We start from the raw sequence: 51,910 nt of genomic DNA on the forward strand, positions 1-51,910 counted from the left end.
TTAATCACAAATTAAGTGAACATCATTTTTACACTGATAACAATTGCTAAGCAAAAAAACTAAAACATGCTCATTTAAAAGTCTTCTCTCTATTAGGTCATCAGTTCCCAAAGAAGGGCCTTTGCAACTACAAGAAACACAGCAAGAAACATAAGAAACACAAATTGATCATACTACAGTACTTTGTTGTTTTTATACCATCAAGTGTGCTTCAGTTTATTGCAACCCTATAAATGAGAGCTCGGCTCTGACAGATTTGGCAAACCCCAGACTGGCTTTCTTCATTGGGTCAATCCATTGGTAATGTGGTCTTCCTCTTTTCATATCGCCTTCTACTTTACTAACATGATCATGTTTTCCCAGGCAGAGTTCTGTTAAGAACAGCAATTTATCTGCATATCTTTTCCAGCAGTCTTTGCTAAACGGACAAAACATTTATTTTAGAAATGAAGGCAAAAAGATTTGTAGTTCTCTTCTGTAACATGTGTGCATTTTTTTCTTATCAGAAAACCCTCTAACCAATTTTGCAATAGATTTACCACTTTATCACACTTAGGGCTTTTGGCACCTTGCTACTCTTTGGAGACGGGGCCTGCCAAGCACCATCACATGACGTTGGTTTGGCCTCGCCCCATTCATGCCTGAAGTAGCAAGAAAGCATGGCAACAAAGCACTTGGCACTTTAGGAGAAGTGACTATTCTTCTTCTTCATTCGGTCAGTCGTTTCTGACTCTTCGTGACCTAATGGACCAGTCCACGCCAGAGCTCCCTGTCAGCCATCACCATTCCCAGTTCCTTCAGGTTCATGCCAGTCACTTCAAGAATACCATCCATCCATCTTGCCCTTGGTCGGCCTCTCTTCCTTTTTCCTTCAATTTCTCCCAGCATCATGATCTTTTCCAAGCTTTCCTGTCTTCTCATGATGTGGCCAAAATATTTCAACTTTGCCTCAAATATCCTTCCCTCCAATGAGCAGTCGGGCATTATTTCCTGGAGGATGGATTTGTTGGATCTTCTTGCGGTCCAAGGCACTCTCAGGATTTTCCTCCAGCACCACAGTTCAAAAGCGTCTATCTTCCTTCGCTCAGCCTTCCTTATGGTCCAGCTCTCGCATCTATAGGTTACTATGGGGAATACCATTGCTTTGACTATGCGGACCTTCGTAGCCAGTGTGATGTCTCTGCTTTTCACTATTTTATCGAGGTTGGCCACTGCTCTCCTCCCAAGAAGTAAACGTCTTCTGATTTCCTGGCTGCAGTCTGCATCTGCAGTGATCTTCATGCCTAGAAATATAAAGTCTGTCACTGTATCCACGTTTTCTCCCTCTATTTGCCAGTTATCAATCGGTCTGGTTGCCATGATCTTGGTTTTCTTGATGTTTAACTGCAGCTCGGCTTTTGCACTTTCTTCTCAGCTCTTCCTCACTTTCGGCCATCAGCAGGGCCGGCCCTAGGAAATTTTCAAGTGTAAGCAAGCAGTAATTTTGCCCCCCCCCCCCCGACAAACCAATCACTGAAAAATAAAAGGTAGAAGGTAGAGGTGAATAGAACACACACACGGCACATATGGTCCCTGCATATGTGTGTGTGTGTGTGTGTGTGTGTATCTTATATATACATACACATACACACAATGTGGAAAATATGTGGCAAGGTAGATAGATAGGTAGGGAGCCACGGCAGAAGAACCCTCCCTGGAGCAAGGCCTAATAATAATAATATTAATAAATCATCCCAACAAAGGATTCCCCCAGGCAGGAAGCAGCCAAGCAACTGAAACATTTATACCTGCCTCCAACAGACAAAAGTATCTTTCTCCCATCCTGGACATTCTGCAGATATATAAACCCCATTTAATTAGTTTCCAACCTCTAAGGATGCCTGCCATAGATGCAGACGAAATGTCAGGAGAGAATGCTTCTGGAACATGGCCATACAGCCCAAAAAGCTCACAGCAACCCACTTGTCTTTACTGTATTACACAAATGTAATGTGCACCTCACTTTTGGAATAGTCATTTAGGCAAAAAAGGTGTGGCTGAGATTGATGTAATATGGTAATTTTGGCCTTCTTACTCTGATAGAAGCTTCAATAGGGCTACAGTAACTAGGGTTTGGCATTTTAGAGAATATACTCAGCATGATAACTATGGTGCTTATCCTCTGCTGGGCATGAGAATGATGAGCAGACATTCTTTTCAACCTCTGACAACTCTGATGGCAAAGCTGGGGTGATTTACTTGAAGTGGGGACAAACTTAGTAGATGTGGGCGAAACGTCGGTATTTAAAAAACTCTAAAATCAGGACAGTAAATAAAGAACACCACTCAGAAAACAAAGGAAAAAATCAGGGCCAGCTAACACCACCCAACAAAAGATTACCACAGGCAGAAAGCAGCCAGGCTTTGAAGCTGCAAGACTATGTAATGCTAATCAAGGTACCTCAGACAACAGTTCTTTTTCCAACCCTGAACATTCCACAGATATATAAACCCTGTTTGCCTAGTTTCCAAGAGACCTCACAACCACTGAGAGAAGAAGGAGGGAGAGAGGGAGGGAGGAAGAAGAGGGGGATCCTCAATCAGGGCAAGCTAACACATCCCAACAATGGATTACCCCAGGCAAAAAGCAGCCAGGTTTTGAAGCTGCAAGGCTATTTAATGCTAATAACGGTGGCCATTTGCAACATTCACATGTGCCTCAGACAAGAGTTCTTTTCCCCACCCTGAACATTCCACAGATATATAAACCCAACCTGCTTTGTTTCCAACAGACCTCACAACCACTGAGAGTGCCTGCCATAGATGCAGGCGAAACGTCAGAAGAGAATGCTTCTGGAGCATACCTATAAACTCATCAGAGAGACTGGGAAAACTGCCAATGAATGTCCATGCAGTAGAAAGGAGATGAGGAAGGAAGGAGGAGAGAAAGAAGGAAGGAAGGAAGGAAGGAAGGAAGGAGGAAAGAAAGAAGGAAGGAAGGAAGGAAGGAAGGAAGGAAGGAAGGAGTAAAGGATGGGAGGAAAAAGGAGAGGAGGGAGAAGAAGGAGGGAGGGAGGGAGGGAGGGATGAAGAGGGAGGGCACCAGGGGATCCTCAATCAGGGCAAGCTAACACATCCCAACAAAGGATTACCCCAGGCAAAAAGCAGCCAGGCTTTGAATCTGCAAGGCTATTTAATGCTAATAACGGTGGCCATTTGCAACATTCACATGTGCCTCAGACAAGAGTTCTTTCCCCCACCCTGAACATTCCACAGATATATAAACCCCACTTGCCTTGTTTCCAACAGACCTCACAACCACTGAGAGTGCTTGCCATAGATGCAGGCGAAACGTCAGAAGAGAATGCTTCTGGAGCATACCTATAAACTCACCAGAGAGACTGGGAAAACTGCCTATTAATGTCCATGCAGTAGAAAGGAGATGAGGAAGGAAGGAAGGAAGGAAAGAAAGAAAGAAGGAAGGAAGGAAGGAAGGAAGGAAGGAAGAAGGAAGGAAGGAAGGAAGGAAAGAGTAAAGGATGGGAGGGAAAAGGAGGGAGAAGAAGGAGGGAGGGAGGTGGGGATGAAGAGGGAGGGCACCAGGGGATCCTCAATCAGGGCAAGCTAACACATCCCAACAAAGGATTACCCCAGGCAAAAAGCAGCCAGGCTTTGAATCTGCAAGGCTATTTAATGCTAATAACGGTGGCCATTTGCAACATTCACATGTGCCTCAGACAAGAGTTCTTTCCCCCACCCTGAACATTCCACAGATATATAAACCCCACTTGCTTTGTTTCCAACAGACCTCACAACCACTGAGAGTGCCTGCCATAGATGCAGGCGAAACGTCAGAAGAGAATGCTTCTGGAGCATACCTGTAAACTCACCAGAGAGACTGGGAAAACTGCCTATTAATGTCCATGCAGTAGAAAGGAGATGAGGAAGGAAGGAAGGAAGGAAGGAAGGAAGGAAGGAAGGAAGGAAGGAAGGAAGGAAGGAAGGAAGGAAGGAAGGAAGGAAGAAGGAAGGAAGGAAGGAAGGAAGGAAGGAAGGAAGGAAGGAAGGAAGGAAGGAAGGAAGGAAGGAAAGAGTGAAGGATGGGAGGGAAAAGGAGAGGAGGGAGAAGAAGGAGGGAGGGAGGGAGGGTGAAGAGGGAGGGTGCCAGGGGATCCTCAATCAGGGCAAGCTAACACATCTCAACAAAGGATTACCCCAGGCAAAAAGCAGCCAGGCTTTGAATCTGCAAGGCTATTTAATGCTAATAATGGTGGCCATTTGCAACATTCACATGTGCCTCAGACAAGAGTTCTTTTCCCCACCCTGAACATTCCACAGATATATAAACCCCACTTGCTTTGTTTCCAACAGACCTCACAACCACTGAGAGTGCCTGCCATAGATGCAGGCAAAACGTCAGGAGAGAATCTTTCTGGAACATTGCCAGATAGCCCATGAGCCACCATCTTGATTGGGCCAAGCGCGGGCTAAGGAGGGGGCGGAGCCAAAGGGCACTTCCAAGGCACTCCTTCGGAAGCAGGGGGCGTGGTTTCCTGGGAGGGGCGTGCCCTCCGTGCCCTTAGGCCCCAGCCCTGCCCCCTCCGCAGCCTCAAAACCTGGCTGCAAGGCAGAAGGGAGAGCAGGTAAAAGAGGAAGGAGGGAGGGAAAAGAGGGAGAAGAGTGAGGGCGCTTTTGGGCGATGGTGCTGTGCGTGCACGTTGGTGCACGCACAGAATTAGGCCTCAACAGCGCCCCCTTCCACGTGTGCCCGAAGCCGCGTCAACGTTGGACCGGCCCTGGCCATCAGAGTGGTATCATCTGCATACCTAAGGTTGTTAATGTTTCTTCCAGCAATTTTAACTCCGGCCTTGGAATAGTCAAGCCCCGCATGTCGCATGATGTGTTCTGCATACAAGTTGAATAGGGAGGGTGAAAGTATGCAGCCCTGTCATACTCCTTTCCCAATCTTGAACCAGTCTGTTGTTCCGTGGTCTGATCTTACTGTGGCTACTTGGTCTTTATACAGATTTCTCAGGAGACAGACAAGGTGACTTGGTATCCCCATACCACCAAGTACATGCCACAGTTTATTACGGTCCACGCAGTTGAAGGCGTTGGAATAGTCAATAAAGCAGAAATAGATGTTTTTCTGAAACTCCCTGGCTTCCTCCATTATCCAGCGGATATTGGCAATTTAGTCTCTTGTTCCTCTGTCTTTTCTAAACCCAGCTTGGACATCTGTGAGTATATAATGCCATAATTCATTATTGTAGTACACGCCAAAGAAAAATGTAGTCTAACATGAACGTGGACTTCAGGAAAGTTGGGTTTTATCAAGCTCATGGAAATACCTGCATAGAATTCCGTGGCTAGTAATACTGAAGGAAAAGGATACCCAGCATGAGTGGAATTTCATGAAGAGGGAGTTGCTTAAAATACAGTCACAAACAATTCTATGGAAGAATTAAAATGGGAAACACCTGAAAAAGTCAATGCGACTGCACAGTAAACTGAAGGAGCCCATGAGGTCCCTTCTATAATTCTAGCCCGTGAGCCATGTGATTTCATGATATGTCCAATAAGTTGTTGATAATGGACAATAATTAGTGTTATAGTAAGAATGTCTATATTGGTCTATATTGTACAGAATTAGATAACATTTATGCTGAATAAATGTTATCTAATACTTAGCACTTATCTTTTCATGCTTGTACCTAGTCACCTCTTCCATAAAGGTGAATGTCCAAACATCAAAGCTGGCAAATTCTGAAGTGTGGGTTCTCATTATTGCAATCCTCATAGTTAGACCCATAAGAAGATTTGTTTTTATCACTACTAGGATCGGACCCTTTGTACAGTCAATGGATTTTAGATACCATAATCTGGCTCAGTATAATCTGCAATACAACAGCGACAATGTAGTATTGCTGCAGAAAGCTTTATCTTCATTTATTGTGATTATTGCCATTCAGCTCAAAGAGAACAAAAGAGACAACTGGGAGATGTTCCTATAGTAGAGAAATGTAGGATAAAATAAAGTAAATAAATAAGAACAAAATAGAGACGATGCTATCTACTAATCAAAAAGCCCCAGTGCTTCAGCCCATAAAGCCTGACTCCACTATACCACTACAAATATCATTTATTATAAATTCTAATAAACTTAGTGTGGATCCATATGTATTCAGAGCAGAACTCTCTGTGTACGAGAGACAGCAAGTTTTGTGTGATTTCCTATTTTGCAGAAATATAATCTACAGTAGAGTCTCACTTATCCAACACTCGCTTATCCAACGTTCTGGATTATCCAACACTTTTTTGTAGTCAATGTTTTCAATACATCATGATATTTTGGTGCCAAGTTCATAACTACAGTAATTTCTACATAGCATTACTGTGTATTGAACTACTTTTTCTGACAAATTTGTGGTATAACATGTTTTGGTGCTTAATTTGTAAAAGCATAAACTAATTTGATGTTTAATAGGCTTTTCCTTAATCCCTCCTTATCATCCAACATATTCGCATATTCTGCCGGCCCGTTTATGTTGGATAAGTGAGAGTCTACTGTATTTGAAAAAAGGAAAGGCTTATATGGTAGAGGATCTGAAAATAGTATGGACTGTGCATGCCTGAGGCATAAAGATGCAATAAAGAATGCATCTATGGGTGTAACTCCACTGTAGAGTGAATGCAGTTTGGCTCCACTGCCGTGGCTGAATGCTATAGAACAGGCATGGGCAAACTTCGGTCTTCCAGGTGTTTTGGACTTCAACTCCCACAATTCCTAACAGCTAGGAGGCTCTTAGGAATTGTGGGAGTTGAAGTCCAAAACACCCGGAGGGCCAAAGTTTGTCCATGCCTGCTATAGAATCATGGGAGTTGATGGTGGTTCACCAAACTATAAATCCCTTTGCTGCATTAATTCTACACCGTAGATGCACCCTGTGTTCATGCGATTGCCTGTTTTGCAGAAATATAATTTAATTTAAAAATAAAATGTTTGTATGGCAGGGGGACTGAGAGCAGTTTGATATGGAGTGAGCATATTGTTGCCTGACTGGTTTGTGGATAAGTGAAACCATGGATATCAAGTCCATGGACAAGGGGGGGGGGGGGGGTCATACATATTTAGACAAGTGATCTAAATGAAAGTAATGGCAAACCTTTTCTTCTGGTTCCTCTTTATCGCCACCCTGCCCAACTTTATTTCACAGAATTTCAATACAAAATTTCCACCTTCTTGTAATCATGTTTCTGAGAAAGAGGGGTGGCTTATCGTTTCCAGAGGCAGGCTGCAGACAGTACTCATTCACTGCAGCAAAAGCAAATGAAGAACATACTTGCACTATGTGTGTTTTCTTTCAGTTTTTTTCCTTACATCTTCACCTGTTTCCTGCATCTAGTTCTTTGGTTTCCTGTAAGCATCTCTTGCTTTTCCTGCAATGTATGTCAAGTGTATTAAAATTTATGAACAATTACGACCCAGTCTCCTCTGCACATGCTGCGTTGGCTAGAAATGAAGCCACCCACTGAGATTAATAGGGTGACGTTTTCTTTTGTGGCTGAGATTGCAGACAAAATCTACATGCTGAAAGGAGCATACATACATATGATGGGCATCCCTTATCTGAAATTGCAAAATATATTCCAAAATCGTCTATCTGGGTGGCTGAAACAGTGACATCTTTGCTTTCTTTTCTTTTTCAAATTCTTATTATAAATATTGATATTCCTTTTGTGGCTCTAAATCAGGCATGGGCAAACTTCAGCCCTCCAGGTGTTTTGGACTTCAATTCCCACAATTCCTAACAGCCTACTGGCTGTTAGGAATTGTGGGAGTTGTAGTCCAAAACACCTGGAGGGCCGAAGTTTGCCCATGCCTGGTCTACACTAAAAAAAAGCATTATTTATATCCCTCCCTATCTTCCCAATGGGGACTCAGAGCGGTTAACAACATACAGCAGCAAGTATTCAATGCCGTAAAGTACAACCAAAAGTAAATACGACTTCCATAAGTTAAACAATAATGCAATAATGCTGGTAGGCTGTTATTGTTGTTGTTGTTGTTTTATTTATTTTTGTCCTGACTCAAAGAGGTGAACAATGGCTAAAACAATAAAAAATTACATGACACAAAAAGCACAACATCATAACCCCAATGAGATCCTGGGAGTTGTAGTTTTATAAAACCATTAGCCTTCTCTGTCAAAGAATTCCTGTAAATAATAATTAAAGGTAAAGGTTTCCCCTGACGTTAAGTCCAGTCGTGACCGACTCTGGGGGTTGTCCAGCGTTGTCCGTAGACACCTCCAAGGTCATGTGGCTGGCATGACTGCATGGAGCGCCGTTATCTTCCTGCCAGAGCAGTACCTATTGATCTACTCACATTGGCATGTTTTCGAACTGCTAGGTTGGCAGGAGCTGAGGCTAACACCGGGCGCTCATTCCGCTCCCGGGATTTGAACCTGGGACCTTTTGGTCCGCAAGTTCAGCAGCTCAGTGCTTTAACACCCTGTGCCACCAAAAAATAATGATAATACTTTATTTATAACCTGCCCTATCTCCCTGGGGGGGACTCAGGACGGTTTCCAGCAATGTAACAAACTGGCAAACATTCAATGCCAAAAGAAACAGATATTAAATAAATCAAATACAATAAAACAACCTAAGACTACATAAGACTGATCAAAGAATAACAAAATAAACATAACATATCAAACACATTTAACCACATTATAAAATCTTATAAGTTAGGCTCAGGAATAAATCCCAGGAGCCCATAGCATGGAGCCATGGTAGTGCAACTGCATTGGGTTGCTGTAAGTTTTCTGAGCTGTATGGCCATGTTCCAGAAGCATTCATTCCTGACATTTAACCCACATCTATGGCAGGCAACCTCAAAGGCTGTGAGATCTCTTGGAAACTAGGTAAGTGGGGGTTTATATATACATGGAATCATAGAGTTGGAAGAGACCTCATGGGTCATCCAGTCCAACCTCCTGCCAGGAAGCAGGAAATCGCATTCAAAGGAAAGAACTCTTGTCTGTTTGAGGAAAGTGTGAATGTTTTCCCCAGGCAGGAAGCAGCCAGGCTTTGAAGCTGAAAGGCCATTCAATGCTAATCAAGGTGGCCAATTACAACATTTACACTTGCCTCCAACAGGCAAGAGTTCTTTCTCCCGCCCTGGACATTCCACAGCTATATAAACCCCACTTGCATAGTTTCCAACAGACCTCACAACCTCCTGCACAAGAAGTGGAAAAGGGGAGAAATCACCAAAGAAGAATTCAAACGTATAGCCAACTCCTGTAGGGAAAAGGTTTGCAAGGCTAAAGCGCAAAACGAGCTCAGGCTTGCCAGGGACATTAAAAAAAATAAAAAGGGCTTCTTTGCTTACGTCCATAGGAAAAGAAAGAACAAGGAGGCGATAGGGCCACTGCGAGAAGAAGATGGGTTATGGTGACAAGGGATAGGGAAAAGGCAGGACTACTTAATGCCTTCTTTGCCTCAGTCTTCTCACAAAAAGAAAGCCATATTCAACCTCAGCAACATGGAATGGACAAAGGATTAGGGGAAATCCAACCCCAAATAGGGAAACAGATTGTCCAGGAACACCTGGCCGCTCTAAACGAATTCAAGTCCCCAGGACCAGATCAGCTACATCCAAGAGTATTGAAGGAACTAGCGGAAGTTATTTCATAACCACTGGCAATTATCTTCGAGAGTTCTTGGAGAACGGGAGAAGTCCCAGCAGATTGGAGGAGGGCGAATGTGGACCCTATCTTCAAGAAGGGAAAAAAGAACGACCCAAACAATTACCGTCCGGTCAGCCTCACGTCGATACCAGGCAAGATTCTGGAAAAGATCATTAAGGAAGTGGTCTGCAAACACTTAGAAACAGATGCCGTCATTGCTAATAGTCAACATGGATTTACCAAAAAACAAGTCATGCCAGACTAATCTGATCTCTTTTTTCGATAGAGTTACAAGTTGGGTCGATACAGGGAACGCCGTGGATGTAGCGTGCCTGGATTTCAGTAAGGCCTTCGACAAAGTCCCCCATGACCTTCTGGCAAACAAACTAGTAAAATGTGGGCTAGACAAAACTACGGTTAGGTGGATCTGTAATTGGCTAAGTGAACGAACCCTAAGGGTGCTCACCAATGCGTCGTCTTCATCTTGTAAAGAAGTCACGAGTGGAGTGCCACAGGGCTCCGTCCTGGGCCCGGTTCTGTTCAACATCTTTATTAACGACTTAGACGAAGGGTTAGAAGGCACGATCATCAAGTTTGCAGATGACACCAAACTTGGAAGGATAGCCAACACTCCAGCAGACAGGAGCAGAATTCAAAACGATCTTGACAGACTAGAGAGATGGGCCGAAACTAATAAAATGAAGTTCAACAGGGACAAATGCAAGGTATTCCAATTAGGCAGAAAAAATTGAATGCAAAGATACAGAATGAGGGACTCCTGGCTCGACAGCAGTTACGCGTGAAAAAGACCTTGGAGTCCTCGTGGACAACAAGTTAAACATGAGCCAACAATGTGATGCAGCAGCTTAAAAAGTCAATGGGATTTTGGCCTGCATCAATAGGAGTAAAGCATCTAGATCCAGGGAAGTTATCCTACCCTTTTATTCTGCCTTGGTCAGACCACACCTGGAATACTGTGTCCAATTCTGCGCACCGCAACTGAAGGGAGATGTTGACAAGCTGGAAAGCGTCCAGAGGAGGGCGACTAAAATGATCAAAGGTCTGGAGAACAAGCACTATGAGGAGCGGCTTAAAGAACTGGTCATGTTTAGCCTGCAGAAAAGAAGGCTGAGAGGAGACATGATAGCCATGTACAAATATGTGAGGGGAAGTCATAGGGAGGAGGGAGCAAGCTTGTTTTCTGCTGCCCTGCAGACTAGGACGCGGAACAATGGCTTCAAACTACAAGAAAGGAGATTCCACCTGAACATCAGGAAGAACTTCCTCACTGTGAGAGCTGTTCAGTAGTGGAACTCTCTGCCCCGGACTGTGGTGGAGGCTCCTTCTTTGGAGGCTTTTAAGCAGAGGCTGGATGGCCATCTGTCGGGGGTTCTTTGAATGCGATTTCCTGCTTCTTGGCAGGGGGTTGGACTGGATGGCCCATGAGGTCTCTTCCAACTATTCTATGATTCTATGAGGATGCCTGCCATTGATGTGGGTGAAACTTCAGGAGAGAATGTTTCTGGAACATGGCCAGGAAAACTCGCAGCAACCATGAAAGCCTTCGACACACATCCAAATGCATTCAGTCTACAAACTGGGTAATTTTTGAACTTCATCTCCCTGCTCATTGGCCACAGCAGCTGAGAATTCTGGGAGTTGAAGTCCATGGGCAAAGTCTATTCCCGGACTCTCCCGCCCTCCCTCTCTCCCTGTTGGGACCAGCAGCCCGACATCCTGGCAGCCGCGACAGGCGCCTTACGGGAAGCCCCGCCCAGGGGCAGTGACGTCACCGCCGGGCGCACCAATGACGTCGCCGTTCTGGGGGCTGCTGGGTCTCGCGGACGGAGCCGTCACTCAAAGTTATCCCTGTTATCGGCGGCGTCGATGTTATCGGTAGAGCGCGGCCTGAGGGGACGGAAGCGGCGGCGGAGGAGCGGCGTGGGATTAGGCCAAAGAAGGGAGAAGAGGTGAGGCGAGGGCCAACCGTGCCGGGATTCGTGGGCGGTGTTGTTGCCTCTCCTTTTCGGGAAGCGGAGAGCTGCGGCTGGGCCCGAATGAGGGAGAAGTTGGCCATTGACTCGCCTCAGGAGCAGTAGCTTCTCACTCTTCGCTTCGGCTGAAGCCTTTCTTTAGGCCTTTAAAGTCCGTTAAGGCCTCCCCCAGAAAAGCGTAACTTGCGTGACTTAAAAATCTTGCTGAAGTATTTCAGGCGCCTTCTTAATCTTAATAAAATCCCACATTATCGGCTTTGAATTGGAATAAATGCAGTATGGACTCAGATAACCCAGTTCAAAGCAGATATTGTGGGTTATTCTGCCTTGATATCCTGGGTTATATGACTGTGGAAGGGGCCTCAGATAACCCAGTTCAAAGCAGATATTGTGGGTTATTGTGCTTTGATATCCTGAGGGCCCTTCCACACAACCCTATATTCTAGAACATCAAGGAAGAAAATCCCACATTATCAGTGTATGGACTCAGATAACCCAGTTCAATGCATATATTATGGGATTTTCTGCCCCGATATTGTGGGATATAGGGCTGTCTGGAAGAGCCCTGAGTTATATGGCTGTGTGGAAGGGCCCTTTGATATTCCAGTTCAAAGCAGATATTGTGGGTTATTCTGCCTTGATATCCAGGGTTATATGACTGTGAAAGGGGCCTCAGATAACCCAGTTCAAAGCAGATATTGTGGGTTATTGTGCTTTGATATCCTGGGATATATGACTGTGGAAGGGCCCTAAGTCTCATATTTCTCTAAGTTTCCTCAGGATGGCCTTTGAAACCGTGTTAATGTATATGTCTCCAATTTTCATCAGGATGGCCTTTTAAAAAACCAAATTGAAGTATTTTCTTTTCACACAGGCTTTTAAAAGAACACTATTATTATATTGTTATTATTTATACCCTGTTTTATCTCCCCCAAAGGGAACTAAAAAACTGAGGACAAAGAGTGCTGATTGGTGTTTATGTGTTTTAGATTCCTAATGGTTTCAACTATTGGTTTTTAATATTCCTATAGTTTAATTCTGTTTTAATGTTTGTGTGTTTTCAGTTTTAAATTGCACATTTGTATTTATTTTTTTAACACTGGCCCCTTCCACACTACCCCTATATCCCAGGATCTGATCCACCCCTTCCACACAGCTGAATAAAATCCCACTTTTTTCTGCTTTGAACTGGAATACAGTAGAGTCCCACTTATCCAGTATAAATGGGCCAGCAGAACGTTGGATAAGTGAAAATGTTAGATAATGAGAAATTAAGGAAAATCGTGTTAAATGCCAAATTACATTATGATTTTACAAATTAAGTACCAAAACATCATGTTTTACAACAAATTGACAGAAAAAGCAGTTCAATACATGGTAATGTTATGTACTAATTACTGTATTTACGAATTTAGCACCAAAACATTTCAGTGTATTGAAAACATTGACTACAAAAAGGGAGATTATGTTGGATAATAGAGAACGCTGGATGAGCGAAGGTTGGATAAGCAAGATTCTACTGTATATGGCAGTATAGACTCAGATAACCCCATTCAAAGCAGATATTGTGGGTTTTTCTCCCTTCATATTCTGGGGACCCTTCCACACAGCCATATAACCCAGAATATCAAGGCAGAAAATCCCACAATATCTGCTTTGAACTGGGTTGTCTGAGTGCACACTGCCATATATTCCAGTTCAAAACAGATAATGTGGAATGTTATTCAGCTCTGTGGAAGGAGCCTGGATTATATGGCTGCATGGAGGGGCCGTGGGAGTGGAGACTTGTATAATCCAGTTTAAAGCAGATAATCAGGGATCAGATCCTGGGATATATAAAAGTATAGAAGGGGCCACTATTAGCCACTTTTGAGTCTGTTGTAAGACAAAAAGCAGGATATTAATAATAGTATTAATAATAGTAATAATAATAATTCAGTCCCATATTTCTCTGACTTTCTGCAGGACATCTTTTTAAAAACTGCATTGAAGTATTTCAATCCCATTTGATTTATAGTCAAACAAGGGGTGCATCTATGCATTGCTGAATTAATGTAGTTTGACACCACTTTAACTACCAGGGCTCAATACTATGGAATTATGAGAATTGTAGTTTTAGGATGTCTCAAAAATGCATATACCATTTAATAACTATAAGTAGCCATGGTGATTATTTGAAGGCCAATTAAATACATTTATATTGAAGAATAAATGAGGTTATAATGATTTCATCAGAGTTACAAGTTCCATCTTAAATTACTCTTTTATGTCATTTTGAAGAGGATTTAAAGGACATAAAACTGAAATGAAATCAAATTTCATTTTAAACAACATTTTAGGTGTTCAAATGCTCATCCCTGGTTGCATTGCAAACTTCACAATATTCTCCTGTAATTTCATGATGCCCCTCAACTATTGAATTCTTTAATCCTGTAAAGGGTGTATGCATTCGGGGTGGAGTGGCAAAAAAAACTTTCAGGTCTCTAAGCTGTTCAAAGTATTTACTTTTGGGGGACACCTTGTGCATTAAACATTTGGAATTTTTATCTCAGCCTCCACCATTGAGTTCTCCTGAGTATGATGAGTTTGATTCGCTGTCTTTTAAAGACATATTTAAAACCACTTGTTTACTTGTAATTATGGAAGCTAGAATCAGGATGGGATTTTCCTGTCCATTTTACTGCATGTTCTTTTAATGTGTGAAATTGAGGATGCTCATCCCGGAGTCACTCCTGGCTTGTGTTCACAGACAAATCGGAGAGCAGCAACATTTACTAAGTCTGAATAAAATAATAACATGCAATATAAAGGCCAAAGAGTGTGGAAGGAATCATTTTGTCAGATGGATACTATAAAGCAAAATAAAGCTAATTTCACAGACTGATTAAAAAGGTCAATAAGTCCCAGGTTTTGCTCCTTTTTCTCTCCATTTTTTTCTTATAGTGCCATACCATTTTGGATTGGAACAAAGTGTTGTCGAAGGCTTTCATGGCCGGGTTGTTGTATGTATTCCGGGCTGTATGGCCATGTTCTAGAAGTATTCTCTCCTGTCGTTTTGCCCACATCTATGGCAGGCATCCTCAGAGGTTGTGAGTCATGGAGAAACTAGGCAAGGAAGGTTAATACATATCTGTGGAGAGTCCAGGGTATGAGAAGAGTTCTTTGTCAGTTGGAAGTCAGCGTGAATGTTGTGAATGAAATCTGAGAGTTTTCAATCAGTCTGGATGAACACTTATTGATGCATTCCCCAATTTCTCCATGTTTTTCTCTGCTCTGTCCACCCACTGCCTCTGCTGCTGTCACGTGCCATTTTCCACAGGTATTTACAGCCCCATCATACGGTCTCACAAGACTTGCAGTCCTTATTAAAATGGCATAGGATAACAGCAGGTGCAGCAATAAACAATCAAATTTGTAAAAGTGAAACCCATGAAAGTGGGAGGCCAACTTTATTTTCCATTCTATGCTAAGGGGAGGAGATTTGCTTGGAGAACCATTTCTATTCAATTCTGTAGACCTTCATCTACAGTCGCATGTTATATAACTGAAATACACTTTATCATTAATGAGATATGAAGTTTAATTCATTACTTTTCTTATAATATCTTATGACTGAATCTGCTCAGTGTGTATACTGGTATGTACCTTGAAGTTGTCTACTGATTTATGGCAAAACCATGAATTTCATTTGGTTTTTAGGCAAGGAATCAGAGGTGATTTTCTCAATTCCTTCATGTGAAATCTACAACATCCAACCAAGGACTAACCAGCTTCTAAGATCTGACAGGAACTTTAGGGCAGAATTTCTCAAACTGTGCTCCTCCAGATGTTTTAGATTTCAGCTCTCACAATTCCGAAGAGCTGGGATTTCTGGGAGGAGTACAGTTTGAGAAACACTGTTTTAGGGTATTTAGACTTTCCTGTATCTACTTAAAACATCTCCTACTTACCGTTCTAGTCTTTTGATGATTTTCCTGTGCCTCTTGCCGAGTTATTTGTGTTTAAGAGCTTGTTCTCTTCAGTGAATAATATACTACCACAAAGAGAAGTTAGAGTATATGAGAGGTGGTTTCATCTATTGTTTCAGTTTATTTAGGTATTGAGGACATCAGTATTTCATATTTCTTATAGCTGTTTTTTATTATTCAACTTGAAGCTAATTTGCTATTAAGTAGAGATGTGTAGTCTAGAGTAGGTTTTATAATAATAAACGAGGCTTTCTCCCTGGTCACTACCTAGGATATCCGCTTTTCTTGTACAAAGTGTTGGCAATTGTACTTGCTTAAATTGACTTGACTGGTAGCGCTTTCCAACATGAGTAAAAACAAAATTAAAAGCATAGTAAAATGTGGAATCCCTCCAGCTTTAGGCATGACTGAAAGCTGATCTAAATAAACATGACTTACAGGCCTTCAAAATGTTCTTACTTTGCCAGTTCTGCTAGGAAAAATATCAGGCACCAAGTGAGGAACACAAAAAATAATGAGTATGTAATCCATGAGTGGGAACAAAACTTGGAGTTATCTAATAACTTTGTTAGGGTATTAAAATGCTGCATGTCTGTTAAGCTTTTCAGACTTCCGAAATTCCTCACCAGGCTACATGGCACAAAATTTAGTGGGGCAGGAAAACAAAAAATCCAGAAATCTCGTCCACAAGTGGTTGTGCTGTTTCTACAGGCAGACTGATTTCACAGACAAAATACAGAAAAGAGGGTTCTTGTATGTCTTTCGGGCTGTGTGGCCATGTTCCAGAAGTATTCTGGAACATTTTCGTCCACATCTATGGCAGGCATCCTCAGAGGTTGTGAGGTATGGATAAACTCAACACCGCCATCGCCTGCGAGCGGGCCCGGCGCTGGTTCCAGGTGAATGGCGCGCGTGGAAAAGAGTTGCAATTGGCGGGCTCTTTTCCACGCACGTGAGTACCCTCGGGGGAGAAGGGTGGGATAGAAATTATGGAAATAAATAAATAAATAAATAAATAAACAGTCCTGCCGGCACAAGGGTTTAACCCACTGTCCTATCAGGGGCTCCATAAAAAGCCTTCAACAACAGCTTCTAGCTCATTCTGTTTCTTGTCTATTAAATCCTTTTGCTAGCACAGTCACTACTTCCCCCTATTCCTGCCTTGATGTTATTTATATCAAATACTCTTGCTCAACAAAAGGATTAACTCCTGCTCTTCTGATATATGCCTAATCTTTTCCACCTAGTAGCGGCCATCCCCTTTCTTTCCATGTCTCGTTAAAAAAAGAAGACAAATTACAAATATTGCTGATCTGTCTTTTAAAGTTTTGGTTCTCATATTGGCATGACCATATTTAGTGCATCAAAATTACCATTAATATCAAAACTATTTTTCTTTTTTTAATCATTTCTATAGACACAAGTTTCAGCTTAGAATGGTGTAAGAGCTCCCAAATCTTTAATAAACTGCAGTTTCTATTCTGAGCTAATCCATAGGGTACACTGCAGGAAACTCTACCTTGGTAGAGGAGTTGCACCTTTTGCCTGACAAATCCAGGGAGACACAGAAATCCAACAGAAAAAACATCTTAGACCCTATTTCCTTTTAAAGCTTTCTTTGTTGCCCAAAAGGAGTGAGAGTTGGATGTTTATATGTCTAGTTAAGGTTTAGTCCAAGCAATGTAAAGAATACTTACGATTTTGATAAAAATAACCCACTCTCCAATTTTTCAATCTCATTAATTGCCTTGTTTTTAATATTTGTACATGATAATGTTTAAGGTTTTGGAAAGCACCTAGAATTCTTTACTGTCTTTTCTTTTTTCAGTTAAAAATGAAATTAATTTGCTATCTCTTTAGCTGTTTTAGAATGGCATTGTTTCAAATGTTTGGCATCTGTTTTACCTGAACATAGCGAGCAGAGCCTCTGCTCACTACTACATTAGAGCCTATGTTAGTTATCTGGCAAGCTTTCACTGTAGATTTTATATCTACTTTCCCTTTTCTTCTCCAGATTAAGTGTATAAAATATATTTTTAGAAATATTTTATGCCCTTTATCATGCGTGTTTAATCTGTTTTAGGGTTTGTTTGGTTTTACCAATAATAAGATCTAGGAAGACACTGATTTTTTTTCTCCAAATATTCTATGCCTTTATACTCCTCTATTTTCCCTCCTCAAATCCTTGTTATTATTGCTTCAACAAAATTATAAAGACAGAAGAAACCACAGAACCTACTACCTAGAAAATATTTTCTTGAAAAAGAAGGTGTTCTTAGTGTTTGAAAGATCTGCTTTCATTTTTAAAAGTATTAAAGGCACTGCTCATGCACAGGACTGGACTGAAAAATGTAATAGCTTGTTCATCACTGTCAAAATGATCTGTATAAAATTTTTGTTTTTATAGTGATTTACTTCAAGATGTTTTCGAAACGGAGATGGTTAGTTCAAGTCGTGTATACTCTTCTCTTTACCACTTTTGGAGGTAAGTCTGTAAAAATTATACTTGTGATGAATGGCTGTAACTTGTTTAAAGGAAAATGGGGAGTGGGGAAGGAATCTAGCAGCACATTTAGAACTTTCTGGGTTTTTTTAAAAAAAAATATAGATTTCAATCTACTTCCTCAGATGTTTTGATGGAGTTAACATTGATGCGCCAGGTATATAACAGTTATGCTGTAGCAAAAGTGAGCATAGGTATGATGAGGATAAAGAAACAACAACACCTTTCAAAGAATATTGTTAGATAGTGGCCATATTTCAAGCTAGTAACACTCTTGAAATGCAAAGTAATATACCTCCTTATCCAGAATCATTTCCCTTGAAATCATTAACTTCCTCTGGAAGTGTTCCCTTGTACATGTGCAGTTGAGAGAACATTATATATTATTGTGTGTAGTGTTCCAAGAAACTATTTTGTCTGTCATGTGATAGATTGGAGTTTGAAAACATTCTGATTTAGCTGTTCCTCTTTCTACCCTTCTCTTGAAATTTTTTCATTCTCGAATTACTGGTTGAAGTTCATTGATAGTATGACCAAGAAGATCAACATTTTGTTCTTCTAGTTTTGGAGTTTTGATAATTCTAATATCAAATTTGTGTCCATTTATCCATTTGGATAGCAACACCTGTTTGCCCAGCGTAGTGGGCAAATGGGCCTTACTTACAGAGAAAGTCATAAACCACATTGGAAGATGAGCAAATGAATGCACTTGGGTGTGGTGATGTTAATAAGATTCACCATTTGACCCAACGCTTACAAAGTTTATAGCTTCAGTCAAAGTTTGTATCTATCTGTACACTATTATTTTCTGATCCTACTCATGTAACTGCAATTATACCTGATGTTGTAACATTCATCTATTAAAGGTCATGCTAAAACAAATCAACTGCTCAACTCTTTTATTCCACTTCCCCCTTTCTGTTTTATGCTGCAATAGACAAAAATGGCAGTCTCTATGAAAAATTGTGTCTTGAGTTTGTGTAAATCATGTAAATATTACACATTCTTAATATTTGGAAATTCTTGGTTTTTTAAAAACAATTTAAAGCACCTTCTTTGCGCACAGGTCTTGGGTCAGAAAGGTTTTTGTTCTAGTAACTAAAATATAGATTGATTGTTTTGACTGATTTTGAAGCTTTGAAACAGTTTGGTTTTTCCCCCTCAAATTAAAAGAAATATAGTATAAAAGCCAATCGCACAGTAATTGTTAATTTGAAATGAAGTGGTTTTTAACTTAATTGAATCAACCATACAATTCAGTTTCCTAGTTTATGTTTAGTCATGACCTAAGAGTTTTTAAAAATAAAACCCTAATAGCAGAAAAGATTGATAGAACAGAGTTAATAAATCCAAATAGATTGATTTCAGCCAGTTAGGTTGATTATATAAAACGTGAAGTAGTTTGAATGTTTTAAATCAGCAAGAGAAAGTCCCACCCAAATGATTGGTTTAAGTAATTCCCCCCCTCCCCCCGGTTTTGTTTCATTTTTTTATATGTGCTAAAATACTAAACCAGGCTATGAAAATATGTTAATTTATAACTGCAGGGCTGATTACAGCATCTGGGATAATATAACTTGTATAATGTTTCAGGTAACTTTCTTAAGAGTTTAGGAAACATTAGCCAATAATATCTGCTCACTGTTAAGAATGAATAAAAGGCAAGAGCTATATCACTCATACAAAAACAATTTAGATCTAAAATCACTTGATAGTCCCAGTTGATAGTTTCATTTCTTACACCTCTTCCTATGACATGTATCATTTCAAAGATGATTAGGATCTATCCAAATGTACTTTCTTTGTATACTATTGGAAGCTGATCACTTTCTGTAGAATAAGCTCAATAATAATTTTAATGCAACAGTTTTAACTTAATTGCTCTTGAAGCAGATCAAAATATCTCTGTATAATAACTTCTGTTCTATTTCTTTGGTAATATTGATACTTGTGATGAAGTGGTGATAGACATATTTAAAAACATCCCACCCTTACTCATAGCTACCTCTGTACTCTTAGTTTTTTTTCCCCCCGACCCAATTCTGTTCTTCCCTGCCTTGCGTCTTGATTCAGTTTCACCTTTGAAAACCTGGTACATATGGGAAATGCATTTTATTTATGTAATGAATTTACAACAAGCCCTTGAAATCTGCTGTGATTTGGTTCCATGACCCTCTGTGATTACCACAATCGGTATATGGTCAAGTCACATTATATACAGTGGCATAGTAACATAGTGCACTTATATAACATGTCAAAATCAAACAGCTCAGTGCAGCATCCCCAAGTTGGAAACCTACCTCAATTTCTCATGTAAGGACTTCCCAACCTTCCAAATAGGCCTTTCAGAATAATTGATGGCTGCAGTGAGGAGGAGAAGATAGGAAACTTTCCTTTTATTAACTTCCTTTCTGTTCACTTACTTTGGTTTCAGAGCCAATTTATGTAATACTAGAGTGAGTAATGTTCACTTCATTTTTCTAACATGCTTTCTAGATAGCTGTTGTTTTTTGTGATATATTGTTGTGGTTCACTTTTGACAATAGCATTTGTAATGGCTACAAAAATGAATATCATGATCTCTCTTTTTCAGATTCACTTGTGCAAATGTGTGGTCATATCTACCCAGAGTCTCCAGTAATACTGCCCATTGGCTCCAGTTTTACAGCATTCTGTGTTCTCTATGATACTTGTCCATACTATGACAAAGTACATGCTAATCAAATTTTCTGGAAAACAAAAAATGTGATTGTCCCTAAAGAACAGTATCATATAATAAACCAAACTGTTTCTAGTATAACATTCAATGATACCTCTACATTGATTTCTCCTCTGACTTGCAACATTTTAGTAGAGGGGAACATTGAGCAGAACATCTATGGAATACAGATTCAGTTGGGCTGTAAGTAATTCAATTTTTCTTCCTTTTTTTCTTTGGTGTAGTTTTCTTCCTTTTTGATACACTAAGACATTTCTGTTTAAATGTACAGCATCCTTTATTTCTTGTCTCGCTTATATAGTACACTACTAGAAGGGTTCAGTGCTTTTATTACATTGTAGTTAAAAGACTTGTATGGGAAAAGCAAAGAGCTCAACATTGGAGATTAATATATTTGGCAGCATATTGAGGTTACTATTATTTATTTATGTCATACATTTATATTCCATCCCTCACACACACACACCGGTTCAGGACCAGAACAGTCTCCTTAGTAGATGCAGAAAAAATGGTGATAGCATTGCATATGGCTCAAAAATATTAAGTAAAACAAGATAAAAAATTAGAACTTCATATAAAGTTTAATTTTGCTTTATAATATTAGGGTTTAAAAATATAATAAAAAATGTGGAACACTTTATTGACACATTGGAATAGTTCAAAGATGCATCTGGATGAATATTTACATTGATTTATGAAAGTCAGCTTTCTTCACTGATAATTCGTTTGGGTATTTGGAAAATATGTACTGTACCATATTTCTTCAATTGTAATACAACATTGATTGTAAGATGCAGCCTAATTTCATTACCACCACCACCAACAAAAATACATAAAATAAACCTACTATTCTAAGATGCATCTCCTTTTTAGAGATGTTTATATAGGAATAAAGTGCATTTTAGAATTGAAGAAATAGTTTGTTTCTTTAGCCACTGCCTGTCAGAACAAGTGAGAGGAACAATCTATCAGGGTATCTTTTGCGTCTTTCTGAATACAAATATATTACTGGTAAGACCGATATTATTATCTTGAAGGACTTTTTTGAGGGCTTAGTGAGGAGAAGAGGGTAGAAAAGATTGTTGCATGATTAGCCTGTTCTTTTGTTAGACCTTTGATTCAGCTCATTATTCTTGAATTGCCAGTAGTAGGTAGGCTAAGAATATATGATGCATTAAATCGGTGGCTGACATTGTTAATAACAGCCAAAAGTCTCCATCATCATAGCTATGCTACCCAAAAAAAACCCTACCTTTAAAGATGCAATACTATAAACATAAATTCCACGGCAGCCTATATCTTTAAATAATTCATATTAAAATATGTTCATGTTTTGAATATATTGACAGATCAATGCTTGTATAGTTCCAACAGTATTAAAATATATTTGTTGCAGATCCTCCAGAGAAACCTGAGAATGTCAGTTGTATTGTGATTCAACTTGAAAAGAAAAAAATTGTTAAAAGATGCACTTGGGAACCTGGAAGGAATACATACTTGAAAACTAATTACACTCTTAAATCAGCATGGTAAGCATATGTAACTATTTGGTCATTAATTTAGAAAAAAGGTATACTATCTCATAACAGAAAGGTTCTCTAGGTGTCCTACATTAAACAAGCTTTAAGCATTAACGTTTTGAATGTGAATGCAGAACTTTCAAGCACTTTAAGCCAGTGCTCTCCAAACTTTTCATGTTAGCGACACACTTTTTAGACATACATCTTTTTGTGGTTTGTAGGTGTGGAGCATTTTTCACCTAGGAACTACAGGCAGTCAACAGTTAGGAAAGCTCAGCCTTAAGACATTTAAATGCATTGTTAATTTTGTATATGTGTATGTAATAATACGTACACATTTAGTTGGATCTTTCAAAGATTCCCTACACCATGCATCTGCAAACCTTTGAGGTGGGGGGCCAGTTCTTGGTCTCTCAAATGGTTGGGGGCCAGACTATAGTTCCACACACCTCCCATGCCCCATACTAGCTGCTGTGCACACACATTTGTCTCAACCATGCACATGCGAAGCAATAATGGTGGAGGCCAGAGAAAATAAACTTGTCAGGCCGGATTTGGTCCATGAGCTGTAGTTTGGGGACCCCTTCCCTAAGCTAATCTGTTTGATATCCTAACCAGCTGTTAGTCACTTAGGTGATGCCTAATTTAATCATGCTTCAAACAGACTTTAAAATCAAAGCAAGTGAGTCAGCACTGATTGACTTCTATCCATTGATTTCAGTTGGTCAGCTCTAACCATGATCAGTTCTAGATTCCCCATCTCTAAGCTGCAGCTTTGATTTTAGCATATAGGTTCAAGTTGAGTTGAGGTACATCTAAAATATATAATTAATGCAGTTTGGCACCACATTAACTGCTATGTCTCAATGCTATGGTGGTATAGTAGTTTTACAAGGTTTGTAGCATTTTCTGCCAGAGCTTCGCTAAACTACAAATCCTAGGTGGCGGTTAACAGACACAAATTATTTCTTACTAGCTTGGTACCCGGGTTATTTTAAAAGGGCATTGTTTGTTTTTGGATGTTAGGTAATATCAGTTAAGCCTGTTTTTACGCTATGTCTTAGAAAAAAACTCAGTCTTTGCTTTTGTTTTTTATGACTGGTCCCATTAGAAAATGCATAAGGATGTGGGTGAACTACAAGTCCCCAAAATCTTGAGTCAACCCTCCCCAAACTCCGCCAGTATTCACATGTTGGGTCTGTGTGCCAAATTTGGTCCAAATCTGGCTGGGTTCAGTGTTTTCTGGATAAGGGTGAACTACCAACTCCCAGATTCCCAGGGAAATCTTCCTGAAATGCCTGCCAGTATTCAGTTGGCCATGTTGGATCTGTGTGCCAATTTTGGTCCAAATCTGACATCAGCTGGGTTCAGTGATTTCTGGATAAAGGTGATCTACAACTCCCAGATTCCCAGGGCAATCTTCCCAAAACACCTGCCAGTATTCACAGTTTTTGCCATGTTGTGTCTGTGTTTGGTCCAGAACCCTCATCTGCTGGATTCAGTATTCTCTGAATACCGGTGAACTGTAAGTGTCTGAAGCAGCAAAGCCTGCCAGTATTCACAGTTGGCCATGTTGGGTTTGTGTGCCAGATTTGGCCAGATCATCATTTGCTGGGTTCAGTGTTCTCTGAATATGGGTGAACTAGAACTCTCTGATGCCAAAGTCGATCACCAGTATGCAAAGTTGGCAGCGTTGGGTCTTTGTGCCAAGTTTGGTCCAGATCCATCATTGGTGGGGTTCAGAGGGCTAGTATAACCATGTACTTGCATACTAGAATTAAGATACTGTATTTGAAACTTGATTAAATATGGATTTTTATCTTTAACAATAGGTCAAACACGAATTTCCCTGACTGTATACCTGAAGATGTTAATAACTCCTGCACCAGTTTTGATGATGTTACTTTCTTTGTCCGTCTATATGTGTGGGTGGAAGCCAAGAATTACCTTGGGGAAGTTAACTCATCACACATTGCCTTTTTTCCTGAGGACTATGGTAACTAGATCATTACATTTAATGTTAATAGAATTTGCTAGAGCTACTTTTATGAATTAGCCACTTCTGTTTCTAGAAGATGAATGTAAAGTTTTCACAGTACGCTAGATGTAGTTTCTGGTTTGAATCATTTGAGTAGAGGGAGAAAGATACTTGTTTCCAATTTGTTGCTTCTTTGAGAATGTTTTCTTCCAGTTGAGAAGTGAGTTAGAAATTAAGATTGAATGAATTTAAAGTTATTTGCCAATTGGTGATAGAGAATTAATCCTTATAGATAAAAAAGTACAATAGTAAATTGTCCACTTCTCGGCCCCTCACTATGCAGCAGCCTCAGATTCTGATTTGAAGGCTAAATTCAGTTTATTTTTTAACATGGGAAAAAGAAATGCCTAAAGAAATTTGATAAAGAGAATAGGACATCTGATTCTAGATCCACATTGTGATTATTTAAAAATTGGTCTCAGTTGACACTTAATAAAGAAAGAATCCTTCTTGAGAGGCTTAAAATAAACTAGAAGCAAATAGAAACATTATTGAAGAAACATAAAACAAGTGATTTGAGGTTTCAAAGTGAATTGTCCCAGAAGAGGGTGGAATTGGAAACTCTATGGTTAGGTAGGCTCTTATATATACACTGAGGTCTTATCATGAATTTGGTAACAAGCATTCTATTGGTTTGGCTGATAAAAACAAAGAATAAAACGATCAGTTGACAATATTAAAGATGGGAAAGAGATTTGGTACTCTTTTTTTTCAAGGGAATTCTGCAGCTTGTTTAAGGAATGTTGCACCCAACTTTACATAGCCAATTCTTATAATGGAATTATTTTTAATCATAATAAAAGTTACAACAACTATATTATTATTATTATTATTATTATTATTATTATTATTATTATTATTTTATGACATAGCAAACAAGATAGACATTCTGGATTTCGTATCACAAAATCACAAGTCGAACACTTCCCAAGTGTCTAGGACTGTGTGATGTATTTTCGGATGATGCGTGCAGATCCCAGTAGGGTGGCCTTTTGCAGTTGGCAGATCGTGATTTTGTCAATGTCTATTGTTTCCAAATGCCGGCTGAGATCTTTTGGAACGGCACCCAATGTGCCGATCACCACCAGGACCACCTGTACTGGTTTCTGCCGGAGTCTTTGAAGTTCAATCTTGAGGTCCTGATAGCGGCTGAGTTTTGCCTGTTGTTTTTTGTCAATGCGACTGTCACCTGGGATGGCAACATCAATGATCCAAACCTTTTTCTTTTCCATAACTGTGATGTCTGGTGTGTTGTGTTCCAGAACTTTGTCAGTCTGGATTCGGAAATCCCACAGTATCTTTGCGTGCTCAATCCCCAATACTTTTGCAGGTTTGTGATCCCACCAGTTCTTTACTGCAGGGAGGTGGTACTTGAGGCATAAGTTCCAATGAATCATTTGTGCCACATAGTTGTGCCTCTGTTTGTAGTCTGTGCGATTTTCTTACAGCAGCTGAGGATATGATCAATGGTTTCGTCAGCTTCCTTGCACAGTCTGCATTTTGGGTCATCAGCTGATTTTTCAATCTTGGCCATAATTGCATTTGTTCTGATGGGTTGCTCCTGGGCTGCAAGGATCAGGCCTTCTGTCTCCTTCAGTGGCCCATTCATGAGCCATAGCCAGGTCTTCTCCTTCTTCAGCTTTTCCTTCAATTTTGTCAAGCATCTTTCCGTGCAATGTTTTGTTGTGTCAGCTGTCAGCTCTAGTTTGTAGTGCAGTTTTCTTGTACTCATTCTTTGTCTGCTGTGTTTTGAGGAGTTTCTGATTTTTGACTTCAATCAAAGCAGGTTCTTCACTTTGCTTTACATATTCTGCCAGGGCATGTTCTTCTTCTTTGACTGCTTGTTTTACTTGTAAGAGTCCTCTGTCCCCTGATCTTCTAGGCAGATATAGCCGGTCAACATCACTGCGGGGGTGCAGTGAATGATGAATGGTCATGAGTTTTCTTGTTTTTCTGTCCAAATTGTCCAGTTCCATCTGTGTCCAGTTTATGATGCCAGCAGTATATCTTATGACAGGTATGGCCCAGGTGTTTATGGCCTTGATGGTGTTGCCTCCATTGAGCTTGCTTTTGAGAATTTTTCTGACCCTTTGTGTGTATTCTTTGCTGACCACAGTTTTCACATGTTCATGCTTGATGTTGTCTAGCTGTAATATGCCCATTATTATTATTATTATTATTATTATTTCTCTCTTGTCTCTCCCAGTTGATTAAGGAAACAACAGATAAAATAGAATTTATCAAACTTGTTTTATAAACAAAAATCAGCTTGGAATTTCTTTTATATTTAAATAAATGATACAGTGCTCCCTCACTACTTCGCGGTTCACTTTTCGCGGATTCATTGTTTCATGGTTTTTCACTAAACTCTAGAAGACTATTATAAATCATAAAAAATTACAATTTACAGCCTAAGGAAGGGAGGAAGGAGAAGCCAAAGGGAGAGAAAAGGAGCCCAAGCGGTAACGGGAGGAGGAGGGTATAAATATTAAAATAAATATAGTGTCCCTACTTCACGGATTTTCACTTATTGCGGGTGGTCCTGGAACCTAACCCCAGCAATAAGTGAGGGAACACTGTATAATGATATACTTAAGAAAGATAGAATTGCAGAATCTTGGAAATCTTGGAAATTTGATTAAATTGTGTGTCTTTAAAAATAATTCTGGGTTAAACCTTAAATCAAACTCAAAAAGGACTATAGGATATTATCATCTGAGGGTTGAGGTGCACATTCGTGACTGTTTAATAGTGCAGTATCAGTTGCTTATCACATGACTTTGCATACCAGTGGCATTTCAGGTCCCCATCCCATCCCCCATTTGTCTGGCCATATCTTTTAATTCACAGTGGAAATCTGTGAGCAGACTTAACAGCTCACTGTTCCAGCCTTGCCAGCTGTGTAAATGATAACTAGAGCTGTTGACATGACACTTGGTGTTATGTGTGTGACTTTTCTCTGCTCCACTTTCCCCTTCCTCAGCTGCAGCCATTTAGCATCTGGCAAGCAGAAAGCCATTAGTTATTCCTTTTGCTCCAGTGGTCCACAATTTTTCTGAAGTTAGACTTCTTTTTTGTTTGTTGTATAAGCCATCTGAAGCATTTACTTCAGACTGCTTATTCTGCAGAGATATTTCTGAAAAAGTTGGTGCCTTGTCTGTTCAGCTACATTCATGTATGTGCTAGCAGCATTGGTTTAACAAGGATTGCCTTTTGAATGTGAATCACACCTTTAATTGTGATGTGATGTTCTGGATTCAAATGGACAAACATTGTCACTATTGGAACCCTCAAAGTTCTGGTATGCTGTCCCCAGTACCCCAAAACTAAGTTTAACATTAATGAGTGTGTTTACCCTAACATTGGAACTTTTAGCCGAGCTAATTTGCAAGGATATAAATATTAAATACTGTATGTAACAATATAAAATGAGGAGTGGGCATTTAGTCTTTCTACTGATGATGCCTTCTTTTGTTTATGATGGCTGAACTTAAGTGTTCTTATGTTTGATACCTAGGTATCTGTCTGTTGAAAATTGACAAAAGATTTTAATCAATTGGTACTTCAAAATTATAAACAGTTATATTCATATACAAAACAAAAATTGAAAGAATGGTCAGAATGAATTCACTCTTTCAGTGTTAAATAAATTAGAATTAGTAAAAGCTTATATTTTATTCGTTATACACATGTATACGTTTAGAATAACAACATGTGAGAGTTTCTCCATCCTGGGAGAACCTTCCAGGATGGTTATTCTTTACTCTGTCCATTGCAATGTTACCTCTGGACTTTTTGAATGCCTTGGTGATACTCTCCCCTATCGGCAGAACAACTCTTGATTTATCTTTGAGTCATGTCAAAACGCCTAATTTTGACCCCAAAATGAGGTTGACTTATGCATGAATCGGGTATTGATTATGGTTGCTGTTCTTGGTCTTTGATAATTGTCTGATTACACTTGAGTCAATCCCTAAACATGTCTCATCTGTCACCTTTTTAAAATGGCCTTAGCTCTGTAAATCAGGGATTGTTAAAATACAGCCTTTAGTCCTCATTCATCTTGCCTAGGCCATTTTTAATTAAAGCCCTTGGGGCCATTCTGAAGTTGTTGGGATTTTTAAAGAAAATACAAGCTCTAGTTTACTTCCTGGTTATATGAAAGCCTCTCCTGAAACTACTACAACCCAGGGTAGCCCAAATACAACATTCTTGGGGTTTTTTAAAAAGTAAAATAGAAACATAAATATAAACATGAATTTTAAAAACATTCACACTTTTAAAATGAAAACATTGGCTTTAAAGTTCGGCTGTTGTCCCCCCCCCCCCCCCCAAATTCTTAAATGTTGTCCATGGCCACTACAAATTATATATATCCTGCTACTATTAGTTGTACAGTTAATATACAGTAGAGGCTCAGTTAACTAATATAATAAATATAATAATAAAACTTTATTTGTATTCCGCCCTATCTCCCCGTGGGGACTCAGAACTCAAGCAAGTTCCAAAATTGAAGAAATCAATTTTTTTAATATAATACTATACAATAAAACTTACATTAGATTTGTCTTTATATGTATTTAATTATTGTATTTCAATATTAACATCAAGTCCATACAAAGTTTATGGTATGGCACAGTATGGGGTATAGTATTAGTTAGTCCTATTTTTAATAATAACTCTCAAGCAACTGGAAACTACATTAATCCAGCTTCTAACAACCCTCATGGGTGCCTTTTCACGTAGAGTCTATGAACTCAGAAACTAGCACCACGTGCTGTTTCACTCAGTGATGATCATTCAGAGCAACAGGAGCATTTCTGGATTGTAATATACCTAATCCTCATCTATGAAGTGAAAAAAAAATCATGTGTATATGAATATTAGAATTCTCTGGCAGCTTCTGGTTAATTAAGTATGTTTTCTTCTTTTTCTTTTTTCCAGTAAAACCTCTGCCTCCACGTAATCTATTTCTCAACTCAAGAGAATTTCCTACAGTTTTGAGACTATCGTGGGAAAACCAGTTTAATGAACCACCACTGAAGCTGAAATACAAAATTAGATATAGATCTGCCGACAGCACAAATTGGGCAGAGGTAATTCTACATTTGTTGTTTGTCAATAGTCGGGATTTGCAATATTGTAGTTGTCTGCATTTTAACATTTGGAACATTTGTATCATATGCAGTCGGCCCTCCACATTCACATCATTAGCTTTTGCAGATTTGATTACCAGTAATCTCTTTACCTTCAGGTGTGGAATTGCTAGCCAGCCCAGCTTAGGAAAGCAAGGTGCTGAACCAGGCTGCTGAAAGGGGCTTACAGACACTTCTGCATGCCTGAAGCCAGGAGGAGGGGATTTCAGGGTTGCTTTCAGACATTGTGCTTCCTAACCTCTCTCCAGCCATCTCTTCCCCTTCAGGCACAGAGGCTATTCTCCTGGGCTAGGGAGAAAGGCAAGGTCCAAAAATATTCTTAAAGAGACTTTAAAATAAATACACAGTTTGAACTTTTTCAGAGGGGGCTATGTTTCTGAACTTCTAGCCAAAGAATACCATAGAGTAGGCATGGGCAAACTAAGGCCCAGGGGCTGGATGCAGCCCCCTAGGTGCTTACCTCAGGCCCTTCTCATTTTCCCTGTCTTCTCAACATAAGGGCACAATTTTCCGCTGCATCCTTATGCCGAAAGGAAAGGGGAGGAAGACATGCAACAGCTGAGAGCCCTCTGGAGCACTCTCAGCCACCCCATGTCTCTCCCCCCCCCCCCCCCGGCATAATGACGGTGCAAGCAGCCCTGTCCTTATGCTGAGAGGACAGCTCGAGAAAGGCACGTAGTGATTGAGAGCTCTCTGGAACATTCTCGGTCGTTGCCTGTCTCACCCTCCTCCCGGCATACTGCCGAGAGGATAGCCCGAAGATGGGAAGAGGAGGATCAGGGAGGAGGATTGGGGCAGTCGCTGTATGTCTCATTTTCCTTCCGGCATAAGGATGGAGCGAGCAGCCCCATCCTTCTACCAGGAGGACAATCTGAGGATGACCCTCCCAGCCCGGCCCCCTCAGTCAGCCCCACAATGCGGTACCAAGGCAAAAAAGTTTGCCCATGCCTGCCAAAGAGTCATGCTGGGGGACATAGAAAATGTGGAGAGAATACTGATCCTGCCAATATGGAGGTTGTACAATGCTGACACTTATAATAAAATATTCGCCTTAAGTATTGTGCACATCAAGCATATACTTGAAATATATACAAAAAATAAAGGGTACGTCATAAAAATAAACAATACAGTAGTACTATCAGAACTTAAATATGCAGATATACCTGTCTGTTCCTATACCTTGTTAACTCACTAGTAGCATTTCTTGAAACCCACTTTCATTCTTACAGGTTCCCCCTGAGGATACAGAGTCAGAGAGAACTTCCTTCACTATCCAGGATCTCCATCCATTTACAAAATACATTTTTCAGATCTCTTGTGCAGTTAGTGGGATGTCACGTTATTGGAGTGACTGGAGTAAAGAAGTCATTGGATTTACTGCTGAAGACAGTAAGAATATCCTTAGAACAAATTACAAGAGTTATATATTTGACCAGTCTCAGATAATGACTAAGCACAAATTTTATGAAAGCAAAGAAAAGTAGTTTTAAGAGAAGCTATTCTGATGTCAACTGCCTCATCTTTGAGGTGCCAAACAGAGATGTTTCTCTTTTCTTGAACATTATATTATTTTAACAATCTAACCTTGCCAATTATTTTTTTATTTGAGGTTCTTGTATTGGATAGGAATTTTTAGGATGGCTATTTTTCTGTTTTTTCAAAACATGGATATTCTCTGGATGACTGCATGAGCAGTCCACATGCAGGTATATGCAATCAACGCTCTCCTGGTAGATGACCATGCGGCCTCTGTTTAAAAATCCTCAAAGAAGACTTTAATACACTCCAACATTGCATATTTCACTTTTGTAAAGTTCTTACAACCAGGATGTTAATTTTAACATTTAGATAGAAGTTGTTTTCCTGTAGACTAAATCCATGTGCTAGGATGCTCCTTGTGCAACATGCTAGATTTTCTATTTATTGAATTGGCATGTTTTATGGTTTTAACTGATTTTAATGTATTTTAGTTTCATTTTTTTTAAAATTATATATCCGTTGTAAACTGCTTGAAGTCCCAAACTGGGGGGAAAGGCATGATGATAATGGAAAAAACTTTGCATAAGAAATCTTGAGGGCGAGTAACATTCAATCTCTGTTTACAGAAAATAGTTTTATTTGGGGTCAGGGGATTGTCAAGTATACATCTTGAAACCATTAGAAATATAGAAGAATAATTGTTAATTTTGAAAAAAAATACATTTAAACAACTTTTTCATGTGGATAGTTTCCCATTAACTATGCTAATAGAGATAGAATTATACTTGAACACATACTGTGGCAATGAAGGCATTGATTTTTCACTATAATAATAATTTTTATAACTATACTAAAGGAAGGGGACACTTGAAATTCATACCTTATGATAGCTGAAGACTACCTGGACTACAGAATGATGGAACGCTAAAATGGAGTTGTGGAAGATATATAATTGTTTTCAGTACAGTAGAGTCTCACTTATCCAAGCTAAACGGGCCGGCAGAAGCTTGGATAAGCGAATAACTTGGATAATAAGGAGGGATTAAGGAAAAGCCTATTAAACATCAAATTAGGTTATGATTTTACAAATTAAGCACCAAAACTTCATGTTATAAAACAAATTTGACAGAAAAAGTAGTTCAATACGCAGTAATGTTATGTTTTAATTACTGTATTTACGAATTTAGCAAATATCACGATATATTGAAAACATTGACTACAAAAATGGCTTGGATTATCCAGAGGCTTGGATAAGTGAGGCTTGGATAAGTGAGACTCTACTGTATTTTTGTTCAGCATTTTTATTTGATTCCATCTGTGAAAGGAAGGTGTAAAAAGACTTATATGACATCTGGCTTTATACCTGAGCAATCACTACAATAAAACCCTTATGAGGGTAGAGGAATGAGTCATTTTTAAACACAGCACATCCTCCTTTGCAGTCATATAAAAAGCTTCTGAGTCTTACATAATTTGTATTTTGATTTATCAGAACCCTCAAAAGGACCAGCTGTTTGGCGGAAGATTACTACTCACTCTTCAGAAAGTTGGACTCTGGAACTGAATTGGAAGGTAAATACTATCAAAACATTACCTACTTAAATATCTAGCTTCCTGATTTTTTTTCCATAGATATGTTGGACACAGGTTACTCCTGTTAGCATAGTCACATTATTGCACATAGCATTAGTGGAGCAGTAAACAAACAAACCTTTATTCTTGGGTACAGCTTGTTCTATAACACATTGTGTTTAATATAATTTCAGGAGTTAAAAAAAAACAACATAAAGGATTTGCATTTGTAATATTAACCTATGTGGGAAAGGAGTTTAGTGTTTTCCTTTTGTTGTTGTTTCTTCGGTGTTTTCTAAGGTATCATCTGGTTTGGTCATTGAAGGGAATGTTTCTCTTACATTAAACTGCCTATGCCCTTAGATCAGGGGCAGGGAGGGAGTACATAGAGGAGTGCCTCAACTTTTGGCTGCAGACCCCCAAAAGCTAATTCAGTTTATCCAGGAATTTATGTGCAGGCAATGAATTATTACTTAAAAAAATATAAAATAATACATGGACATACCGCTCAGTACAGATATAGTGCACATGTATGTTGCACTTGGCTTACAGAATGATGCTTCAGAACTGCACATCACATTAATTAGGTCATGAGATTGAAATGGTCAGTTATAACTGATGTAGTTTAGTCTTCTAGAGCAAAATGATATCATCACTTTGGATCCCTTAAAGAAGAAAGGTGGGGTTTCAATTCTATTAGTCCATCAGTCAGTCAGTCAGTCAATCAACAGATGGATCTCAGTGAGATCTATAATATAGTGCATAGTTATCATATAAAACATAAGGAAAATAATATAAATAACTGTTGAGATTGACCATAGACCATTATAATTTATTTACTTAAACTTCAAAGCAACACCAGTCTTATGAGACTGTATTTATGGGAATAGTACCAGACATAGATAATGGTTTGCCATTGCTAAGACATATTTGCAGTGACTTGTCAGTTAACGGAGGTGTGAATAAGACTCTGTTCCTTGTTTGCTTTAGAAACTAGGTTTTCTCAACAATTCTTGTAACTTGAGAAATTTAGGATACTCTAAATTCTGCCTTGAATTATAGAAGTAGTTATTTGGACAAAAAAATCTTTGTAGCTCGATGTAAGGGAAACATTAAGGAAGAAAATGGGTAATCTGTTCTCTGATAAATTGTAGTTAAGAATTTGTTTACTATTTTTTCATTGCAATTAATTTTCCAATGCTGTCAAATGTTCACACTTCTCTCAGCCTCATTTTTACAAATGTAATTTGTGTTTATTGGTTTTAGTATAATAAAATATGTACATTATGAATGAGAGGGAGACCTGTTTGTAGCTAGACAGAAGAAATTTGCATTGACATTTTCATTCTAATTCTGAGATTAGAGTGTACTAGAGACTTATAAGTACTTTTGTTTTCCTTTTTTCTCATTTTGTAGGTCTAAGTACTTGTCACTTAATAATAATAATAACTTTATTCTTATATCCTGCCCCATCTCCCTGAAGGGACTCAGAGTAGCTTGCATGGGGACCAAGCCCAGTAATGCAACAATTAAATACAACAAGATAAGATACATTCAATTACAATGTAATTTAATACATTAAAACATGTACAAATCATAAAAGCATAAAATCAACAATAACCAATAGCCAGGCGCAATGGGCATTTTCAAAAAATTGGAGGCAAGGTAATAAACTTAATGGTTCCATGGCATTTTTAATTTATTTTATTTTGTCATTTTGTGTCTTGCTTTGCTTCCAGTTTACACAGAACTGTGTTTTAGCTTCCTAATGATGCTGTGAGGGACTTTCATCTTACAGAATGCCACTGGCTTGGTCCATGAGCTCAGTAGTTAAGGTCATGTGTCGCCTACAGAGATTTTGAGTTTACTCTTTGTTCAGTCTCAGATCCATTTCAAACCTTAGTTGTGAAAACTATTAAGTCTGGAAAACATCTCTCTCTTAGAGCATATGAGTTGCTATTAGTTTGGATTGTTCATTATTGGGTTAAATAAATCAACAATGTGACTGCATAAAACAACTTTATATACTCATACATTCACCTCAAATAACTCTGCTTTTGAGTAGATGAATCCTTCAGAAGTCAATGGAATAATTTTGATGTATGAAGTGACTGTTTCAAGAAGGCCACCATTTTCTTTACCAATTGAAGTAACTCACTTGAATACCACAGAGACAAAGCTGATTCTAAATGTGAAAAATGGGATGTATGAAGCAAAGGTTACAGCATACAACAAAGCTGGGAAATCTCCTACCACAGTTTTACTTATCCCAGCAACAAACTCAAAAGGTAAGGAGCATTTTTTTCTCTGTTGGTTTTATACATGTTTTATGGATTAACCCTTCTTCTATCAGATGACACTAATTTTAATATTACAGTGCTGATACCAACTGTCAACGCTGTTTTGCTTGCTGAATACTGGGTTTTATATTGTTCAGTGTACTGTGTATTTGACATTCAGATGCTCTAAATCAGTACATCCTAAAGTGGTGGTCCCTAGACTGATAACAGTCCCTGAGCTGTTGGCTACTGGTCCCTAGCAAATTTCTAATAAAGAGTATGCAGTGGACAAAAATGTGGCACCATTCCCTTCTTCATTGGGGAAAAACATTGCCAGTCCTCCGCATCAGATAACTTGAGAAGATCAGATCTACTTTTATTAATTCCAGCTGATACCTAAACACCTCTGGATTTTAACAGAAGTAGAGGTAACTGTGTGTGCAACTTGTGCCATTTGGACTTCAGGATGTGTATTCAGCTCCACATTCATGTGTGTGTTCACTTGTGTAAAGACTGCATAGTACAGTCAAGGCATAGCTCTACTTTCTAAGATTTTACACTATGCAACTCCAGTGTTGGATCTCAGCTATGATTGTTGTTTCAGATACTGAAGGCAATATCTGAACTGAAAAATAATTTTTATTATTGTTATTACTACTACTACTACTGTTATTATTTATACCTCACTTTTTCTCTAAAAAGAGGCTTACAGCTGCTTACAGTAAAACCAACACAATACAATTTTAAACCTAAAATATACAATGGAATTAAATATTAACAGTATGGAACATTCTTAAAACCAATTAAAAACCGATGCATAGCTAAAGCCACATCACCCTGATTTCATCTTGATCTTCCTTTTTAAAAAGCCTTCTTGAATAAAAAGGTTTTAGCCTTTCCCTCTTGCAAGGTTTCTCAGCCAGGGTCCTCCAGAACTCCGAGATTCCACAAGAGGTTGCTATGGATTCCTTGAAGGATTGTTGTTGAAAAAAATTAACATTTTGGGACGTGTATAGATAAACTAATGTAATCTGGGATTTTCCTGAGTCCTGAAAATTATTTCAAATGTTCCTTTAGGGCAGTGGTTCTCAACCTGGGGCCCCCAGATGTTTTTGGCCTTCAGCTCCCAGAAATCCTAACAGCTGGTAAACTGGCTGGAATTTCTGGGAGTTGTAGGCCAAAAACATCTGGGGACCCCAGGTTGAAAACCACTGCTTTAGGGTAAAAAGATTGAGAAAAGGTGATCTAGTGCATGTAATTCCACCTAACAACAGAAACAAGTATAAAACTTATCTTTTTATAGTTCCCTATCAAAATGCTACAGTATTTTGTAGTGATTTGTTTCTATAGAAGTCCCAGATAATAATTGAGTAGATGAGTTCTGCAACAATAGTACTTGCACTATAACTAAAATAAAATGCTTTTGGCCTTTTTATTTAATTCTATTTTGGAAATTGAAAATGTTTTTACAATGCTGAAGTCTTCCTGATAAAGATGGCTTGGTCATTTCAGCTCCTGTGAAAAATATTATTGCATTTCCTAAGGATGACAAGCTGTGGGTAAACTGGACAGCTCCTAAAGATCCAGTTATTAAATACATAATTGAATGGTATGAAGAGTGTGACAGCTTGAACTGTTCTACTGACTGGCAACAGGAACCTGGAACAAAACAGGGCACATTTTTAAAAGGTAACTTCTATACAGTGTTGAGCTCTTTTAGAAAGTTTTTAGTTATTTCATGTCAAAAGCATTGCATAATAAGTTTAAAAATGATAAAATAAAGGAATCACAAACAGTTAAATAGTTTTGGACCAAAAGCGGGCAACAGCAATTGCATTGTCTGTAGCTTTAAACAACTCCTCCTCCGTGCATGAGGCAGGGCATTGTGGGCAAGCATACATATGAGGAGTTGTTTGTTCTGCTCCTCAGTCACACAAGGTGGAGGATTCCTCCAGGTAGTGCCATCTTGCCAGGTTGTCTTTTGATCTGCCCACTCCGCTTTTCAGTCTATTTAGGGATTTACAAATTGCCCATTCTTGGTTTGCCCCTGGAGGCAGACCCTCATGGGGGGCCATCCAGTTGGGATTGCCTGGTTTAGCTGCCCAGAGGGACACCCTTGCTGTTGCTGGGGGAACATCAAGAGGAGTGGTGGTTCTCATGAAGCTCCTCCTTGACTTGAGTCTATTGGGAGGAGGCTGATAGTCATGCAGTGGGTGGCTTTCACAATGTTCAACCTTATTTCTCTCACTGTTAGCAGCAACTTCCCATTGCACATCAGGGGGGGCAATGTCAGCTAGCTTATAGAGTTTATCAACAGGTGTAGGTTTAAGGCATTCTGTGATTATTCTACATGTTTCGTTCAGTGCTGTGTCCACCTGCTTCACATGGGCAGACTTGTGCCAGACAGGACAGGCATACTCAGCAGTTGAGAAAGACAACTTGTTCTTATTACTTGTAGGTCTGCACCCCATGCACTGCCAGTCAGTTTCCGCAGGATGTTATTGAATGCAGCTACTTTGTGCTTGGTGTTCATGCAGTGTTTCCTATATGTTAGTGTTCGATCTAAGGTGACACCAAGATATTTATGATATTGCATTGCTTTTAAACATTTTTTTTAGAAAGTTAATAGTTCTTTAGATCTATTTTTCCTTTAAAAGAACTGAAGTATTTATGAAATGTGCAAATATTTAAAATATATAATAAATGCTTTATAATGACTGTTTACAGATTCCTATTATATGTTTAATGGATGTTCTTCATTGCCTTGTAAAGTTGTAAAGTCTGAGGATTTTTAACTCTGACTTTAGCAGAAGTTTTAGAAGGAAGATTTAGACCAGATTTAATCCGAGTTAGAGTAGACTTATTAAATCTATCGTTGAATGGCAAATCAAAACAGAGATGAATTCCATTTATGCAGTGGCTTTTCTCCATTGGTGTCTAGGAACAGGATTTGAGCCTTAAAAGTATCAAGACAGACAAGCAGCAGTAAATTGAGTAGGGCTGTTGTTCTTTAATTTGTGCTGATTTAATTATTAGTGGATTTGATGAATATATTATCTCAAAAATGATACTTCGATTGCAGAAGTATTTTTTTCTTGGAATTTCCAGATCCTCCAATGTGGTTTTATGGTCACCAGAAATTGACCAGAGAATCATACTGGAACACATATCCTAGAGCTTCTTGGAGAGCCATTTTTGCAGGCAAAAATAGCAATTTTTATTTGTCGTTTTTTTTCAGTTTCTCAGGGGTTTTACGCCCTCACCCCTGCCAAAGTAGATAGTCTGTTTTATTAGTTTATTTATTAAAGCATGGGTGGCAGATGTTTGAAAATGCAACATTTAGAAAATCTGAAGGTCTCCAATTCAAAATAATATGTTATAGGACAGTTCAAAACATATAACAGTGTTGTGCAGTTGAGAGATGAACATCACTATAATTCTGACTCCTTAAATTATTTTTTTAGGTGACATAAAGCCGTTCAAATGTTACAAGATAACTGTATATCCATTGTATGCTAATGGCCAAGGAGAAGAAAGATCAACACAAACCTACCTTCAACAAGATGGTAATGTTAATACATATCCAGATTGCCTGCTCTTTGTGTTGCAGTAAAGTGAATTGATTCAGAGTATTTATAGTTCTTTGTTTACACTCTCACCATTTTGTGGAAGAGCTGAATGAGATGAGCATTTGCCAAGACCTGCTCTCAAGAACACTTTATTTTCTTTAATAGTACCTGCTAACGGACCCACGGTTCGAACTAAGAAAGTTGGAAAATCTGAAGTACTTTTAGAGTGGAAACCTCTTTCATTTGAAGAGCAAAATGGGTTCATCAAATTTTACACAATATCTTATAAAACAGTGACTGGAAATGAAACAGGTAATCATGCCTTGCTAATAATCTTTAAAGTAGTGTTTATTATGTGCAGTACAAAAAAGCCTTTTTTTAAACCAGTTTACAAGAAAGTTATTGACTCTAGAGTTTATTTTATCAACAGTTATGTTAGCAGTAATTATAGGGAGCAGAAAACGCCCCTATTAAAACAGCTCCAGTGGTTGCCAATAAATTTCCAGTCCCAATTCAAGGTAAAGGTAAAGGTTTTCCCCTGACATTAAGTCTAGTCGTGTCCAACTGTGTGGGTTGGTGTTCATCTCTATTTCTATGCCAAAGAGTTGCCGTTGTCCTTAGACACCTCCCAAGGTCATGTGATCGGTATGACTGAATGAGCGGCATTACCTTCCTGACAGAGTGGTACCTATTGATCTCACATTTGCATGTTTTCGAACTGCTACGTTGGCAGAAACTGGGGCCAACAGCAGGAGCTCACCCCACTCTCCAGATTCAAGCTGCCGGCCTTTCAATCAGCAAGCTCAGCAGCTCAGTGGTTTAACCCACTCCGCCACTGGGAGCTCCCCAATTCAAAGTGCAGGTTATTACCTACAAAGATCTAAACAGTTCGGGTCCTGCCTACCTTCATGACCGCATTTTCCTCTATGAACCAGCGCGGACCCTAAGATCTGCCAGGGAGGCCCTTCTCTCACTCCCACCACCGTCACAAGTGGGGACGAGAGGGAGGGCCTTCTCGGTGGTGGCCCCTTGGCTCTGGAACTCCCTTCCCAGGGAGATTAGGCTAGCACCCACTCTGTCAACCTTACACAGGGACCTCAAAACCTGTTCCAGTGTGCGCTTGATAATGATTAGGCCCCTGTTTATGAATGCCCAGCCCAAACTGACCATTACAGTGAACTCAACACTTTGCTCCAGCCTCAGCACTCTTTGCACAAGCCCATGCCCAGCCCTCTCCAGTTTTGATCTTGCCCAGTCTGGTTACTGGTGTTTATTTTGATTCATTTTAATTAGTTGTTTTTATATTCTGCTGTTTTTAATTGCTTAATCAAATTGGTATATGTGTATTATGATTTTAAATGTGTTTTTAGTTTGTAAACTTTGTTGTGTTGGGCTTGGTCCTGCTTGTAAGCTACACCGAGTCACTTCGGGGAAATGGTGGCAGATATAAAAATAAAGTTATTATTATTATCCTAAAAACAGTTTTGCTTGGACACATTTCTGGAAACTTATCAGAATTTTGTACCATCTGTTGAGAAACCATTTTTTTCAAGCCCAGAGGGACTGGACATTTTAGTGCCAAATGAATTTTAACTTTCTCCAGCCATTGAGAATTATCATTCTTTGGGGATGATGAAAATGTGAATAAAATGCCACCCAAACTGTAATTATCCCATCACATGAGAAACACAGTGTGCCTTGTGTGAGTTTCTGCTGATAGCAAAACAAAACAGAACAAAAATCTGGCTCAAAAATTATAACCAGCAGATCAAAAAAGAAGTAATGTAAATAAAGCCTTTTATATTTATCAATAAAATAACAACACATAACATACCATATATACCCGAATATGAGCCGATTTTTTCTGTCCTTTTGGGGGGCTGAAAAAGCCCCCCTCGGCTTATATTCGGGCCATCAAGCTCAACCCCCTTCTGCATGCAGCAAAAGCACAATAAATGCACCCCCGAAAGTGAGGTAGGCAGGCAGGCAGCTACAAACGGAGGTCCTCCTCCTCTTCATCCACCTTCGTTCATTGCGGAGACGCTCGCTCATGACGTCTCTGCAGTGAGCGCAAGCCTCTGCTGGCTGTGACTGCCTGCGCTGGCTGCATCCAGGCAGGCAGGCAGCTGCGAATGGAGATCCTCCTCCGTTGCGTCCGCTATACCTATCCCATTCGCTGTAGAGGCATTCTCTGCAGAAGCCTTCGCAGCCAGCGCAGGCCTCCACAGGTGAACACAGCCAGCAGAGGCCTGCGCTGATGACTTTTGATGACTGGGAAGATTTCATGCCACAAAGGACTCTATTCATAGATGAAAGAACATAACATGTTTTTGCAGGATAGTTCACATGTCATTTCATGCTGAAACAGTAGAAAATTTAGCAATGTTGCTGTTAAATTAAGAATGATAAATCCAGGTTGAAATATAGCAAGATCTTACCAGATTGATATTTTTGTTTATTTGTGTTATGAGAGTTACTAATTTTACTATGTAAGGACTAGTTTAAGTTTTGCAGATTTCATATAAGACAAGTGTCCACAATATTGGAGTAAGAAATCTAATTGAAAGAAATTTTTCATTTCTAGTTGTGAGAGTGAACTCTTCTGAATCTGAATACCCACTGTCCGCCTTGTCAAAAGACACTTTATATATAGTACAGATGGCAGCATACACAGAAAAAGGAGGGAAAAGTGGTCCTGCTTTTACATTTACTACAAAGAAATTTGGTAAGTGTTATGTAAATGTTCACTTTTTAATATGTTTGCTATTTCTCATTATTGGTTTTTGAGAAATGTGTTGGTATTATCTTTCCATGTAGATATATGATCATTGAAATTTTAAATTAATCAGACTTCTGAAGAAGATGGAAGTTTGATGCCACCTCTAGCAGTGCTTTGTAGGGGAGGGAAGCAGGGCAGCTATCTTACAAGGTGGAGGATAGTTGTGGTCAGTAAATAATTTTCCCAGATTATAATTTAGTGTGATTAAAGGGATTAACTATGGGTGCTTAAACTAACAGTTGTCATGGTAATCAAAAGGGTGGAGCAGCAAAGCTTGGTGGAGCTAAATTCTGTCAAGCCCTCCAGCTACTGTTTGTGTGAAAATCTGGTGATCAGCTCTTTAATAGAAACTGAAACCATAAATCTTCTTTCTCCTTATTTAGCAATCAGTACTTAAGCTTTCTTATTAACATCAGAGATTAAAGAAATTGTGGACACGGCTGTGTTCTAAATTTGAGGAAATCAAAATTTGAAATGAAGGGGAAAAGCTAACATCAGTGCTTGTTTCAAAATTGTGATTTTGCTATATTTGGTTTAAAGTAATTTAGATTTATTAAATTTGTCTTTTAAGATGGGGAAAGCATGAAAATAATTCATTTTCATAAAGACCAGATTGCACAATGCTTTAAATTGCTCGTAAAGTAGGTTACTGTGAGCCCTTTCAGTGTGACATGGACTCCGTTTTTATTTACTTTCTGTGAAATGACTAGTTAAAATGTTAGGCTATATGTTATAATTATACTACTTCCTCCTTCTTACTTTTCTTATTATAGAATGTTATTTTTGCATGTTTTCATTCTGTATTATATAACCCTAATAAATATATTATAAAAAGAAAATTTTAAATTAATCCATATTTTAAAATGTTATATCACTTTGGCTATTCACAATTGTCTGTTATCTGCACATATTCAAAAAGGCCTTCTCACTTGGTGCTCAATCTCTGTTGTGACTGCGCCTTCGGGGATTATGGATGATGGTGGTGGGATTAGAAGAGGAAGGAAAAACCCTCGCGAGGAGGGCTCATTGGAGGAGTTGCGCAGGAAACGGATTAGAGAGCTCAATGGGGAATCTTCTGAGGAAGATTCAGATGGGGAGTTTGAGGAAGAAATGGATGCTGGTGAACAGGTGGTGGCTGGGGAAGTGGGCACTGAATGGGCACAGCCACCGGAGATGTCTGGGGAATTGGGGCCTATGGATACTACTGAACCTGGGGTATCTTCAGGAGCAGATCCCACTTGGGCTGCTTGGAGAAGGGAGGATGGTTCTTTAAGTGTGCATGGGGGTGAGTATGGGCAAGATGACTGGAACTCCGACGAGCAATTAGGCATGCCTGATCCACGAGCTCTAGCTGTGTGGAGTTCTGATTCTGAGTAAGATCTGGGACACCTGTTGTTTGGGTGTGAGTGTTTGGTCACCCAAGAGGAAGGGGAATAAATTGGGAATGTTTGGTCACTTCACTTTGCGTGTGGCAAGGTGTTGCTGAGGCGCCATTAGGATTTCTGTTCATTCAAGAAGACTGGACTGGGACTTTGCTTCTGATCTGCTGTTACCATCGTTGCCTTGGCTCTTTGTGCCATTTCGTGGACCTGGTTTTGATGACTGCACCCTTTTGGACCCTGGATTGTAACTCGACCTTGCTTCTGCCTTCGCCCTTTGATGGATGACTACTCACGGCTCTTGACCACTGGCTTGCCCTCCTGACCCTGCTGCTGTCTCCTGCCCTGACCCTGGATCACCCTGACGACGCCTCTTCGCCTTTCCTTTGGAGCTCCTGGCATTATCTGCATTGTAGAAGCAGTTTGCTGCAGTTTTAGTTTATTTGTTCTCAGACCAGTTTGGTGATTCTTTTTGGAACGGCTCCTTTAATTCCTCAGAGCCGGCTGGCTGCAACAGTAAGGGCTTGGACCCAAAGTGCCTTTTGCACCGGCTCTAAGTTTGTTTTTCCTGGGCTTTATTTTCCTGTTCTGGATTTAAGCTACTATTGTAGCTCTTGGAAGGTTTTTGGAAGGTTCCAAGTCCTTGTTTGTTTTGTCTATTTTTATAAGCCAACTCAATTTGTTTTTGAAGCTGAATTGAAGCATCTTTTTAGTTTTATCTAAATACTTGCGTGGATAATCCAGTTGGCTTGCTAAAACATACATTTGTTATATATTTTTGTTTGGACTGCTTTTTAAACACTGATAAGTGTTTAAAGCTATCTTCTGTGTTTATGTTTACTTTTTGGCCTATCTCCTGAATAAACTCTGTTTTGTTTGTTAATTGGCGTCTGACTCTTGACAATCTCTTCCAAGGGCCTTATAAGTCTTCTCTTTAAGGAAGACTGATTCACATTTGACTAAACAGCCTTTGGCTGTTAAACTGACTTTTTTGTTCTGTATTACAACTGCATTTTCAGTAGTTATATCAGTTTTTTATATTGCTGTGATATTTTTAAACTTTTATTATGTGGGTTGATATTTTTTGTAATCTTTATGGAAAGATGGAATGTCCATTTCATAAAAATAGAAGATAGATTATTTGCATGTTCTTTTCATATGTTGTCTTTTCATAACATTTTTGTCAAGCAAAAAAAGAGCAGAGCCAGCATATGTGGGAGTTGTCTTTTGCTTTTGCTGTGGTCACTTAAAAGATTTGAAATGTTTTAAAAATAGTGCAAAGAATAAAAATTTCAATCATCACTTGAGAAAAGTAATGTACTTTTCTATTTTCTTTTAGCGAATGGAGAAATAGAAGCCATAGTTGTCCCTGTGTGTCTAGCGGTCCTCCTGAGTATTCTTCTAGGTGTTCTCTTTTGTTTCAGCAAACGAGACTTGTAAGTATACTTATTGCAGTATATTGTTTAATACGCAACATTAACTCTGAAAGGTATTATTTAGGTCAAGGGTTTAGAGTTTCATTTGAGTATACAGTATAAAGTAAAACCTGGGAATGATAAAATAACAATGCAGACAAGTAACCTCTGGTTCCCTTGTTTCATAGTAGGAGTGGTTTAGTCATAAAATCATTTATGTATATTTCATTTTGTAATTCTGATAGGACTCAAAAGCAATTTACAGTATCAAAATACATAAAAAGAAAAACAAACAGCAAAAATTAAAAAAAACCCGATGTAAACAAATTTATCGGCATGGATTAAAATATATCTGAAGTCTGGAAAAGTAAATGATTTTTAGCTAGCTGTCTAATCTGTTAATCTCATTTGGAAGTAAAGTCTTAATTTGTGTTGTTGTAACTGAGAAAACCCCATCCTGCAGACTGGTCAGATGTACCTAGATAAATTAGATAAAGCTAAGCACAATAACAATTTTTAAAATTCTATTAAGTATGCAGTGTCAGATTATCAACAGTAACTAGATATGCAGAGAATTGTTGCTAGGTCCATGAGATTGCACTTTACTGATTTTCTGTCTTTTGCCAGCATCAAGAAACACATTTGGCCTAACGTACCTGATCCTTCAAAGAGTGTAATTGCTCAGTGGTCACCACAAACACCATCTAAGGTAATGCAAAAAAAAAACAAAGTATAATCATCATCCCTCTACTTTTCCTCTGCTAATGCAGTAGTGATTAGCAAAAGTATACTAATGGATGGAAAAGAGAGATTATTTGGGCTAGATCCAGTCAAGAAGTTGTAGTAGCATGTTTTTAGCCATTTTTGAAACTCCTGGAGCCCCTTACTCCAAATAGTGGAAACAAAGTGGAAACATGGAACATTGCTCCTTATAAAGCAAGGTTGGCCCCCAAAGCAAGGTGCATATCTTTAATGATTCTTTTCTAAGAAGGTAATCTTGAATCTGGCTCTTTCCAGTTGGTGGGCAGTGATTAGTTTTTTTAGAAATAAAGATAGATCAAGGACTTCCATTACATCCTTGTGTTTTGTTTCTTTTTAGCATTTTAACTCCAAAGAGCATATCTATCCTGAAGGCAGCTTTACTGACGTCAGTGTTGTAGAAATAGATGCTGATGACAAGAAGTCTTTCTCTGAAACTGATTTGAAGCCGTTTGATATGCTTAAGAAGGAGAAGAATGCCTCGGAGGGCCACAGCAGTGGTATTGGAGGGTCATCCTGCATGTCTTCTCCTCGGCAGAGTGTTTCTGACAGCGATGAAGGAGAACCTGCCCAGAACACTTCCAGCACAGTGCAGTATTCCACTGTGGTGCCCAATGGCTACAGGGACCAGATACCTGCAGTGCAAGTCTTCCCTAGGTCTGAGTCTACACAACCTTTGCTAGACTCTGAAGAGAGGCCTGAAGATCAGCAAGTGCTGGGAAGTGACAGCTCAACACCAAGGCGTCACTATTTCAAACAAAATGGCAATTGGAATGATGTGGCCGCAGAGGGGTCTAATTTGGAAAAATTAACACAGATTTCTCCCATAAATGAAGAAGATGCTGCTGGACTTCAGGCCTCACAAACATGGCACTCTGGCCCAGAGACAGACGAACAAGGAGCTGCCTTAGCAGGGGTTTTCCGGCCGAGCCCAGAAGGGCCAACTGTGCAGCTTGAAGCCATGGGAGCAAATACAGGGACTGATGATGAGGTGTCAAAAAGTTATTTACCGCAGACAGTAAGGCAGGGTGGCTATATGCCCCAATGAAAGGGAACCACTGCCTCCTACTCGCCCTCCCTGGGATACTGTCGCACCATTGATTCTGACAGGTTACACTTGTTTTTAAACTTTGCCTCAAATGAATAATTCAGATTCATTTATGGAAAAGAATGCGTATGGAAATCTTGAACAGACTTTAAACTACATTTCCAGACATTCTTAATTTTTTTTTTCAAGCACTACATTTCATTCACCTTTTTGTGGCCTTTCCATTTTGTTTTAGGGCATCCTGCTTTGTTCTAATATAGAACGGAAGATTACTTTCATTCTGTTACAGAGGTAAAGACAAAGAGAAAATGACTGACTGTGAATACCTCCTTTCATGCGGACTAGGAAAACATTAGATATTTACATATCAAATGTTCTCTCTTTTTTAGGTAAATATTAATTTTCAAAAATAAAATTGCAGTACTTTTATGATAAATGACTGATACCTTAAAAATTATCCCGAGACCAATACTTCAGTCTATCTATGGCCAAACAAAGTGGTTTAAAGCAGAATTTAAATCTTAGACAAGGGTCAGTAATGTTCCCAGAATCACTATCTGCAAAGTCTTCTTTCTTTTGAAGGGTGATCCCCTCCACATAGCACTGTGCTTGCTGGTAAAGAATTATATACCAATATTTCTTCTCTTCTTGCCTCAAGATTGTATCAAAAAAGCTAGTGTTACAAAATTAAATGACAGTATTTGATGCCTTTCCTTTGTTGCATTTTGAGCCAAGTCTACTCAAATGTAAACATGGTATTTAGAACTGAAAACTATATGCACTTTTTATTTTCCTTTTTGGTTGTCTCTGAATAATACAAATTAATTAGACAAATAGGCTTTTCTGCCTGCATTTGCACATTGAGGAAGTGGGGCAGAAGTCCCATCAAAATGGCTGTTTCAGAGGAAATGCTGTGCAGGTGCAAACACCATTTATGTGAATTTACAGACAATCACAAAGAGAACTGCCATTACAGGTAAATAACCTGTTCTTTTACCAGATGAGGTTTGGTAATATCCTCATTAATAACATGAATATAATAAAATTATAGGGCAAATATGCCGGACTTCAGGCCTCATACTGAATAGCAGTACAAGATACTTGTATTCCCTTCTTTCATTGTCAGTCAATATGAATGCCTTGTGTAGTCAAAAAGCAGCATGGAAACTGAGAAGAAAACACCATAAAGAACTGCAACTTCGGTACTTCACATGGGGAGTTCTCTCCCACCAGTCAAGAAATTTTATTAAAAACGTTTTTGCAGATCTTACAAAACCATCTGGGATCACTCATGTCCATCTGCAAGAATTATCTGTTTCACTTTCTACGTACCGAGACTGATTCTAAAGAAACTCAAAAACACTATGACTGACAACTAGTTTCATTTTATTCTTTTTTCAACAACTTAATAATGTGAAATAATTAACTTTTGAAGTGTCCGTGGTTAGAGAACAGTCTTGATGCCTGAGTTGTTTGGTGTTTATTGTAGAAGATGTCTAGACAGTAATTGTCAGCTCATAGGGTAGCTATAAAATAACTTTTAAACATTCCCAAATAATAATGATGTAACATTTTTGCCATTAGGGTTCTTATTGTGCCTATACTTATTTTTTACATGTACTACTTGCATATATACTAATATATTCATCTGTTGCTTTGAAGTATAACGAATGTCAACTTATTTAGTCAACAGTATATTGTTCTGTTGGTCTTCAAAAACAACTTTTCAAGTTTGCCTTCTGTTCACAAGGGTCTCAAGCCTTATTCAAAGTTAATGTAGTTAAACCTCCAGCACAGGCCCTGATAAAATAAATGGAAGTTGCTTTGTGACCAAAAACAAAAAAAGGCTTAATATAATGGAATATTAATTCTTGGAAAAGCTGCTATCTGCTTAATTGTAAGGTGTTTTGTATAATATGCTTCTCTAATCACTTGTTCTGACATCTAATTTTCTGAAGTGGGAAAGCTGTCCATACTATTCAAGCACTGTGTGTTCAGAGCATCATGAAATATTGTTTTGCAATTGGAACATTAAAAATATGCTGTGAAAATAAAGCTTTCTACTTTTAGCAAGTTTAAACAATGTAAAAAATCAGCATTGTACAATCTATGCATATCTACATGTAAGGAACACATTTTCAGCACAGCTTACTTCCACAGAAGTTGAATATAAGAATGAACCCTTAGCATTGCTGTCAGTGGGAATGAATGCCTAAGTAAACCTTTTGCTGTGGTTTGAGCTCTAGTGGGTACTGGTACTGCACATTGGCCTATCAGGAATTGTTTGGACTGAAACAATTTTAAGCTATGCTTTGGTGAATAAAAAAGCAAGTAAAATGAGTTGAATACACAGCTTGCTTCAGGAGGCAGCAGCTGTGGTTTTTCCTCCTGGCCTTTGAAACTCTGATCTGTGGCCTTAACTGCTCTTTCCTTGCAACAGATAGGAGGAAGGGCCTCTTAATGTCTTCCTCGCAAATGGAGGTGAGCAGGAAGAAAATATTTAAAGCAAATATTTAAATATTTACTGACATTTTAGAATTTTTCTTGTGTAGTCATCTAATTTCTCAGATAAGGAATAACATATGTCAATATGTGTTGCAGACTAATAGAATATTTATAAATAGAGATTCATTATAAATTAGTTTTTGTTCATGTCTAGAAAACTATTAACAAGGGAATGATAACAGGACATTTATGATGGCCAAATAGTGATTTGGTAGTTACATAATTTATTTGCAACTTCATTAGTTTCAGTTAGCAACTTAAATCTAAAATGCTAATCCTTTGCATAGCTGAAATCCCGTGATATACTACAAATGCCTCATTACAAGGAAAGGAATAGTCTTCTGAGAGACGTACACCTCTAACTTAATCTCAACTTTTTGGCTAAGTAATATTGTATCCATGTGCTCCAGTTCACAATTTATTTCTGGTTGCTAACACAAGGAAAATAACCTAGGGTTGGCCTATTGGGCTTGCAGATTGCCCAAGTAAAGGCTCAAATGCATTACTCTTATCTTTAGGACATTATATTTTTAGGTATATGGAATGACAGTTGCCAATAGTAGAGGGAAAGGGGTTGACAGAAAATGTTTGGCAGTACTAGAAAAGAACTTTGGGAAACACGTTTTATCATAGCATCTTTGTGTTAAAAAGCATTGAAATACAAAATATTTTGTGCTTGAAATTTTTAAAGCTTCATTCTTGTTTGGTCAGATCAAAAGCCTATTTGTGAACAGAACTATCTAGTCAATATGTCTGCTCAGACCTCTTCCTTTGCAATTTGTCTGTATCTAGAGGCACATCGCCCTGAAAGTGCCAGCATGAATCTAGAGGTTTGCATGTTATGTCACGTGTATCTTTGTAATTTAGTCTTCCGAATGTTCCACATTTTGTCACTCTTAAAATGAGAAGGCCGTAGTGCTGGAACTGCTTTTGCAAATGAATACAAATGAAAATATAAAACTGATCTTTGTGTTTGAATCATGAATGTCAAAAATATTTTTGGGTAATGTTTTTGCTCAAACTTTTTAGTAAGGCTACAAAAGGATTTACCACAATTCTATTCACAGATATATAGATATATATACACACACATACACACACACACACACACACACACACACAATATTATATTTCAAATAAAGTGGTTGATATTGGAGCACTCAATGATTTTAAGCCAACAACAGCTTAAATTAGAATGCATTCTGGTCTATTGACCTCACCAAGCATAGTGACAGAAGTGTTTGAGTAGTAGGCCAAAACAGCTAGCTCAGAGTTCTCCTAATTGTGGCTTTAGTTCTAAATGAAATTGCTTAATTTAATTCAAGCAAGACATCCACCATCATACCAGTTTCAATATGCTGTGCAAAGGAGTCTGTACATATGATGTGACTTTTCCGAGTAGGGATTATCTAGCTGCAAGCCAAATCAATTGGCTATGTAGTTTGCAGTCATACTGTTTCTGTTCCCATGATACATAAACTAAGTACAGGCAGTCCCCAAGTTACGAACAATATAGGTTCTGTGGGATTTGTTCTTATGTTGAATTTGTAAAATAGGTACATTTTAAAGTGTAGCTCCAGGATAAGGAGGGGTTAACACCCCTGTTGGGGTCTGTGTCCCTGTTCAGAGGATTTCATCTCAGTTTCAGTCCCTGGGGACTGCCTGAATAAGATTTGGGGAAAGTTAAGAGATTGCCTGAGTATCTACCAGGTTAGAGCCCCTCTTTATATAGTTGAGTATGAGTGGTTCTGTCAGCAATACAGTTATATAAAGGAGTTTATGGATAGTAGATTGCCTCTTTATTTTCTAAGAAGATGATTCTTTGAGAAGTTTAAATATGGTATTGAGACTAGATGTAGCTCCCACTCATTTAGAACTGTAATTTTGTCTTGATTAAGCAGTGTACACTTGCCATGACAATACTGGTGCAACATAGGGAAAGCAAAGCTTAGTTACTGACTAAATATTGTGCCACCAAACAGCTAAGTTGTACAAATGTATTTTAAATGTATCTTAAACTGATTTTCAGCCGCCTTGGAATAGTTTGCCACCATTGGCAGCAGGCAATTGTCAGAGGCACTGCTTAAAAAGCAAAGCTCTAGCTACATGCACGAGGCGATATGCATCACAAAGATGAAGCTATCACAAAGTTCTGGGAAGAACATTGCTCATATTTTCTTGATAATACTGAAGATCATTCTTACAACTGAAGAGGGAAAAAGTCATTCACTTATGAAGAATCTTGTGGCAACCTGGAGGTCAATGAACTTGGTTTATTCCTACAGAAACAGGAACATGTCAGATATATTATAGGTTGACTTAGCAAAGAGCATGAAGATGTACAACTGGTTCCTGGGTTCAAATTCCCCAAGTTGTTTGGGGAGCATTTGGGACTATTGCAGACTAGGAAATACCACTTTTTCTATCAAAATTTTCCTATCAAATATATTTATGCTGAATAAATATTTGAGTACTGTTAACATTGAATATTTAAAGCAAAAATCCAGGATAATAAATGCCCCTCTTCCACTGCCTGTCCTATGGCCTTTGTGTTGTACAAAAACATTTCTTTTCTTTCTGTACTTGCAACAGATATGGGACACTTTAATTCATGTAAATAAAGTAAATTCTAATAAGTTTGTTGCACAAACTACCACAAAACTACTTTAGGTTCAGTGAATCAGCCTAAAATATCAGGGTCTGAAAACATTTTAGTTTTTAAATACTTGTGTTCTTTCTGCAGAAGAGTGGGCTTGAAATTCCATATTTACTATTACCTTAAAAGGCATATAGATTTGGAACATCACTGTCCTAGCTCTATCTAATTCTTGTGAATTTTTTAAAAGATAGCATTAAGAGCTGGAACAAGGAAAAAGTTGTTGAAGGAGCAGTACAAAAAATAATGCATTTCCCCATTACTTTTACCCAATGTTAGTTACATTAGTTGCAGTTATTCTCACAAGTTTGCGTATTCGTACAATAAATTGTGTATAAGGTGCTATTTATAGTAAAATACCCTTCAGATATTGAACATCACATCCTGTTCTTCAGTTTAAAGATTGTTTCATCACTTGCTATTCACTGACACAGAGATGAACACGTTTCATTTGGAATTCTATAGTAAACCAGCCTACAATTGTAGCAAGCTACTTAATGCTTTTAACAACAGTTTTGTTTTCATCAGAATGGTTCAGATGAATTTAATACTTTAAATGGCAACCGTTAGTGTAACATTTAGAAATGTGAGAAATTGGGTTTGATCATGGTTCTCTAAACAGGTTTGTTTTTATCAATGTAATGTATTTAGTTTTCCCTCAATTTTCACAGGGGTTACGGGGTGCAGGGTACCCATGAACGAGGAAAAACTACGAGTATCTTTAAGCCTTCAGTAATCTGCATTCCGCCAACAAAAGTTGCTCAAGGCTATTAATTGGATGCTATGAACCTCTTTGACACAGATGATTATCCATTTCAGGAAGACAACAAAATGAAATCAAATGCTATCTCTTTCCTCTCATCAGGAGATGATAATAAAAGAAATGTTAATTTAC

The 51,910-nt window shown here is 38.8% G+C and overlaps 1 protein-coding gene across 1 annotated transcript; it reads left to right on the forward strand.

Annotated features, from left to right (window-relative positions):
• The first annotated feature begins 11,477 nt into the window (after nucleotides 1-11,477).
• il6st (interleukin 6 cytokine family signal transducer) lies at nucleotides 11,478-49,323 on the forward strand. Its single transcript, XM_008102780.3, has 16 exons — nucleotides 11,478-11,647; nucleotides 18,047-18,124; nucleotides 20,736-21,044; nucleotides 22,258-22,390; nucleotides 24,214-24,377; nucleotides 29,364-29,515; nucleotides 30,805-30,964; nucleotides 32,547-32,626; nucleotides 34,692-34,914; nucleotides 36,418-36,594; nucleotides 38,370-38,471; nucleotides 38,640-38,786; nucleotides 41,059-41,199; nucleotides 43,972-44,068; nucleotides 44,675-44,756; nucleotides 45,147-49,323. Exons 2-16 carry the CDS (start codon nucleotides 18,061-18,063, stop codon nucleotides 45,852-45,854), a joined length of 2,739 nt encoding a protein of 912 aa, XP_008100987.1. The 5' UTR covers nucleotides 11,478-11,647; nucleotides 18,047-18,060; the 3' UTR covers nucleotides 45,855-49,323.
• The last annotated feature ends 2,587 nt before the right edge of the window (nucleotides 49,324-51,910 follow it).

Source organism: Anolis carolinensis, chromosome 2 (genome assembly GCF_035594765.1).
Source record: "Anolis carolinensis isolate JA03-04 chromosome 2, rAnoCar3.1.pri, whole genome shotgun sequence".
NCBI classification, from domain to species: Eukaryota; Metazoa; Chordata; class Lepidosauria; order Squamata; family Dactyloidae; genus Anolis; species Anolis carolinensis.

Bases quoted from the DNA above. Each gene is read 5' to 3' on its own strand.
- il6st (XM_008102780.3), top strand. From the start codon at position 18,061: ATGTTTTCGAAACGGAGATGGTTAGTTCAAGTCGTGTATACTCTTCTC. The intron at 18,125-20,735 runs GTAAGTCTGTAA...TCTCTTTTTCAG, and splicing joins TCTCTTTACCACTTTTGGAG to ATTCACTTGTGCAAATGTGT. The intron at 38,472-38,639 runs GTAATGTTAATA...TTTCTTTAATAG, and splicing joins AACCTACCTTCAACAAGATG to TACCTGCTAACGGACCCACG.